This window comes from Triticum urartu, chromosome 7A (genome assembly GCF_056163025.1).
Source record: "Triticum urartu cultivar PI428250 chromosome 7A, HENAU_Tu73, whole genome shotgun sequence".
NCBI lineage: Eukaryota > Viridiplantae > Streptophyta > Magnoliopsida > Poales > Poaceae > Triticum > Triticum urartu.
This window is the reverse complement of record NC_141879.1, coordinates 595511914-595584002: the sequence shown is the minus strand read 5'-3', so window position 1 is coordinate 595584002 and position 72089 is coordinate 595511914. Positions and strand designations below refer to the sequence as shown.

Genomic DNA, 72089 nt, shown 5'->3' with positions numbered 1-72089 from the left:
CGGCTTCCTTGGTGCGAAGGGTGGTCTGGGCCCCGCTGAGCTGCTCCCTCAAGTCGGCATTGGCTCCTGCAAGCATGAAGACAAAGGAAAAATCAATAAGGAAGAAGTCGTCAGGGAAGATCCGACCCGACTACTCAGCCATCGGCCCGAATCTCGGGGACTACACCCAGTGGGTGCGCTGACGCGCCCCCACAGGAGATGAACGAGACAAAGCACGCACTCCGGCTATTGGTCAGGTCCTCGGTTTTCCGGCCCAGCTCCTGAGCCTGGGAGTTGAAGGCAGCAACGCGGAGGTTATGGTATTCCTGGAAGATCAGACAGGATGCAAGAATAAGATAGCTGTCAGGACCTAGTAAGTTCCAAGCCGCATGCTCAGCGGCCGACTCGGAACTCGGGGACTACACCCAGTGGGTGCGCTGACGCGCCCCCACGGAAGAAATCAAAAAGCAAAACAATCAAGGCCAGAAGGCTCACCCGGATGACGGCCCGCGTCGTGAGGAACTCTTGGGTATATCACTGCAGCGAAGCGGCCTGGGCTTGAAGCCGGTTCCGGACCTCCTGGGCCGCCGTGTTCAGCTCGGCCGTCGCCCCGCTGGGCGTCCACTCGAATGTGCTGGTGCTGGCCGCCTCCAGGGCCTCCACCATCCGGCTGGCACCCGTGGCTCTGTGCGGCTCCGGCGAAATGCCGGCTGCACCTCGAGGCCGGCCCCTGCCTCCGGCTCGCCCCCGGCCGACTGCTCTGGCGCCGCGGCTGGTTGGCCGCTTTAGCCCGCTCCAGTCGGCGCCGTCTGCGGCGCCTCCTCCATGAAGACCACGTGGTCCTCCCTCCTCTCCATCACCGGCGGGTCTCGGTCGACCTCCTCCGACGGGGGCACGGGGATGTCGGGGGCCACGGCGCGGAGGGGAACGACGAGCTGTGGAGGCTGGTTGCGCGAGGCCTCCGCCTCCTTCTCCGCGGCCGCCGCCTCCGCCCGGGCCTTGGCCGCCGCGTCGGCCTGCTTCTTCACCGCCTGGGCGGTCCTTCGCTCTGCCGCCTCCCGTTCCTTCCGCGCCTCCCGTGCGTTCCGCTCCGTGGCCTCCATGAGGTCGGCGCGGGAATCCACGCGGCGGGAGCCTGAGGACCCTCCAGTCGGCTCGACTACGGAGCCGCCAGGACCTCGCTCGAGGGAAAGCGGTGCCCTGCCCGGCGAGCAAAGAGAGGTTTAGAAGAGATTCAATCGAAAAGGACAACAAAAAATACAAGACGTTTGACGCTTATGCCGAGATCACCTGCGGCTGTTTCAGCGCCTTGCGGAAGCGGGCCGCCTTCGCGGCCGCCTCATCCTTCTTGGTCGCCACTGTGGAACCCTTGGATTTCTTCGGCCGGCTGCCGAAGTAGGTCGACATGGCCCGGCGTTTCTGCGCGCCGCCACGGGCAGTCGGCGCGGCAAACGGGCCCGCGCCTTGATGATCAAGCGCCGGCTGGCGGTGCGGAACGACTTCGACCTCTTCATCGTCAGCCCAGTCCTCGAGGCCGGCCCTGAGCCCCGCGCCGCCTGCCTCGTCGCCTTCCCCCACGATGGCATCTTCCATGGCGGCCGCTCCCAGATCTGGATCATCGTCGTCGTCCACCGTGCGGTCGGGGAGGAGCTGGCGCTCATGAGGCCGGCTACAATAAAGAAGAAAACTTACAGCAGGCAGAGGGTTGGCGCGAGAATACGGCCCCTTGCCGTATCACCAATCCTCGGCGAGTTTGCAGTTGGAGATGTAGTTCACCATGTAAGACACCTCGAAATGAGGCATCTCCCTGGTGCTCAGCCGGCACGGGTCGAAGCGACCGCTCATCTGACAAATCATGTGAGGCCGGCCTTGGAGCGGAAGTACTCGGCGCTCCACGAAGGCGGCCACCAGGTCGGCTCCAGTCAGGCCCTCCGACTGGATCATCACCCGGAGCCGGGCGACGGCTGCGTTCCCGGCCTGAGACAATGACCTGGCCCAGTAGCTCCACGAGGGTTGCCTCCCAGCCGGCGGGCCAGCTACGTAAGCCGGCAGGTTGACGAAGTTGCCTTGCGGGCGACGTTCTTCACGTAAAAATAGGACTTCTGCCAGAGCTTCACCGACTAGATTAGCGGGATGGGCGGGAATGGATTGTTCTCGCCCATCCGCCTCATGGCGATGAAGGCTCCGCAGGGGACGAGCTTGCACTGGAAGAATTCTCCCCAGAGCTCGAGAGTGGGGAGAACCCCAAGATAGCCCTCGCACAGGGTGACGAAAGCCGACAGCAGCATCACCGCGTTGGGTGTGAGGTGATGCGGCTGGAGGTGGTAAAACTCAAGAAAAGCACGAAGGAATCCGCTCGCCGGGAGGCCGAAGCCGCGCAGGCAGTGCAAGCGGAAGATTACCCGCTTGCCCTCCTCCGGTGCCGGTGAAATCTCCCTCGCGGGCGCACGACGAACCCGCACGTAGTTCTCGCCCAGCAGACGCCGCGTCCGGCGGAAGAACTCAACGTGGTCCTCGTGGACGTTGGAGCCGTCCCACGAGCTCGACAACGCCATGGGAGCAACGCGGCGAGGAACAAGGCGATGCGACGGCGGAGACGCGCACGACCCCGCTACGGCGGGACCGAAGGAACCAAGAGGTCCGACGGCAGAGCGGCGCAGCAATGGGTCACTGCGGCGGCGGAAGGAAGGAGAAGGAAGGTGAGAAAGGGTGGAGAAAGGGAGAGCGTGTGAGCCTCTGCTGCTCCCACTCCTCCCCCTACTTATAGACCCGCGCGGCAGAGCCGAGGAGGCGTGGTGTGGGGGAACATGGGATCAATTGCGCCCACTCCCCCACGTCCCACGATTATTGCGCCCTGATGACGTAATGAAACCGCTGCGGGAAGGCGAGCGGTCCGTTGTGGGCCGCAGAAGATTCGTGCTTGGGCCGAGGCCTAGGAGTGGCGGGCCCGGGCCTGCGGCGGCGTCCCGTCGCGCGCGTGCGTTGGCAGGCTTTCCTTGCCACGTGGCCCGCGGGGTGGCGCGCCGTTAGCTCGCAGGCCGACCCACGTTCCCGCCTACAAGATACGAAGCTTTCCGAAGACGGCGCGCATAAGCAAAGCCGACTCCTCGGGATAGGAAGCTGACCAAGCTTCTTGTCCCTTTGTCAGCCTCGAAGCTCGATCAGCTTTGGGGACTACTGTCGGAGTAAATGACCACGGGTAGCCTAGCCGGCTCCCCCTGGCCCTTCTGAAAAAATTACGAGCCGATTTGGCCCTCAAGAATCCAAGACGTGGGGCCGCCTTCCCCTTGCCGGCTGTCTCCCAGGCCAACTATCGGAAGGCGGTCCGGCTTTAGCCCTCATGAAGAAAGCTGCGGGAGGGCCGGCTCCAAGAAGCCGGCCGCGAGAAGACGACTCCCACAAAGCGGTCAAGATCATACCCTCGAAGTCTGCATCCACATAACGGCGATGTGGCGGGGCGTGGCTATAGTAAAGCCTGCCACCCCGAATCCCGGAGCATGCCAGGCACAGTGCGCCGTACGGAATGGCCATGACCCGTCCGGCGCGGCACTGTTGCCATGTTGACCCAGATGCCACCCACGACGGGCTGTCAGTGCGGCCCACGGGCGGTGGGCCCCTTCAAGCAGAGAGACACCCGAAGGCGGCCAGGCCTCCCCCAGTCGGCCCAAGACAGGGCCAGCTCCCCACAGCCGGCTTGCTTGCTCCTTCGAAGGAGACACCCCATTAAAGAGACAAGACGAGGTGAGGCTACAGCGATCGCCCGCCGGGCGGCGGCACTGTAGCCACGCTTACCTCAGCGAAGCCCTCGTCACCAGGTTTGAGGCAACAGTAACCAGCTACCGACAAGGCCCTTGACAGTGGGGCCTGCCTGTCGACCAAGGAGCCGGCACCCGGCGGGACCCACCAGCCGGCGGGCCCCAGCAGCCGGCGCAGAAGCCGGCGAGCGTAGACACAGACGGCTAGGGCCCACGCCCAGCCGGATTACCATTGTACCCCCGGGGGGTGGGCCTATATAAACCCCCCGGGGCACCCATGCAAAGGGTTGATCTGAGCAAGTTTTAGACACCACATAGAGAGGAGAGGAGAGCTAGCCGTGCCCTTCTTCTTCTTCTCGCCAAACAGCTCAAGGAGCATCTTGTAGCCACTCGTTCATCTAGTGATCATGCGGAGACCCCGCAGAGCAACAGTAGGGGTGTTATCTCCATGGAGAGCCCTGAAGCTGGGTAAGATTCGCCGGCGTGCATGTCTTTGCCTCATCCCGCTTCCAGGCACCGACGATGTCTTACTGGCTCCCACAATGATAAGCCACCCGTTGGCATATGTCGCACCTACCACCCGACAGGTGGCGTCTTGCTTCTGGACTCCAACGTCTGGTCACAGCAATCGAGCATAAAAGGGGGGAAAAGGGGGAGCAAAGCAACCGTGAGTACTCATCCAAAGTACTCGCAAGCAAGGAGCTACACTACATATGTATGCATTGGTATCAAATGGAAAAGGGGTATCATATGTGGACTGAACTGCAGAATGCCGGAATAGCTAGGCCTATCGAAGACTATGCTTCTGGTAACCTCCATCTTGCAGCAGAAGAAGAGCGAAGATGGTAAGTTCACCAAGTATCTTCGCACATCATAATCCTAACCGGTGATCCTCCCCTCGTCGCCCTATGAGAGAGCGATCACCGGTTGTATCTGGGACTTGAAAGGGTGTGTTTTATTAAGAATCTGGTTCTAGTTGTCATAAGGTCAAGGTACAACTCCAAGTCGTCCTGTTACCAAAGATCACGACTATTCGAATAGATTAACTTCCTTGCAGGGGTGCACCACATTTCCCAACATGCTCGATCCCCTTTTTCCGGACACACTTTCCTGGGTCACGCCCGGCCTCAGAAGATCAACACGTCGCAGCCCTACCTAGGCACAACAGAGAGGTCAGCACGCCGGTCTAAATCCTATGGCGCAGGGGTCTGGGCCCATCGCCCATTGCACACCTGCGCATTGCGTACGCGGCCGGTGAGCAGACCTAGCCTCCCTTATACAAGAGCAGTCGTTCCAGTCCAACCCGGCGCGCGCCGCTCAGTCGCTGACGTCACGAAGGCTTTAGCTGATACCACGACGTCGAGTGCCCATAACTGTTCCCGCGTAGTTGGTTAGTGCGTATAGGCCAGTAGCCAGACTCAAATCAAATACCCAGATCTCGTTAAGCATGTTATTTTGAAGTAACCGCGTACGCCGACCAGGGCCAGGCCCACCTCTCTCCTAGGTGGTCTCAACCTGCCCTGTCACTCCGCCTCAAAGTAACAGTTGGGGGCCGTCAGGAACTCAGGCCCACCACTACTGGATGGAGCCACCTGCATAGTATGTATATATGTATGTATTTACCCATGATCAACACCCGACGTGATCATGGCCCGATAGTATAGCATGGCAGACTGACAAGAATGTAGGGCCACTAATGATAATCTAGCATCCTATACTAAGTATTTAGGATTGCAGGTAAGGTATCAACAGTTAGCAACAATGATAGGCTATGCATCAGAATAGGATTAATGGAAAGCAGTAGAATGCTACACTACTCTAATGCAAGCAGTAGAGAGAAGAGTAGGCGATATCTGGTGATCAAGGGGGGGGGGCTTTCCTGGTTGCTCTGGCAAGAGAGAGGGGTCGTCAACACCATAGTTGTACTGGGTAGCAGCGGCTTCGGTCTCGGTGTCTAGCGAGAGAAGAGGGGGAAGAAACAATAAATATTAAGCAAACAGATGCACAGCGATGCATGACAAGACAAGTAGCGGTGCTAGGGGTGCCCTAACACGGTAAGAGGTGGTACCGGTGAAGGGGGGAAACATCCAGGAAAATATCCCTTGCGTTTCACGTTTTCGGACAGATGAATCAGAGGGGGAAAGTTTCCTGTTCGCTATGCTAGGGATACGTGGCAGACAAACGGGCTGCGTAACCGGATTCGTCTCGTCGTTCTGAGCAGCTTTCATGTATAAAGTTTTTCGATCCGAGCTACGGTTTATTTTCTATAATTTTTATAGATTTAAATCATTTTTAGAATTACCAGAATTAATTTAATTAGAAAATGCCATTATGATGTCAGCATGACATCAGGGTGATGTCAGCAGTCAACAGTCAGTTGACTTGGTCCAACCGACGCGTGGGTCCCACTATCATTGTCTAACTAACTAACTAACTGTTTAGTTAGATCAATTAGGAGGTTAATTAGGTTTAATAGTTAGTTAACAGAATTAATTAAGTTAATTTATTTATCTAATAATATATTTTTAAATTATTTTTTTAATAAAGTTCTGGGCCGTGGGCCCCACATGTCATTGGCCCGGCCTTAGTGGGCACAGGGTTACGGGCGTCGGGCGGAGCGAGGCGACGAGCGCCAGCCCGCCCGATAGGGTGCTGCGGGGAGACGTGCAACAAGTGGGCATGCGGCTTAGTGCCGGCGGCGATGGTCGCGACCAGAGCGGTTGGGGGCGGCGTGCTTGGCAGCAGGGGGCACGACGCCTGCGCGCGCGGTGAGGCGGAGGCCGCGGCAGAGCGGGACGAGGGGAGCAGGGGCGTGCGGTGGGGCCCGGGCGCGCGCCGGCGAGCGGGGGCACGGCCAAGCACGGATGCTCGCGCGCAGCGGCGGTGAGCGGCCAGGGGGCGAATGCGGGCGGCGCGGCAAGGGCGAAGGTGGCCGGCGCAAGAGACATGCGCAGGCGGGGCGATGGGGTAGGCGATGGCCGGGGCGCGCGGCGTGAGCTCCGGCGGGAGCTGGCGCGCGATGGCAGCCGCGAGTTGGTAAGAGGCGTGGGCGCGCGCGGGAGCAGAGCTCTAGACGCAGCAGTAGGTCGACCGCCAGTGGCTGCAGGGCGCTGGTGCGGCGAGTAGCGGGTGGCGCGGTGGAGCTAGGGGCTCGGGAGACCCGAGGTGAGGTGGGCGTGAGCGTGCGACGTAGGGGGCCGGCGAGCATGGCAGGCGGGCCGATGCGGGGCTAGGCGAAGCAGCGGCGTCGCAGGGCGAGCGGGGCGCGGGCAGCGCGAGGGACGAGCGGCCGGAGCAGGCAACGGAGACTGGGAGATAAGGAGATGCTAGGGGGCCTCACCGCGGGGGGGGGGGGGGGGGTAGGGTCAATGGCATCGGGTCGAGGAGGAGTTGGGGAGGCGACGACGAGGTGGGGCGGTCCGGCAAGTGGAGGTGGTCGGCAACGGGACCGGTGCGCCATTCTCGACGGAGGGGTAACGAAGTCGGCGGTGTTGGGGCGCCAAGGAGCAGCGTTCGGCGATGGGGATCGGAGCAGTTGCCCGATCCAGATGGGGGAGTGGGAGTCATTGGTGGCGATTAGGGTTCGGGAGAGTAAGGGGCCATATATGCCAGGGGAGGTGCGGGGTGGGCCGGCTGGGCCGGCCTGGTCGGCTGCGCCGACTGGGCCAAGAGGCCCAGGGGGAGGGGGCCTTTTGTTTTTATTTTATTTTTTGTTTTTGTTTACAGTTTTTCCTTTTATTTTTATTTTATTCGCGTTTCTATTTTATTAAATTTTATCTTTTACAGAATACAAAAGTTGCACCTAAAAGAGCATTAATAATTATGCCACTGTCACAATTAGCTTCGCACCTAAAACAAAATAGTTTGCAACGGTTTATTATTTTAACCTCATTTAAATAATTGTTTTGCTACTGTTTTAATCATTTTAGACTATTAAAGCATCTTAATAAAATGCTACAGTTCTAATGCAAGCAGTAGAGAGAAGAGTAGGCGATATCTGGTTATCAAGGGGGGAGGGCTTTCCTGGTTGCTCTGGCAAGAGAGAGGGGTCGTCAACACCATAGTTGTACTGGGTAGCAGCGGCATCGTTCTCGGTGTCTAGCGAGAGAAGAGGGGGAAGAAACAATAAATATTAAGCAAACAGATGCACAGCGATGCATGACAAGACAAGTAGCGGTGCTAGGTGTGCCCTAACGCGGTAAGAGGTGGTACCGGTGAAGGGGGGAAACATCCAGGAAAATATCCCTGGTGTTTCGCGTTTTTGGACAGATGAATCAGAGGGGGAAAGTTGCCTGTTCGCTATGCTAGGGATGCGTGGCGGACGAACGGGTTGCGTAACCGGATTCGTCTCGTCGTTCTGAGCAGCTTTCATGTATAAAGTTTTTCGATCCGAGCTACGGTTTATTTTCTATGAATTTTTAAAGATTTAAATCATTTTTAGAATTACCAGAATTAATTTAATTAGAAAATGCCATTATGATGTCAGCATGACATCAGGGTGATGTCAGCAGTCAACAGTCAGTTGACTTGGTCCAACTGACGCGTGGGTCCCACTATCATTGTCTAACTAACTAACTGATTATTTAGATCAATTAGGAGGTTAATTAGGTTTAATAGTTAGTTAACAGAATTAATTAAGTTAATTTATTTATCTAATAATATATTTTTAAATTATTTTTTAATAAAGTTCTGGGCCGTGGGCCCCACATGTCATTGGCCCCGGCCTTAGCGAGCACAGGGTTACGGGCGTCGGGCGGAGCCAGGCGACGAGCGCCAGCCCGCCCGATAGGGTGCTGCGGGGAGACGTGCAACAAGCGGGCGCGCGGCTTAGTGCCGGCGGCGATGGTCGCGACCAGAGCAGTTGGGGGCGGCGTGCTTGGCAGCAGGGGGCACGACGCCTGCGCGCGCGGTGAGGCGGAGGCTGCGGTAGAGCGGGACGAGGGGAGCAGGGGCGTGCGGTGGGGCGTGGGCGCGCGCCGGCGAGCGGGGGCGCGGCCAAGCGCGGATGCGCGCGCGCAGCGGCGGTGAGCGGCCAGGGGGCGAATGCGGGCGGCGCGGCAGGGGCGAAGGTGGCCGGTGCAAGAGACATGCGCAGGCGGGGTGATGGGGTTGGCGATGGCCGGGGCGCGCGGCGTGAGCTCCGGCGGGAGCTGGCGCGCGATGGCAGCCGCGATTGATTAAGAGGCGTGGGCACGCGCGGGAGCAGAGCTCCAGACGCAGCAGTAGGTCGACCGCCAGTGGCTGCAGGGCGCTGGTGCGGCGAGTAGCGGGTGGCGCGGTGGAGCTTGGGGCTCGGGAGACCCGAGGCGAGGCGGGCTTGAGCGTGCGACGCCGCGCACGACGTAGGGCGCCGGCGAGCATGGGAGGCGGGCCGACGCGGGGCTAGGCGAAGCAGCGGCGTCGCAGGGCGAGCAGGGCGCGGGCAGCGCGAGGGACGAGCGGCCGGAGCAGGCAACGGAGACTGGGAGATAAGGAGATGACAGGGGGCCTCACCGCAGGGGGGTGTAGGGTCAATGGCATCGGGTCGAGGAGGAGTCGGGGAGGCGACGACGAGGTGGGGCGGTCCGGCAAGTGGAGGTGGTCGGCAACGGGACCGGTGCGCCATTCTTGACGGAGGGGCAATGAAGTCGGCGGGGTTGGGGCGCCTAGGAGCAGCGTTCGGCTATTGGGATTGGAGAAGTTGCCCGATCCAGATGGGGGGGAGTGGGAGTCATGGGTGGGGATTAGGGTTCGGGAGAGTAAGGGGCCATATATGCCAGGGGAGGTGCGGGGTGGGCCGGCTGGGCCGGCTTGGTCGGCTGCGCCGACTGGGCCAAGAGGCCCAGGGGGAGGGGGCCTTTTGTTTTTATTTTATTTTTTGTTTTTGTTTACAGTTTTTCCTTTTATTTTTATTTTATTCTCGTTTCTATTTTATTAAATTTTATCTTTTACAGAATACAAAAGTTGCACCTAAAAGAGCATTAATAATTATGCCACTGTCACAATTAGCTTCGCACCTAAAACAAAATAGTTTGCAACGGTTTATTATTTTAACCTCATTTAAATAATTGTTTTGCTACTGTTTTAATCATTTTAGACTGTTAAAGCATCTTAATAGAATGCGGTTTCTCCATCATATCTACCTATGCATTATTTGGTAAAACCCGAACATTTTTGTTTTAAGGTTTGAAAACTTTTATTGTTTGTCTGATTTTTAATTTGGACTCGAACCGGTTTCGAACTAACGCGAGATTAGCAACAGTAACCGAGGTGACGTGGCATCATTAGCGTGGGATCACTGTAGCTTAAATATCCGGGCGTCACAATTCTCCTCCACTACAAGAAATCTCGTCCCAAGATTTAAGAGGTGGAATAAGGGAAGGTCTGATTAAAAAATTCTAACCAAATTTCTTGGTCTTAGTTGCCCTTCTCGAAGAGGTCGACCCATTATGTTGACGTCTTCATTTCTCAGCTTCGGGTCATCGTGATGAAGTCGGCATTATTTCTTCGGGAACTCCGTCGTACTTACGAAAGAATTACGGGTGGTTATTCTGGAAGAATGAACCTCTGCAAGGTTGACTACCTAGTAGCAAACATCGGGGGAACGTGGCGGAAGTAACTCTCAAACTGAAACTTAAGAAGATATCGAGAGCAAAGTAAGAAGGTACCATGAGAAGTTTCGAGCGGGCAGGCAATCGTTCGATGCCTGAACAAAGTGTGAAAGGGGTCCAGAGCAACGAGAATAAGTATTGTGTCCGATTCCAAAGTAGATTACTAGGAAGATGACCCATGAATTACATAAGAAGTCAAGTGTGAGGAATAATTTGACATCAGGGTGTACGAGAGAGTCAGGTTTCGATCCTGTGGAACTGTGGGTTATGGGCCCACCATTTTGGTTAAAAGTAGGAGGAGCGGTGACATCTTCATGGTCAAGATAGCAAGGAATGTCTGAGGGTAGCCTGTCAGTTATGTTGGCAACAACGTCGGTACCAAGGGAGAGGGATGAAGAGAACCATTTTCCTACTCGTTAAACGAGGCGGACCAATAGGCAAGGTTCTCGTCCATCGGTGGCTACCGGAATGTCATCAAAAATAGTAACAGGGTCTTACTGACAGAGTTGTATCGCAAGGTGTTTACATAAGCAGTGAATTATTACTGCTTAGACCATATAGATCACAAGAAATATTAAACAAAACAATGGAAAGGAATATGTGTTTAAACACATATTTCAGGGGTATATTCTTCTCAAGGACAAGCGGACCATGATATCCATGACAAGATATAACGTAGAAAACCCTTTAGTTAAGGGGAGAGAAATTTCATGAAATTACCGATACAACGGTGTTTGGATAATTGAGCAAGAAACATTTAGCATTGGGCTTCGAATGTTCTTGTTGAAAAACGGAGTTCCACACACATGCTCCGAGATAGCATTGACATGGTCTTCAAGCAAAGGTTAGACTTTGGATACACAAAGGATCCATCAGGATAAACTTATTAAACAAGGCATTCAATTTCCTCACGGAAAAAATGGTTAACCTTGTTAAGAAGGAAACTATAACACTAGGTTCTCCTGGCCAGGTGTGCTAGGCATGACATCACCTAGTTATAACTCGTGGGAATATATTCCAACCATCATACTTGACCGAGTTTTAGATCTGATTGGTGTCAGGATACCTCAGACTCAGGATGCCTAAGAAGAAAAGGTGCAACACAATTTGACGAGATGACATAGTAAGTTTCTCGGGGAATGAACTATGGAAGCAAGTTCCAAAACAAGAGTTCATCATTAAACCAATGATAGGATGAGGAGGTGGCTGATGGTCTCAGCGATAATTCTTCGAGATTTCCAACAAGATGGATTTCTACAATTATGTGAACAAGGAGATAACATTTGTCAAAACAGATGGTATAATGGTGTATGCTCGAGGAAAACATACACAACTAGCCATTGGTTGAATAGTACACCCATAGTATGGGCTTAGGTAGCATGACTGGTGTTATAATTGTGATTTGATAACCAATGGTATAAGAATGAAATGTCAACCATTAAGTTCAAATCAATAGGGTTGCTAGAAGGAAGGAATCCAAACGACACATTTCAATTGTTGGAATCAACACGGGGACCAAGAAAGAATGGTGATGGTGAGAAGTATCACTATACCAGGAATTCTTAATAGGTGGTGAAATTCTCACGACATCCTTGACATAAAAGATGGTAATACTCCAAGGTAAAGAACAAATGCTGGATAGGAAGGATCTCAAGGTATAACACGAAACACGAACAAGTTTTTGTTGAACATAAGGCAATAAAGTGGTCGATGATAAGACAAATCATCAAGGGCAAGGATGGTATTTCTCTTCTTAAATTCAATTGATATCCTGGAAGAGCTCAGAATGTTGATGATGATCATGACAAATTTTGTCGAGATATTTCATGAAGATCTAATCGATCAGCGATGACATCAAGTCAAAGGAATGATGAAGCAAGAGGTTATTGGAACCACAATTACGACACAAACTCGAAATCAAGCTTGATGTTTAAGGTGAAAGGGGATGATGAGGAAGATTGACGTAAGCTTAGCTATCGTCGCAAATTGGTGCTCCGCGAATAAGGACCAGGTAGCACAGTTAAAATCATCACGACAATGATATAGCCAAACAGGCTAGGAATGGCTTGAAGGATTATTAAACTCATAAGCAACGAAAAATTACTTAAGAGTTATAGAATCGGAGTGCGGAGTAGATTCACTTCTTGGTGTTCTCGAGTGACAAACAACCCAGCACCCATGAAGTGACAATGAGAGGGAAAGGTAGTACTTCACCAAAAGTTTCATAAGATGTAGTGCAGTGGCATGATATCCTCGAGATACCAGGGGTAATACTCGAAGGTAGATCATAATAGAGGTTGGGCAGGCATATTGATCTATAGAAGACAAGTGCTTTAACTTGTCCGAGAAATGGGATTAAAGAAGAACAATCATGGCCAGAACCACGGTTGAAAAGGATTAAACATAGATACAAGACAAATTTATAACAAGGGGATTATTATTACTACAAGAAGCTTCCATGATAAGTTCGACATCGGGTCCATGGGCATGAACGCAAAGTTCAAGGTCGACTCCCACTTCTTCAATGCTTAACATTTCATTCACTTCTCACTTTTCGAATAAGTTGTAATGTTTAAATTTTATCTAGCAAAACACCACAAGAGTATGACTCGTGATAACTCTCGGTTTTACCCGTATCTGGGAAGGCATGTAAGTTCGACCCTTAGGGGCATCTTGGGAACTTATACCACAAGATTCAATAGTAAATAACACAAGCTCGATAGTAGAGCATGGGTGACAAAACGAGAGGATACAATTTACCGAAGGCATTATGTATCAGGGAAAGAATTTCTCAAGGTTTTTGTATACGAAGGACACTGTCGGATGATATTTCAACAAAGGATCCGATGGTCCTCTAGGGATCTGATGTGAGCATCGGTACTCAACCAAAGGAAGAATGCAAGGAGGTCAGATTATAGAAACAACTGACTAATTCAAATCTCAAATGCAAAGGAATTATGATTTCCAATTCAAGGTATCAGTAGCAAACGCTCTGATTAAGGATGAATATGTTGAGTAGGCTTAGGGGTACAATCGCTGGCCATTTGATTGGTCTAGATCCAGCTCATTTTTAAAATGATGTCTGAGCTGGAAGGATGAATTCTAGGACCTGATTTAAGATTGCAGCATTCGCGACATAGTGAATCAGCGGACTCAAAATGATAATGTCAACGGATGCCAATAAGATTACCAGACTTGTGGCATTACCCATAATGCAAGCAAGCAAGAATTTCGAGAGCAATAGGCTGCTGAGGATTTCGAAAGATCAAATAGTATTTCGAAGGCTAATACGAAACACCTGAACAACTGAGAATGAGCGGATACTCAATAAGTGCAAGGAATTATATGTAGGGGTATTCTTGTGGCAAAGAACTTTATGGCAGTGAGCTTAAAGGATTCTCGAAACAATAGAGACAATTTCAAGGTATCTTGTAATAACAAGATCAACGGGGAATCATTGTATGAATGGCAAGTGTACGTGGTTATCCATAGGGTTTATCGATGGAAGGGAATTGCAAAAGCGATGGCACAAAGTCTCGGGAGAACACCGGAGAGTATTGTCAGAATCTTCTGTTGAAGCTGTCGATCATCTGGAATGAAGGGACTCTCCGGCAGGAAGTGGTAACAAGAACCTAGAGTTAGATATTAGCAAAATCATTTAACCCGAATAGAAGAGAGATCAGAGTCCCAGAGTATAGATCGAGGACTAAAGGATCCTAATACCACCCAGATGGCGACGTGGGCCCATAAGGCACACAACCATGTTAGTAAAAGTTTTTGTAATGTCTAGACTCAACTTCGGCCAAGGATTGTGGAAGGGGGATTCCTACAGGAAGTCGGCTCTGATACCAACTTGTGACGCCCCCGATTTTACCATACACTAATCATACACGCAAACGTGTACGATCAAGATCAGGGACTCACAGGAAGATATCACAACACAACTCTACAAATAAAATAAGTCATACAAGCATCATATTACAAGCCAGGGCCCTCGAGGGCTCGAATACAACAGCTCGATCATAGACGAGAAAACAGAAGCAACAATATCTGAGTACAGACATAAGTTAAACAAGTTTGCCTTAAGAAGGCTAGCACAAACTGGGGTACATATCGAAAGAGCCGCACGCCTCCTTCCTGGGATCCTCCTAAACTACTCCTGGTCGTCGTCAGCGGGTGCACGTAGTAGTAGGCACCTCCCGAGTAGTAGGAGTCGTCATCAACGGTGGCGTCTTGCTTCTGGACTCCAACGTCTGGTCGCAGCAATCGAGCATAGAAGAGGGGAGGGGGAGCAAAGCAACCGTGAGTACTCATCCAAAGTACTCGCAAGCAAGGAGCTACACTACTTATGTATGCATTGGTATCAAATGGAAAAGGGGTATCATATGTGGACTGAACTGCAGAATGCCGAAATAAGAGGGGGATAGCTAGGCCTATCGAAGACTACGCTTCTGGTAACCTCCATCTTGCAGCAGAAGAAGAGAGACGATGGTAAGTTCACCAAGTATCTTCGCACAACATAATCCTAACCGATGATCCTCCCCTCGTCGCCCTGTGAGAGAGCGATCACCGATTGTATCGGGCACTTGAAAGGGTGTGTTTTATTAAGAATCTGGTTCTAGTTGTCATAAGGTCAAGGTACAACTCCAAGTCGTCCTGTTACAAAAGATCACGGCTATTCAAATAGATTAACTTCCCTGCAGGGGTGCACCACATTTCCCAACACGCTCGATCCCCTTTGTCCGGACACACTTTCCTGGATCATGCCCGCCTTCGGAAGATCAACACATAGCAGCCCTACATAGGAACAAGAGAGAGGTCAGCACGCCGGTCTAAATCCTATGGCGGAGGGGTCTGGGCCCATCGCCCATTGCAGACCTGCACGTTGCGTACGCGGCCGCTGAGCAGACCTAGCCTCCATTATACAAGAGCAGGCATTCCAGTCCAACCCGGCGCGTGCCGCTCAGTCGCTGACGTCACGAAGGCTTCGGCTGATACCACGACGTCGAGTGCCCATAACTGTTCCCGCATAGTTGGTTAGTGGGTATAGGCCAGTAGCCAGACTCAGATCAAATACCCAGATCTCGTTAAGCATGTTATTTTGAAGTAACCGCGAACGCCGACCAGGGCCAGGCCCACCTCTCTCCTAGGTGGTCTCAACCTGCCCTGTCACTCCGCCTCAAAGTAACAGTCGGGGGCCGTCGGGAACTCAGGCCCACCACTACTAAATGGAGCCACCTACATAGTATGTATATATATGTATGTATTTACCCGTGATCAACACCCAACGTGATCACGGCCCGATTGTATAGCTTGGCAGAATGACAAGAATGTAGGTCCACTGATGATAATCTAGCATCCTATACTAAGTACTAAGGATTGTAGGTAAGGTATCAACAGTTAGCAACAATGAAAGGCTACGCATCAGAATAGGATTAACGGAAAGCAGTAACATGCTACACTACTCTAATGCAAGAGGTAGAGAGAAGAGTAGGCGATATCTGGTGATCAAGGGGGGGGGGGCTTTCCTGGTTTCTCTGGCAAGAGAGAGGGGTCGTCAACACCGTAGTCGTACTGGGTAGCAGCGGCGTCGGTCTCGGTGTCTAGCGAGAGAAGAGGGGGAAGAAACAATAAATATTAAGCAAACAGATGCACAGCGATGCATGACAAGACAAGTAGCGGTGCTAGGGGTGCCCTAACGCGGTAAGAGGTGGTACCGGTGAAGGGGGGAAACATCTAGGAAAATATCCCTGGTGTTTCGCGTTTTCGGACAAATGAATCAGAGGGGGAAAGTTGCCTGTTCGCTATGCTAGGGATGCGTGGCGGACGAACGGGCTGCGTTACCGGATTCGTCTCGTCGTTCTGAGCAGCTTTCATGTATAAAGTTTTTCGATCCGAGCTACGGTTTATTTTCTATGAATTTTTAAAGATTTAAATCATTTTTAGAATTACCAGAATTAGTTTAATTAGGAACTGCCATTATGATGTCAGCATGACATCAGGGTGATGTCAGCATGACATCATGGTGATGTCAGCAGTCAACAGTCAGTTGACTTGGTCCAACTGACGCGTGGGTCCCACTATCATTGTCTAACTAACTGTTTAGTTAGATTAATTAGCAGGTTAATTAGATTTAATAGTTAGTTAACAGAATTAATTAAGTTAACTAATTAATTAATTAATTAATGTAATTAATTATTTAACTAATAGTATTTTTTTAAATTAATTTTTTAAATAAACGTTCTGGGCCGTGGGCCCCACATGTCATTGGCCCCGGCCTTAGCGGGCATAGGGTTACGGGCGTCGTGTGGAGCCAGGCGATGAGCGCCAGCCTGCCTGATAGGGCGCTGCGGGGAGACGTGCAACAGGCGGGCGCGCGGCTTGGCGCCGGTGGCGATGGTCGCGTCCAGAGCGGTTGGGGGTGGCGTGCTTGGCAGCAGGGGGCACGACACCTGCGCGCGCGGTGAGGCCGAGGCCGCCGCAGAGCTGGACGAGGGGAGCAGGGGCGTACGGTGGGGCGTGGGCGCACGCCGGCGAGCTGGGGCGTACGGGGCGAAAGCGGGCGACCAGGCGGCGAATGCGGGCGGCGCGGCAGGGGCGAAGGTGGCCGGCGCAAGAGACAGGCGCGGGCGGGGCGATGAGGTTGGCGGTGGCCGGGGCGCGCGGCGTGAGCTCCGGCGGGAGCTGGCGCGTGACGGCAGCCACGAGTGGTTAAGAGGCGTGGGTGCGCGTGGGAGCAGAGCTCCAGACGGAGCAGTAGGGCGACCGCCAGTGGCTGCGGGGCGCTGGTGCGGCGAGTAGCGGGTGGCGCGGTGGAGCTAGGGGCTCGGGAGACCGGAGGCGAGGCGGGCGTGAGCGTGCGACGCCGCGCGCGAGGTAGGGGGCCGACGAGCATGGGAGGCGGGCCGACGTGGGGCCAGGCGAAGCAGCGGCGTCACAGGGCGAGCGGGGCGCGGGCAGCGCGAGGGACGAGCGGCCGGAGCAGGCAACGGGGACTGGGAGAGAAGGAGAGGCCGGGGGGCCTCTTCGCAGGAGGGTAGGGTCAATGGCAGTAGGTCGAGGAGGAGTTGGGGAGGCGACGACGACGGTGGGGCGGTCCGGCAAGTGGCGGTGGTCGGCAACGGGACCACTGCGCCGTTCTCGACGGAGGGGTGACGAAGTCGGCGGGGTCGGGGCGCCAAGGAGCAGCGTTCGGCGATGGGATCGGGGCAGTTGCCCGATCCAGATGGGGGGAGTGGGAGTCGTGGGTGGGGATTCGGGTTCGAGAGAGTAACGGGCCATATAGGCCAGGGGAGGTGCGGGGTGGGCCGGCTGGAGCGGCCTGGTCGGCTGCGCCAACTGGGCCAAGAGGCCCAAGGGGAGGGGGGCCTTTTGTTTTTATTTTGTTTTTTGTTTTTGTTTATAGTTTTGCCTTTTATTTTTATTTTATTCTCATTTCTATTTTATTAAATTTTATCTTTTACAGAATACAAAACTTGCACCAAAAGAGCATTAATAATTATGCCACTGCCACAATTAGCTTCGCAACTAAAACAAAATAGTTTGCAACGGTTTATTATTTTAACCTCATTTAAATAATTGTTTTTGCTACTGTTTTAATCATTTTAGAGTATTAAAGCATCTTAATAAAATGCGGTTTCTCCATCATATCTACCTATGCATTATTTGGTACAACCCGAACATTTTTGTTTTAAGGTTTGAAAACTTTTATTGTTTGTTTGATTTTTAATTTGGACTCGAACCGGTTTAGAACTAACGCGAGATTAGCAACAATAACTGAGGTGACCTGGCATCATTAGTGTGGGATCACTGTAGCTTAAATATCCGGGCGTCACACGCACCCGGCCCAGGGACTTCACAACCTGGCTCGGGGGTTGCAGCAGTTAGGCCGGGGACTTCAGCAGTGCAGCAGGCGGCAAGCGATTCCAACTCTCTGCCTCCCAGCCCAACCGCCCTTGTACAAGTGGTCGTAGTGGCAGTAGAAGAAATTCAAGCACCTTCATGGGCATTTCCATCCTCGAGTTTCTGGTAAACAGAGAGCTGCCGAGCGATGAAATCTCGGCCCGGCAAGTGCAGCGCGAGCAGGAGCCTACACGATAGTAAACAGAGAGCGTGTCAGATGCAGCGTGACTGGAGTCTTCCAGCGCTGCGTAGAATCAGAGAAAGGCCAAGCAGTCCTCAAAGATATCCACCAAGGCGAGTGCGGCCACCACGCGGCCTCCAGATCCCTTGTTGCCAAGGCTTCCCGCCATGGTTTCTTTTGGCCGACTGCTTTGGAAGATGCCAAGGAGTTAGTCAAGCATTGCAAACGTCGTCAGTAGTTCAGCTCTCAGCAGCATCTACCGGCTTCTGCACTCAAGACCATTTCCTTAGCTTGGCCCTTTGCCGTCTGGGGATTGGACATGGTGGGGCCATTCGAGATAGCACGCGGCGGCATGACCCATCTGCTTGTTGTTGTGGACAAGTTCACCAAGTGGATTGAAGCCAGGCCAATCAAGAAGTTGAATGGTCCGACTGCTATGACCTTCATTGCAGACATTACCACCCGGTACGGAGTACCATGATACGTCTCCATTGTATCTACTTTTCCAAACACTTTTGCCCTTGTTTTTCACTCTAACTTGCATGATTTGAATGGAACTAACCCGGACTGACGCTGTTTTCAGCAGAATTGCCTTGGTGTTATTTTTGTGCAGAAATAAAAGTTCTCGGAATGACCTGAAAATCAACAGAGAATATTTTTGGAATATATAAAAAATACTGGCGAAAGAATCAACGTCAGGGTGCCCACACCCTGTCCACGAGGGTGGGGGTGCGGCCCCCTGCCTCATGGGCCCCGTGATTCGCCACCGACCTCAACTCCAACTCCATATATTCATGTTCGGGGAGAAAAAAATCAGAGAGAAGGATCCATCGTGTTTTACGATATGGAGCCGCCGCCAAGCCCTAATATCTCTCGGGAGGGCTGATGTGGAGTCTGTTTGGGGCTCCAGAGAGGGGAATCCGTCACCATCGTCATCATCAACCTTCCTCCATCACCAATTTCATGATGCTCACCGCCGTGCGTGAGTAATTCCATTGTAGTCTTGCTAGACGGTGATGGGTTGGATGAGATTTATCATGTAATCGAGTTAGTTTTGTTAGGGTTTGATCCCTAGTATCCATTATGTTCTGAGATTCATGTTGCTATGACTTTGCTACGCTTAATTCTTGTCACTAGGGCCCGAGTGCCATGATTTCAGATCTGAACCTATTATGTTTCCATGAATATATGTGAGTTCTTGATCCTATCTTGCAAGTCTATAGTCACCTATTATGTGTTATGATCCGTTAACCCTGAAGTGACAATAATCGGGATACTTACCGGTGATGACCGTACTTTGAGGAGTTCATGTATTCACTAAGTGTTAATGCTTTGGTCCGGTACTCTATTAAAAGGAGGCCTTAATATCCCTTAGTTTCCAATAGGACCCTGCTTCTATGGAAGGGTAGGACAAAATATCTCATGCGAGTTCTTTTCCATAAGCATCTATGACTATATTCAAATACATGCCTACATTACATTGATGAACTGGAGCTAGTTTTGTGTCACCCTATATTATAACTATTGCACGAGGAATCACATCCGACATAATTATCCATCACTGATCCAATGCCTACAAGCTTTTCACATATTGATCTTCGCTTATTTACTTTTCCGTTGCTATTGTTACAATCACTATAAAACCAAAACTATTAGTTTTGCTACCGTTACCGTTACTATCATACTACTTTGGTACTAAATACTTTGCTGCAGATAGTAAGTTTCCAAGTGTGGTTGAATTGACGACTCAGCTGCTAATACTTGAGAATATTCTTTGGCTCCCTTGTGTCGAATCAATAAATTTGGGTTAAATACTCTACCCTCGAAAACTGTTGCAATCCCCTATACTTGTGGGTTATCAAGACTATTTTCTGGCGCCGTTGCCGGGGAGCATAGCTCTATTCTTTGAGTCACTTGGGATTTATCTCTGCTGATCACTATGAAGAACTTGAAAGATAAAAGAACCAAGATTTTTCCCTAAACTATGAGGGAGGTAAGGAACTGCCATCTAGCTCTGCACTTGATTCACCTTCTGTTTTGAGTAAACTGGCGACACCTACTCCTGCTATTCATTCTGATATGTCGCATGTTATTGATGATGCCACTTCTGCTTTGCATGATACTTATGATGAAACTACTTCTATTCTTGATAATACTATGCCACTAGGTGAATTTCTTGATGAACAACTTCCTAGGGTAAGAGAGAATGAAATTATTGAAACTGATAATATTGATGAAAGTGATGATGAAGATTCTCCCCCTATATATGAATTGCTTGTTGTGCCTGAGGGTTATGTTATGGATGAAGAAACTGCTAGAGACTTTTTAGCTTGCAATGATAGATCTAATCTTAAGAAATTATTACTTAAGCTTAAAGAAAAGTCTTTGAATGCTATAATCACTACACCACGACACTCAAAGCAACGTCAAACAATCTGTCGTCATAGGTCACCTAAGGCGACACATTTAGTGTCGGGAAAGACTTTTGGCGATAGAAAGGAGTTGTCGCCTATAGTCCTGCCGGGAAAAGTCGTTAGCGACAGATAAATCTATGCCAACGGACATTTTGACTGGGTTGGTGAGGGCTATAGCGACAGACATTTCTTCAGCGATAGAGTATTCTATGCCGACAGATCGTTTGACAGTGTGTTATACCGACAGATAGTGCAACGGCCGTTGCTACCCCGATAATTTCTCTGTAAGTATGCTATGCCAACAGTCTTTGCGGCCTCCAATAGTTTTTCCGACACATTTGCTGCCAGGCTTATACATTTCAGCACAAATGCAAATGCAATATATATTAACATGAAAATAAATTCAAAATATTCAATTCATGTTCACTTTGCAATAGATATACCAACAATTACACTCTTCTATTCATCACAAAATGCCATTGACCAACGCATTTATTCAACATATATAGAAGACCCATTAGTTTTCCTTGCTACAACCATTGAAAAAAATACTCAAGTCAACATACAAGTTGTGGCATGTTACATAATATGGGCCTAGTTCATAAGAGACTTAAGTGTTCCATCACTCTACGAAACACTATGGAAGAGCCCAAGTCTTCGATCACCAAACCGACATCAACTTCCATTTAAAGAAAATAGAAGATGTATAGAAGCCATAATATCTTCGACTTGATACTTCCCGCCATTTGACCCTGCAAAAGCACCGTATGTTTGAGCAGTATTATCATAGTACATTCGTTCTAACTTCTGAGTTACTCCTGAGTCCAAAGAACCAAAAACAGAAGATGTACAACAAACTGGCTTGGTAGTGTTGTTATATGCATAGGTCAAAGCCCAAAACATACTAATCATTTAAATGAAGTGAAGAAACCCAGTTACATGCACAGTTATCAGGAAGCAGCCATGAGCATATAGCCCAATTTTGTAGAAAATAAAGCATCATTACCAGCATTCAACTTCTTACAAACTCATGCGTACAAGTTATTACAAACACATGCGTATAGATAATGAGAGTATGCTTGTTACATGAAATTAAAATAGCAGAGCAAAGCATTAGATTGCAGACATTAACAATGAAAACATCGTACAATATACAGCACATGCTTGGTGGAGGAGTTCACCTAGAGCTTAGGCCCTCTGCCCATCATCTTGGCAGAGGAGATGCATCTTGACACCACTCTAAATAAAATGTATGGTGATAAGCAAAGGGAAGGTCTAAGGAGTGAGGATAGGCGGAGAGCACAAGCAAGGGATCCTGCTGCAAATTCCTGCACAAAAGGCAACCCTCTACTCAGTATTTGTAGATGCAAGTTCTGATCAAAGTTAATACACAAACCATCTGAGACCATCAGTTTCAACTTACTCGAATTACAAAAAATGACACATGAATAATACCTCACACATATATATGTAGTTATGTATTAGTCAGATCCACCGATTGACCAAAAATGGGAGCATGTTGTTTCCCTTAAATAAATATATAGGCGCATTTGTTTTGTGTGCTCAGTAGGCAAAAGGATAGTCCCTTGAAGGTACAATGCCAACGATCTGTTCTGAAATCAACGACAGCTGAGATAATGTTCCTGAAATTGATGATATGATATGAGATCATCTTGAGTAATAGGCAGCCACACCATAACCAAAATTATAAGCAAGCAAAAGCCACATTTCTGTTTTGAAGCAAGCAGGCAAAATCTGTGAATAAATATGACAGTTTAGACATACACTTGTTCGACCTAGATAGATCTAATGAGTTTCTTCCTCAATAAAAGATGCAACTAATGTTGTCTTTGTGTTCTATACCTAATGCAAGACTTAATTATTTTCTTAGAAGTACAAGGAAATGGAATCCATAAATTAGATCAAACAAGAGTGTACATTTCACCACTCACTGACATTCTTAAGTTTCACTTTTAGGAAGAAATTACAGACTGTAGATGTGTTTCTTTTATCACCACATATTTTCACATATAATGGGTATTGAAATAGTAGAAGACCTTGGATAGGGGAAAAATGTGTACTAATTGCAACAAATATATCTAAAGTAGCTGCATCTAGATTTCAATTGCAATTTCGTTTAAAATACTTCGCAAAACATGCGTGGACTATCAATTCATCAAGGCTTGGACTTTCAATCTGTTCGGAAATCATTAAAGACCTAAACTAGCAATTTGTGTTAATTTCTATGCTTTCATTTGTACTTCTAAAATTTACCATTCGCGGTTGTGGAAGTAGTACTGTGAGCTTACTGGAACTATTACTCAAGTCTAAGTGCCTTTGGTCTCAGTTTTTACCTGTGCTCTCTTCCTCTCTGTTTCGTCAATCTTCCGTCAAGTGTACTTGGCCATTTGTGCTTTTTCTGTCTTGTGCAGCTCCTCTCCTATTTCAGTGAGCTAAACCATGCTATTAATGAGCCATAAGAAGTGCATAGAGGAAGACCAGATTGACATGCTAATGAATCGGTAGTCAGCCTTTCTTGCTCAAGTGCTACAGTTTTCAGTCCCAACCAAGTATTGTGTGTGCATAGAACTAGCTAGCAATGTATAATTAACATATCACTGACCAAGGATTTTAGATTTTTTTTGCAAAAATCAAGAGTGAGAAGCGGACCAAAAATATTCAATTCAACTGCACATGGCTAGAACAAGAGGGCTATATTCAACTTACTAACTGAACTTCAGTACAAATAGGTATCTCCAAATAACTAATACAATCCCAGCCACTAGTCTAAGGATTTGAAACAACAATTAAGAATTGAACATATAAGATCACCTCGTGTCGTCAGTAGCAGCCAATTGTTATGGTCAGAGGAGTAGCCTACTCCGCGCATCTCCAGGGGTACTGTTCTGCGCAACGGAGGGAGCAACAACAACTTGACCAGCTGAACAAAACCAGTATATATGGAAGCAATAACAAGCTCCTGTGCAAACATCCATGAGAAAATCACCTGCTGCCGTGAGGAGATAATTCAAAAATGTCATGTGCAAAAAGGGTTCATTATTGAGACGTTCAAGTTGAGTCAAAATTGACAGTAGAAAACCAGCTCATGTATACACATTAAAAGGCAAACTTACAAGAAGACCTTTCGAAAAAGCACGTGCATGTTAATCTTTCCTATGTTTATAGGTTCTTCTACTTTTATTATTGGGTAATGGGCGTGCATCAAAGCCACTGGGCCTTCATAGGCTTGACGAGTGGATAATACATATTTGGGTTTAGAATAGGTGGGCAGGATTTTGAATCGCAGGAAAATCTAACATGTGAAGAACACTTGCCGGACTTCGGATTAGAACATAACTAATCTATTCAGCCATTCAAAAATAAGCTCATGAAGTGTTTTTTTGAACCCCCCTCAAAAAATTTAATCAACTATTGCAGACAAAAAAACAAGGAGGAATTATCATAGTATATCATTGACCTATATTTTTTATACACATTTTACTGCAGACTATCTTCTTTACAATTTTTCAAACTAACAAGTACTCCCTCTATCCCATAATATAAGAGTGTTTTTGACACTAGTGTAGTGTTAGTGTCAAAAACGCTCTTATATTATGGGACGGAGGGAGTAATAAACTGTCTTTCCCTCACAGAAAAGAACAAATAGAAAATCTTCATGAACATTCCTTCCATCCATTTATATGTGTATATATATTGACTCAAATATATTTTCCTCATATGTGTCGCCATGGTTCTTCACATGCACTTCCTTTTCTTTCAGAAATTGTAGCAGTGCCGGGTTTTTTTGACATGATGCAGTGACCTAGAAGTGAACACACACACTAATAAAGTCATCGCTGCAATGCAAATATATGCTCTACTAACTAATGGGCATGCTTCAAGTTATTTTTCACAATCCCTGCAAGTATTGTCTCTGCGGCGATACAGTAAGGCGGAAAAACACATGTGTGTGAAGCCACTCAAAAAGAAAATTAAAAAAACTGACAAAGACAAGCAAACACTATCATGTATATCCTTTACTTTTTTATGTCCATGTACTGATGTACCCCATACTTCTGCAGCCTAATAATTTTGTGTATTGTGTCGATACTCCTTTCTTTAGGGGGTCAATACTACTCGCTGAGATGACTTACAGTAGCAATTCCCATCCAACAAGCGACTGCTATTCATTGAGAAAACAGAACAACGCCACACCACTGATGCCATGACCTAGACCTGGAACCACCCGACTATAATCACGCAAGGCATACCATCAGATTATAAACCATTCATAATAAAATATGGACTCCATATAGCAACATACGAGAAGATAGGTAAGGAAAAAAAATTCATCTTACTTGTTCAGATCTGGAGGCGGGGCCGAGACAGGGGTCGCCGGTGGAGGACGAAGAACGGCAGGCTGCTCCTCAATAGCATTCTGTGCGGCGAATCCTTCGACGTATGGTGCTGCTGTTCCCGGCGCGCGGTGGATCCTTGGTGGCGGACGGCGCTGCTGTTCCTCGGCGGCGGACGGTTCTCCTCCGTCGCAGACGGCGTTGCTACTACTGCGGACTAAGGGAAGGGAGGCCGGGGTCCGAGATGTGGTGGCGCGAGGGACTGGCGGGTGGTTTGGGGCGGAGGCACGCAGGTTGGGAGCGGCGGCGCGGTCGGGTTAGGGTTAGGGTGTGTGGGTGGCGAGATAGAGAGAGAGAGGGGTGAGATTGGGGATCGAACAGGTCGGGGTCGATGTGTCTGGTGTTCTTTTTTCTTTTTCTTTTTCTGGGCTGGTGCAAATCGGGTGTTTGGCATGGCGCGCGCATGGCTCTCTTTGCGCGCCATATTTTTCGGACATGGGCTGAAGGGAAACGCCGACACTTTTTGTGTCCACATGAATCAGCGACACACAAATAGACGGCATTGTCTTCATCTACCGACAGAAATTTTGATGGTGTTTTTATGAGTTTTGGCGACAGATAATGTGTCACAAACTTATAATAATACTAATATACTGTGTTTCGGTATAGTTTGGGACAAAAAACGTGTCGGCGATTCTCACTTATACCAATAGTTGCATGTCGTCTTTGTAGTGTCATGGTGTAGTGAATGAAATATGACCCTGCTTTTGCTACTTCACCTATCTTTATTTCCGATAAGGATTATGATTTCTCTGTCAACCCTCTCAGTTAATTACTTTGGTTGAATGTGATCCTTCTTATGGCTATGAATTTGAAACTGTTGTGGCACATCTTACTAAATTAAATGATATAGCCACCATGTTCACTAATGATGAGAAAACTCACTATTACTTTATCCTTAAGTTGTTTCCGTTCTCATTAAAGGGTGATGCTAAAACATGGTTTAATTCTCTTGATCCTGGTTGTGTGCGTAGTCCCTAGGATATGATTTATTACTTCTCTGCTAAATATTTCCCTGCTTATAAGAAACAAGCTGCCTTAAGGGAAATATATAATTTTGTGCAAACTGAAGAAGAGAGTCTCCCACAAGCTTGGGGGAGGCTTCTCCAATTACTTAATGCTTTGCCTGATCATCCTCTCAAGAAAAATGAAATACTTGATATCTTTTATAATGGACTAACAAATGCTTCCAGAGACCACCTGGATAGTTTTGCTGGTTGTGTTTTCAAGGAAAGAACTATTAATCAAGCTGAATTGCTATTGAATAATATGTTGAGTAATTAAAATGATTGGACAATTCCTGAACCAACTCCTAAGCCAACTCCGAAGAAAAGGGGTATTCTATTTCTCAGTCTTGAAGATATGCAAGAGGCAAATAAATCTATGAAAGAAAAAGGTATTAAAGCTGAAGATGTTAAGATTTTACCACCTATTGAAGAAATACATGGTCTTGATTACCCGACACAGGTAGTAAAAGTAAATTCTCTCTATAGAATTTGATAAGTGTGAAATCCCATCTACTAAGTTTGCTCGCCATTGCTTGGATGAGTTTGATAATTTTATGGTTAAGCAAGAAGACTTCAATGCTTATGTTGGTAGACAATTGAAACGAAATGCTTATATGATTGCACTACAAAAAAATACACTTCCGTGATGATACGTGTTTGTCACAGTAGGTCATGTTTTCTGTCATGCATGTACATCCATGACAATTTTATGACACTATCAAGATAGTCATACATGTGCTGTCGTAGAAGTGTTCCATGACATTACCAAAATTATCATCACGGAAGTGTCGACATCCATGATGATAAATCGCGCGTCACAGAAGTGCTTTCGTCAAGGGTGACTTACATGTGGCATCCACCGTAACGGAACGCCGTTAAGCTATCGGGTCCGGTTTTGGATCCGATAACCCGTTAACAGCCGGGGCCAATGGGGTTTTTTCCGTGTGTAAAATTCTGATTGGCTGACGGAAACACGTGTTAGCTCCGCGTTGCATAGGTGTCACTCATCCAATGGGCGGGATGCGCCTATGATATGTTGACACGTGGACTGGCCGAAAAGTGGCCCATAAAGTTTAAATGGGCCGGCCCAACTAAAGGCCCACAAGATTTTGCGGTCCATAATGGGATAGCCCAGCAAAAGGCCCATGAGATTTTGTGTATCATAATGGGCTGGCCTAACTAAAGACCCGCGAGATTTTGCGGGCCATAATGGGCTGGCCCAGCTAAAGGCCCGCGAGAATTTCCAGACCATAATGGGCCGGCCAGCTAAAGGCCCAACGTTCTCAGTTAAGGCCCGTACAGCTAGTGTGAAATTGGCCCATTAACGGCCTGTCCTAAACTTGTCATCATTGCGGCCCATGGTCACTTCTGGCCCGTTAACAGTCTGCTAAGTGTATGGGCCGAATTACAACCCGTTGTATTTCCAGCCTGTTAAAGGTCCTGCTTCATTTGGGCCCATTTACAGGCCAATGAAACTTTCGGCCCATAAATGACCGTGAAGGATTTGGGTCCCAATCGGCCATGTCTGACATTCGGCCTGTTAGAGGCCCACTATAGATTTGGGCCACTTTTGGCCTGTTGTGATTTTCAGCCTGTTAACGTCGGATGAATCCATGGGCCACATGTGGCCCAACGTCACATCGGGCCCATTAACGGCCCATATAAAAATGATGATAATCTAGCCTGACCGAACTTCCGGCCTGTTAAAGGCCCGTGTATTAGGTCGGCGCATTTACGACCCGTCCGAATTTCGGCATGTGAAAGATCTGCATCGTAAATGGGCCCAATGTCACTTTTGGTCTTTTAAAGGCCCATGTTTTTTATGGGCTCGAGATATTTACATCTGTAAACGGCCTATTGTTATAGAGGGCCCAAATTATGTTTAGGCCTGTTAAAGGCCCACTATGGGCACAGGCCTACCAGAAAAATATGAAATCTTATGCTGATTTAGGCCTAGATATTTTTAGTGGGCTACATGCAAATTTCGGCCCATAATCGTTTTTATCCCAATTGGAATGGGCCCGACGAATGTTGGCATGTTGGGCTCCTACGAAGCTTTCGGCCGAATACATTACTAAGATAAACCTACACTATACAAAAATAGCGTCGTAATTATTGCAGTCTTTGGCAGCATCATAAATGTTGTATCACAACAAAAGGCCTGTTGGCATAAAGTTTACAGTCCTTGCAGATAAAAGCACCATCAGATGTATAGAAGCACATATCATTTGACCTGAGTGCTAATGTTTCAGGTTGTAGAATCTGATGGAGCAGCACGATCTTCACCTTTTTTCCGCCATTGCTCTTGAACAACGAAGTGAATGTTTGATAGTGTGGATTCAAAACCATTCATATCTTGACGACATTTGTCAACCACTATTCTTGTTTCCAAAACGACGTCCATTAGGGATTAGACTTGTGTCTGTAGCACAGATATATCACTCTGTCTAGCACGAAGATTTTGTTCAGTAGGCGATTTGGATGAGGTTACCTTGACAACCAACCCAGAATTACGTAGGAAGGAGCTTTTTTGCACTGTTAGTGGAGAGATACTGACGCACTGCAGCAAGAGGTGACATTGTGCCTGTGGTAGCCTCGTCACCTTCAGGGGGTTGTGGTTGTTCAATCATTTTTTTCCATAGCTTCCTGAAAGTTTGAACTTGTAGATTAGTGTACGAGATAAGTTACTAATGAGACAAAAACAAACAAAGTAGGTTACACGTTTATACATAACTTATTTTGGTGAACTACTCTAATACATTAGCATGTATTGTAGTGCCAACTACATAATAAAATCACTTTCGGAACATATGTCCATGTAGCATGCCTACTCTATTGTCTATTTCCTCACATTCGTTGACATGTAAGGATAAAGAGACATGGTTTAAAGTAGGATGAACATAGTATGTCATCATTCATATCATGGGCAAACAGATATAAAACAAACATGCTATTTTATCATTGTGTGCGCACGTGAACATAACAACTAGAATACAGATCAAAACTAAAAGAATATCCTTCATCTCTTTTAAACCATGTAAGGTGAAATGATACGTTAAGACAACTGTGTATAAAAGTGAACAGAGTAACTGACATTGGCTGCAAACCAAGTAGTTAAATGAACACATCACAGTACCAATCAGTTCAAAGGCAGGAGGAGTGAGGAGTTACAACAACGGCTTGAACTGGTGTGCTCATGCCCTTCATCTTGCTGGTGTGGCAATCCTTGAAGATTTGCACTGCATTCGTTCAGGTTCATTTTGGTTCGCATAGGCTTTCCTTTGTATTTGGAACAAGTCAATATAGATACGATAATATGGCACAGAAAAAAGAAGGAAGTAGCAGCTATTTACAAGAGCCTCGCAGTGTGCAATATAGCTACGAGATCCTGTTGTCTGTTGGAATTTCACTTTAGAACGGTTGGTCTTGTACTTCAAACAGTTAGCCTAGAAGAAGATACACTTGTAAGGCACATACATAAATACAAGTTCAATATGTGGTCTGATCAAATACATATAACCTACCTGATACTTTGGATCAGACCAGTGTTTAACGAGGGCTGTCCAGTCTTCTTCTATAATATATTCCACTGGACATGTTTGGGTGATTTCATTGTTAGCCTTGCCTTCAAAGTGAGATTTTCTAAGGTGGTACCAATACTGTCACAGACCAGACTGAAAAACATGAGTGCATCCTTGTTTAGTTTCATCATCTTTCGGATCTAACTTGAACCTCATCTGTTGGAAAAAGAATGTGAGTCTTATTAGGAGGAAGCTAGACAGTATGGGACAGAGCAAGACAATATTACTAATTGCGATGAATAACATTACTTACGAATAAATGGTCAAGGAAGGTGTTAAACTGGGTATTGTCTTTCTCATTCCTGTACTTGATCCACATTGGGAGGATACGTGCATGACACCTAACGGCAACGGCTGCCTTTGATACTAACTTGGCTGACTCTGTAGCATCACGTGGCCTTTTTAAACCCACCTCAAGATGGATCTCCATTCTTCCTCCTTTAGATTTTGTTAATCTGTCAAGCATTATCCCTGATGTCTGCTTTTGCTTGCGTTGTGGTGCTAGTTCAACAACGAATATGGAAAGTGTTAGCGTACATCAAAATGTGAGAGTACATATGAAGGAGCATGCAACTGCAACTTGACTCGGTCAGGTACTGTCTTGGTGTTGATGCTCGTGAGGTTCATCTGATCTTGCCAAGTCCTATTGTGTCAACAGTGCTTCGGAAGTAGTGTTAGGCATGAAGGCAGCTTGGGAACTGGCCAGTTCCGGAGCAAATGAGCGAGAAACTTGTTGAGATGCTGGTACAATTGAAGCGGATGCTGCAGCTGGTGGAGCAGGTGATACTGTCTTTGTAGATTTAGCCGGTGGACTTGGACCTTCTACTGCACTATAAGTACCAGCAGAATCTGGACGGCAGATCCTTTCCTGTTTCACCCTACGAGTAACACCACTCCCTACTATATTATTTTCCTTGCTCTTTTTTGACTTTGCCATGTCAAGGCGTACCCACAACACAAAAGAATAAAATCGCTCTTCAGAACTCATTGATGCATGACACAGACAAGAAATACTTTTATGTAAGAGAACCGTATGAGGATGGAATATGTAAGAAAAACAGGACGGCATGACATATTCACAGCTACGATGTGTAAACTAAGCAGAAGGATTTTCTAGAAAATAGAAGTAATGCAAGCTAGACACCATATGAAAGATGCAACCAATATTACTCTGCCAAGTTAAAAGTGTCTTGTCATAAGTGGCAATTCGAAAAATTAGAAGTAGTACAACGTAGAAATCAATGCAAGATGCAACCACTATCAAACTACCATGTTAAAAGTGTCCAATCATGAGTGACTAATGCAGGATACACAACAGCAGTACTTTGATGTAAGGACATGGTATGAAAGATAGATGCAGTGTGTTCTAGAAACAGAACGCCATGTCATATGCACATGTATAACATATGAACTCAGTAGGTGCAATTTAATCAAAATAAAAGAAATACAGGCTAGACAACATATGCAACATGAAACCAATTATCACACTATCAACTTAGAGCAAGCACGTACGATGGAGTACGGGAGATGAACTCATCATGTAGACTTGGGACTTCAACTTCATTAGCAGTAGCAGTGGCAAATCTACAGAGTCTTTGTTTGCGTCAGTGTGGAGGATCACCAACATCCTCTAACTTACTCTTTTCCTTCCTATTTTCTGATATGGCCTTATGAAGTCAAAACCACAAGAAGATGAATAAAATTAGCTCTGCATAACTGGTTGATGCATGATACAGAGGAACACTACTTTGATGTAAGGCAAGCACAGGATAGGAGGATGGAATATATACAAAAAAAGATAGCGTTTCATATTCACATGTACGATAGGAGGATGGAATATGTATGAAAAAAACAGTAAGCGGAAGGCATTTCAACAAAATTAGAAGAAATGAAATCTAGGCACCATATGAACATAAAACAAATATCACTCTATCAGGTAAAAAGTGTCTCGTCGTAAGTGCCATTTCAAGAAATTAGAAGCAGTACAAGCTAGAAGACAATCAAAGATGCAACCTAGATCACAGTCCCAAGTTAAATGTGTCTTATGGGTAAGTGATCGTTGCAGGTATAAGTTATAAGCTACGTAGATGCAATTCAACATAATTAGAAGCAATACAAAGTAGACATCATACGGAAAACGTAACCACATATAACACTTCCAAGTTAGAGAAAGCACCTGTGATGGTGGAGTAGGGGAGATGTGCTCATCATGTACACGTATGTTCTAGAAACAGGAACACGTGTCATATTCACAGGCATTATGTGTAAAATAAGCAGATGCAATTCAACAAAGTTAGAAGCAATACAAGCTAGACATCATACGCAAGATGCAACCACATATAGTAGTGCCAAGTTAGAGCAAGCACCTGTGATGGTGGAGTAGGGAAGATGTGCTCATCATGTACACGTATGTTCTAGAAACAGGAACACATGTCATATTCACAGGCATTATGTGTAAAGTAAGCAGATATAATTCAACAAAGTTAGAAGCAATACAAGCTAGACATCACACACAACATGCAACCACATATAATAGTGCCATGTTAGAGCAAGCACCTGTGTTGGTGGAGTTGGCGAGATGTGCTCATCATCTACACAACTACATTGACTGTCTAGCCTTGCCTTGTCTTGTGAATCTTGTTGGGAGGATGGCAGAGTAGAATCTGTAGAGAACCTCCGTTTCATTTACTCGGAAGGACCACCATCATCCAATGCCTTGCCAATTTCCTTCAGCTTTATTGATTTTGAATTGTGAGGTCAAACCAACAAGAAAAAGGAATATAATTCGCTCTTCAGAACTCATTCATGCATGATACTAACGAACACTACTCTGATGAATGGCAAAGTCATGATACGAGGATGGAATATGTATGAAAAAATGGACATCTTGACATATTCACACCTATGATGTGGTAACTAAGCATAAGGCACTTCAACAAATTAGAAGCACTGCAAACTAGACACCATATGAAAGGTGCAATCAATATCACTCTGCCAAGTTAAAACTGTCTCGTCATAGGCGGCGTTCATCAAACTAGAAGCAATATATGCTAGAAATCATATTCAAGAGGCAAACCAATATCACATTGCCAACTTAAAGGTGTTCCATCATAAGTGACTGATGCAGGATACACAAGACGAGTAGTTTCATATAAGAACATGGTGTGATAAACAGATATAGTATGTACCCAAAACAGGAAAGTGTGTCATATTCACACGTATCATGTGTAAGCTTAGCATATGCAGTTTACACTAATTAGGAGCAATACAAGCTAGACACCATATGGAACATGCAACCAGATATCACACTGCCAAGTTAGAACAAGAACCTTGGATGATGGAGTAGGGGAGCGGAGACTTGGACCTTGTAATGCACTATCAGTACAAGGAGAATCAGTACAAATGCTCTGTTCACGTTGCTGTAGAGGACCACCATCATCGCCTTCCTTACTCTTTTCCTTCCTTTTTTTGATTTTGCCTTGTCAAGTCAAACCCACAAGAAAAAGGAATAAAATTTTCTCTTCAGAACTCATTAATGCATGATACTGACGAACACTACTTTCATGTAAGGCAGCCGCATGATAGGAGGATGGAATATGTATGAAAAACAGGACGGCATGACATATTGACATGTATGATATATAAAGTGTAAACTAAGCACAAGGTGCTTGAACTTGTTAGAATCAATGCAAGCTAGAAACCATATGAAAGATGAAATCAATATCACTCGGCCAAATTAAAAGGGTGCCCTAACAAATGTATTTGACAAAATTAGAAGCAATACATGGCAACAGGCTAGAAATAATATGCAACGAATAAAGGTGACTCATCGTAAGTGATTGATGCAGGATACAGAAGAGAGGTAGTTTCATGTAAGAACAAGGTTAACACATAGATGTAGTGTGTACCAAAAATAGGGAGGCATGTCATATTCACATGTATAATGTGTAAACTAAGAAGATGCAATTTACCCTAATTAGAAGCATTACAAGCTAGACACCATATGCAACATGTAACCACATATCACACTGCGAAGTTAGAGCAAGCACCTGTGATGGTGGTGTGACGGAATTGCGGTCATCAACTAGAGAGCTACGTTGACTATCTTCATTTAGCCTTGCTGTTTCTTGAGAATCATGTGGGGAGGATGACACTGCACTCTTTAAACGAGTATGGCATCTCACAGTAACCCATCCGGGTGACTGTCTCATCATAAGTGATTGACGAGGGATACAAAAGAGCATTAGTTTGATGTACAAACATGGTCAATAGACATATGTAGTACTCCCTCCGTTCGGAATTACTTGTCACAAAAATGGATGTATCTACAACTAAAATACATCTAGATACATTCATTTGTTGGACGAGTAATTCCGAACGGAGGGAGTATGTATCAAAAACAGGAAGGCATGTCATTACCAAAGGTATAATGTGTAAAGTAAGCAGTTGAAATTTAACCAAATTGGAAGCAATACAAGCTATACACCATATGCAACATGCAACCACATTTGACAGCGCGAAGTTAAAGCAAGCACCTAGGAAGGTTGTGTGTGGCAATTGAGATCATCAACTGCAGAGCTACGTTTACTGTCTCCAACTGCTGACACTACATCCTTTAGAGTGCTGAAATGCTTAGGGCTTATCTTCGAATTACACTAGAGTGACTTCTGTCCTTGCTTTTCAGCATTCATCAACACTGCATCAGAGTCTGAAATACCCATGCATAAAAAAACAATAGTGTGAGTATGGGTGAAGTGTGTGCACAATTAGTACAGTGTAAAGGTAGCAGGTAGCAGGTCGGTGAGAAATAAATGACGGGAGACATATGATAGCTCGGCAACATGCATGGCACACTAAATTACTACAGGATTATATGAAAATAACATTCGACTGAAAACAAATAGGGCAGACCATTTTTTCTGCACCGTCCATGTACAAAGAATGGGCAGATCGCCTTCATCTACCTCCAGCCAGTCAGTGTTGACGATCTTCCTCAAAACGGCAGCGACCACCGGCCTAGTCCCCTGCCTGCGCCCTCCTCACGACCTCACCGCACCGCCGTCCTTGGCACCGCCCCCCGACAATCCATTCAAGCCTCGCCGACCTCCAGATCGGGCCCAAGCAGCTCCTGCGCCCCACACCCCTATGATAGACACCGATGCACCGCTTCCCCAGCGAACATGCGGACTAGGTGCTCTGCGCTCCTAAGCGGGTGCTACTTCTTTTAATTGCGGTTCGACTGACCCTGAATTGAAATCCAGGTGGGCTACTGACCTCTAGCAAAGGTGAAATAGTAAAGGGAGGAAACTATGTGCATTTAGTATCACGAAGAAGATGCAGTAACAAGCGCTCAACTAGTTTCTTTCATGGGATGAATACTGTGTGAGCAGAGACGTAAGGTTTGCACGAATAAGGGAAGAGGAGTACCTCTTTCTACTGGCAGTGTTGTGTCCTCCTTCTATTTTTCCAACGATTTTCTTGTGGTTCGCTGGAAATGAGAAGTTGTGGAGGATGGTGCAGCCTTGGACGAACCCATGGCCAAGTTTTTGAGTGTGGTGCGGTGGCCGTCTGTCGGCGGCGGGGAAGCAGATCCCAGGCGGCGAACGACGGCGTAGCGGGAACAACTCTGGTGCGGTAGACGGTTGCGACAGTGGAGCGGCGTAGGACGGCGTGGTCGGAGTACTTCTAGTACGGTGCACGTCGGCGTCGGCGTCGTGGAGGCAGCTCTACATCGGCTTCAGCTGCTAAGTCCTTGAGGGTGTTGCAGTTGCGGTTGCGTTGGATGACGACGTCGGGGTACCGGCTCCGGCGTGATGGAGGAGGGCGACGTTGGATTGGGCGCTATGGGGTGGAGGACGGAGGAGACTGGGGTTTCGCAGCTGTTGGAGAGGGCGTTTTGGCGCCCAGGGAGTCTGAATGGGGAAACAGAGGGAGGCGGGGAACTAAGGGGGGGCAATGTTTCAGTTCGGGACGCGCTTGTTTGAAATTTGAGGAAATTTACAAACTTTGCCCCCATCCGAAATTTTGGACATATTGCGAGTTGGGGGTAGGACAGTAATCTCAGGTGTCCCAAATGTGGGCGGGATAGATTTCGGCCGAGCGCATGGGTGTTTAGGCGCCCACAGCGTATGAGTGCTTCTCGGAGGCGGTTGAGACTGGCGTCTTGGTGAAGTTACAAACCTACCCCGATGGACATCGGGCCGACAGGCTACACGGGCCAGAGTCTGGACAATAATTTCCTACCACCAAACATTAGTCTCGCGCGGTTTCAGGTGACCAGAGGCCTATTTGGCGCTTCGTTCAATATTTGGGAGCAGAAGCATTAACGTTTTCAGTTCTCTTGAATTGAACATTCAGGATTTGTCAAACTTCACAAATCTTTACTTTTGAAAATCCTAAAGCTATGATTATTTTGGAATGGAAGTGGTATATTTGAATATACATTGTACATGAGTATATATTAAAAAATATGCAACTTACCTCAGTTCATGCATGGTTCCAGATATAATCTCATTGGTTGCAAAAAAAGTTAGACATGTGTATGAATATATATATATAGCATGTTCAAACGCACAACAAAGATTGATGCCCCCTTTTACATCTGATTTACAAATGCCATTATCTCGGGTTCAAATAGATGAATGCACTTCCTATGAATTCGAATCTTCGAAACCCCCTTTATGTTGAATTCGACATGTATTCTATTTCGTAGCTAGCAATTTGGAATGTATCCATGCAAGTGACAAATGTATAAAGTGCTTCACACTAACAACATGGAGTACACTAATTAATGTTTATATATGAATTGCAAAAACATCCATTGCTTGTATTTCAAATCACTCTCACTCTACGGATCGATAATATGAAATAAACACATGCACATGCTACAATTCAATAGAGTATGAGTGTCTGATAGACCGATTTTCGTCCATACGCAATTTGCAAAATTCATGATCTCATCCAAAAATAATAATGCCATTTATATTTTAATTTAATGCGTAGAACCGCCTTTTACACGTAGATGCACTATGCCTCGGCCCATTCTCATAAACGCGCTATATATCTCTCTATCTACCACATAAGTGCACACACTTTATATGCATCGGCATTTCTCTTTTAGACATGCTCACAATATTTCTCGGGGTGTCGGGGAGTCTCACGCACATGCTCTCTCTGTATCTCTCTCTCTCTCTCTTTCTGACTACTATGTACCACTCTTTTCACTTATCTCAGTTGGAAAACACTATTTCTCTCACATGCATATATACACACGCATGGTCTCTACTAGCCCTCTATACGCACATATATGTGCCTACGTGTCTCCTACACACACATTATCTGTAGGCCTTTCTCGCACACATTGCCCCCCAGACACACCTCTCTCTTAGTAGTTGGCAGATATGATTCCATCATATCATTCGGTAGGATATCCCTGACCGTTAGGCTGGATGGTAATACGAGGCAAAGTTTTACCCTAGTTTGGACCCTTGCAGTTGAGGAAAAAGCCTACTCCTGGTGATGTATATTAGTGATAGGGGTGTGTACAAAGTACACGTGAATACCAGGCATTGTGCGTGTGTGTATACTACCGACGAACTAGCCCCCAAGCTTCTATAACATACTCGGGGCCTAGGGTTACGAATCATATATAGTCGGCTTATCACCAGTGGGGATAGAGTCCTCCGCGACTCTGGTAGCTAGGATCGTGTTGTACACCGAGTCCTCCACATGGGTCTTCATATAACGCGTCTCGATCCAACCTATGTGGTGCTGGATGGAACCAACCCATGAGTCCTCATGTTGACCCACCACAACTAGAAATGATGTGCCCACCACACCACACACGCAATCGGCCACTATGAAAATAAGCATATACAATAGTACAATGTTATACATGAAAGTTAATTGCATGGTGCATCCAAAAATATTTTTTCTGCATTGTGAATGTTTATATATTCTCCTAAAATATTAGTCACGGGAAAGAGAAACGAAGGGCATATCTCTCCGTGTCTCCACCGGACATCCCCTCTTTCTACACCACTTTCAAATACGCACACAAACTATCTCTTGGCCCTTTAAAAGTATGCATGCCCACGACACATTACGCATGACAGTCACTGTATTTCAAGCTAAAGCACTATACGGTCACTGGAGTTCAGAATAGGCTCATTACGGTCACCGTATACATTCTCGTAGTGATCATACGGTATCTAGCTCACGATACGTCTCCGTATTTTTCTTGATGACACTGACGGACTTTGCATTTGACGCGTGCTCCATATTTTGTTGATGACACTTACGGTCATTGTATTTGAAGCGAAAGCACGAAATGGTCACTGGAGTTCAGAATAAGCTCAGCACAGTCACCACATACATTTTTTCGTTCTAACCAACATGTTGTTGAATGGTTAGGAGGACAGTGGTTTCTCGAGCCCACCAGGGTTAAAGTCCCGGTGCTCGCATTTATCCTGGGTTAATTTATGTATTTTCGGGCGATGTGCGTTCAGTGGGAGGAGACGTTCCACTCGACTATGAGGCACCTATGGTGACTTTGTAAAATCTCAAGATCATATGCTGGCCCACTCTCTCGAAGGTGCTCATAGGGGTAGGGTCTGCATGTGTGCGCTTATAGTGGTGAGTGCTTGCGCGTATATATGAGCCTTTGCGTCTGTACCATGTTAAAAAAAATACATGTCATGATTATACGGTCACTGGCTCACCCATACAACTCCATATTTTGTTGATGACACAATCAATTGACCAGTCAAACGTTCCACGTGGCGCAACTAGTGTTGCACCATCGGCGCGTAACCGTGGGGCCCACCTGTCAGCCCGTATACGAAAGAAAGAAATGCTAGTTTGAGTCTGTACTATGTTAATAAAATACATTTTAGGGTGGTCATACTGTCACTGGCTCACCATACATCTCCGTAATTTGTTGATGACACGATCAATTGACCAGTCAAACGCTCCACATTCAGCAGCGCACATTACCATAGGGCCCACCCGTCAGTGCGTATATGAAGGACAAAAATGGTAATAAATTAGTGGTCGGTGGGTACTCGAAGTCGTGAGACCTCTGGTTGGCAGTCGCCACCGGTGGGGGCGTTGATTGGGAGGTGGGGTGGGGATCGTCGGAGAAAAAGCTCGGCACGGGGGGGGGGGCTAGAGGGATGGCCGGTGCGGCGGCGGACCAGCGGTGAGGAGTGGTTTCGGGGCGGGCGCGGCGGCGTGGCGGCGCGGGCCGGCCGCGGGCGGTGGGGGCTGGCTGTTTGGCTGGTGGTGGCTGGCGGCTCAGGGGGGTGGAGTTTGATGATAAACTGCAGGCCCTTGATTTCATATCCAACGGCTGGAAAATCTAATGACCAGAGATGAAAAAGTCAGTCGACTGACGTGTAGCCCCACCCCGCACGTACACATGCATGCACGATGACACGCACGCATGCAGGCGTGCAACACTGACGCGTATAGATGCACTCACGAACACACGCACGTACGCACACATGCATGCAACACTGAAACATACCCTTGCACGCACGCAACACTCACACGCCTGCATGCACACAACACACGACGCAAGACACACTCTCAACATATACGTGCATGCACCCTTTGTTAAGGACATGGATTGTTACGGGTATTAATCAATCTTATCTGTGATAAGGAGAACATTGATGTTTGTAGCGGTCTTCATGAATCACAACGTATCGAACGGGCTATCAACATAGTAGGCTTATCTACATGAAAAGATTAACGTCACACTCAATGAACAATCATTGGTTTATGAAATGACCGCTTCTGAACACCCTGGCCCACGAAAGGTTCCTCTGTTGTGCGCTGCCAGCGTTGGGTCACTGACATGCAGGTGTCGGATGTGGGGTTCCGGCAAACCCCTAGGGTTGCGCGCGAAGTCTTTCATTCCCACCAATCTATGCCCTAGCTCGCTAAGATCTCGCGGACGAACTCGACGAACTCGCAACACAGAAAGACGCAAGGTTTATACTGGTTTGGGCCACCGTTGTGGTGTAATACCCAACTCCAGTGTGGTGGTGGTGGATTGCCTCTAGGGCTGATGCTGAACAGTACAAGGGAAGAACAGCCTCCTGAGGTTGAGATGTTCTTGTGAGTAGGCTCTCGATTGGGTTGGATCAAGCTAAGAAGAGATTCCTCTACTATGGTGGCTAGCTCCACTTATATAGTCCCTGGTCCTCCTCCCAAATATCGAGCAGGAGGGGAGCCAACAACGACGGGCAAATTTGAAGGGGGACAGCTAGTAGAGGCTATCCTGACAAAAGTGGTCTTCGCCTGCGAAAGGCTCTGGTGGTGACACCGTATTGGGCTCCACAATGACCTCCACTTGCCGTCCTGCTAGTCTCGGTCTTGTTGCACCAATATAACAACCTTTGCCTGATGCCTCGGTACTCTTCCCCCGCGCTGGCCTCCTAAGCACCAAAGAGGAAACAAGGACGTTGCACGCGCTGGCAACCGCCTGGGGTCGTGCGTCATGGCTTACGTCATGAGGACCTCGTGAGGTTTGCCCCGCCATGATATCTTCGCTCCTCGTGAGCCTGCCTGGCTAGGCTACTCCAGAGAAGGTCTTGCGTCGGCCGCCTCGTGATGCTTGGACCCTCGCGAGGGTCCTGGATGCTTTGTTGGTGAAGATGGGCCGTATGGCCTACTGGCTCAGCCACGCCGTGGGCTGCAGGCAAGCAAGTCTGGGGACCCCCGTTCCCAGAACGCCGACAGTAGCCCCCGTGCCCAAAGTGCGCTCGGGCTTGGCTTCGCGGCGAAGCCAAGGGCCATGTTCGGAGCACCGCGGGCCCCAAAAGCCTGCGGCCTCGGTTGACGCGTGGCGGTTGATTGGATGTGGGCGTCTCCGCTTCCCCATGTTGCCTCGGCAATGGCACAACTTGACAAGTCCCTGCGACATGCAAGGAAAACTGTCATTACCTGCAATCGTGGGAGACGCCGGTTGGCCTTCTCTTGCTATAAATTTGGAGGGGGCAGAGCCCCCGTAGCCCATCTCTTCCTTGCTTGCTTGCTCCTTCCTCCTCGCTCCATCACTTACAGTGACACCCATGGCACCACGTAGGAAGTTCTCCACCGCCGAGAAGGGGAAGGCCCCTAGCGAGGGACCCGGCTCCCTGGCACCCAAACGCGGCCGTGGCCGCCCGCGCAAGCATGCCGCGACCCCCGTCGTGGCCCATTGTTGAGACGGCGCCACGACACGCGGAGTGGGTCATTCCAGCAATGGCGGTCCAGTTGATGAGGGGAGGTGTGCCATGGTGGCGCGGCCTCCTCGTCCGCGCTTCCACACGGCGGAGGTGTCGCCGGAGTTCGTCGTCTGGTCGGAGAACCTGTCCGGCAACTGGCTCCAACTTCTGCGCTTCTTCACCGGTGAACTGTCGGCCTCTGGTTTGGGTGGACTCTAGCTGCAGGCGGATGGCTGCTGCAGCAAGGCCTCTTGGGTTGTGGTCGAGACTTCTACCACGGGCAACATAGCCCTGGCCCGCGGCTAGCAGACATTTGCCCGCGCGCGCGGCCTAGGCAGGCGGTGCACCCTCCACTTTAGGTATGATGGTGAATGGACCTTTTATGTGAGGGTGTTTGGGGAAGAAGGTCGTCGCGCCGGGTGCAGCCCTGAGGCGAACGACGGTGAGGAGGTACTTGAACTTTGGGATGGTTGCGATAAGGACGAGGGCGAGCCCGCCCTTGGCGGCGATCCTGTCTCGTCTAGCTACAGTGGCTCTTCCTCCGGCAACAGCTCCAGCAGTGGCGGCTATGACCAGCCGCCGCACCCGTTTTGAAGGCGGTAGTGGGTCGTCTCGTCGCCGCACCTCCGTGAAGCGTGAGGAAAGATCTGGCTAGGCTCGGGGTTATGCTAGGTGCGTGTCTTCGCGGATCGCCGCAACGCTACTTTTGTTTTGTTGTTTTCCTGCATCAAGAATGAAACCAGCATGGGCCCAGGGGGGTGCATATCGAACTATGGTTCCTTGGTTATATCAGTATGCGTGTTGTTCTCCTGCTGTGTCGTTATTTTGCGCAAAGATAACTTAACCTGGTATACTCAGGACGTCCTCTTCCTCGCGAAGCGTTTATTTGCCCGCATCCATCTTGCCTTGGTGGTCTGCATTCGCTCAGGAATTGCGAAAAACTCGTTAGGAAGTGTGCTAAAAGATTTTCCGTTCATCTTGGCCCTGACCTGGCACCTTGCATCGCGGTACCCGAGGGGCACGGACTAGGAGAGGTGCGCCAGCTTTTGGGATCGAACGAGGGTGGCTCGCGATAAGGCAGAAAGGAGAAAAAACGCTCGTGAGGGCACCTGCCTAGCCCCCTCGTGAGGCATGCGAGAGAGAGAGAACATGCGCAAATTCGAGCCGGAAAAAATATAGTGAGAGGCGAGGGAATCTAATCGGCAAGGAACGCCAAAGGAAAACTTTGATTAAGGGAAAGCGAGTCAACTACGGAAAGCAAATGAAAAGCCGCGTCCGGCACCTAATCTAGTCTTCAAGTTTTCTCACCAGCGCGGAGCTAAGTGCTGTCCACTAGGCGTGGGAGGGAGCCCCAGGGCCTGAGGTCAGCGCTCCTGAGAATCCGGGGCGTGTATAGCCCCACTCATTATTATGTGAGAGTGTCACGGGCGGCGATTCTTCACAGGCACCGGGCCTTCTTCACATGCTCTGGGCCTTTTTTCAAGGGAGCATGGCAGCACTTCCGATTTTGGTGCCGTGACTACGTGGTGCGCCGGTGCCTCATAGCGCGCGGTGAAGAGGTTGCGGAGTTCCCCCCTAGGATGCCACCGTGGATCCCGGGAGGTTGAGCAGCCAGGCGCACGGCTCGCTGGCGAGGGCCATGGGGAACCAGTTCGCCATGATCTTGTCATCGCCTTCGGCTTCGAGGACGGCCTCCTCGTACGCTAGCAGGAACGGCGCCTAGTCCGCCGCACAGTCGTAACGCGGCGGCATCTCTGGCTTGAACTTGGGCGGCCACTGCACTCGCCGCAGGGCGGGGTCCAGGGCTCGTTACCTAGACTCACTGTTGCTGGTGTTGGCTGCAGAGGTGGGTGGCGGGGCACCTGCCATGGGAGCGTAGTGCGGCGGTATGGGGCACAGGTTGGTGGAGAGGAGACCCGGCGCACCCCTACCTAGGACACCAAATGTCGTATGTGGGGTTCCGGCAAACCCTTAGGGTTCGAACACTGGGGTGCGCGCGAAGTCTTTCCTTCCCACCAATCTATGCCCTATCTCGCTAAGATCTCGCGGACGAACTTGACGAACTCGCAACACAGAAGGACGCGAGGTTTTTACTGGTTCGGGCCACCGTTGTGGTGTAATACCCTGTTCCAGTGTGGTGGTGCTGGATTACCTCTAGGGTTGATGATGAACAGTACAAGGGAAGAACAGCCTCCTGAGGTCGAGGTGTTCTTGTGAGTAGGCTCTCGATCTGGTTGGATCAAGCTAAGATGAGATGACTCTACTATGGTGGCTAACTCTACTTATATAGGCCCTGGTCCTCCTCCCAAATATCGAGCGGGAGGGGAGCCAACAATGGCGGGCAAATTTGAAGGGGGATAGCTAGTACAAGCTATGCTGACAAAAGTGGTCTTCGCCTGCGAAAGGCTCTGGTGGTGACGCCGTCTTGGGCTCCATGATGACCTCCTTCTTGCCGTCCTCCTGGTCTCGGTCTTGTTGCACCAATATAGCAACCTTTGCCTGATGCCTTGGTACTCTTTGCCTGCGCTGGCCTCCTTAGCACCAAAAAGGAAACAAGGACGTTGCGCACGCTGGCGCCCGCCTGGCACCTGCCTGGGGTCGTGTGTCATGTCTTACGTAACGAGGACCTCGTGAGGTTTGCCCCGCCTTGATATCTCCGCTCCTCGTGAGCCTGCCTAGCTAGGCTACTCCAGAGGAGGTCTTGCGTCGGCCGCCTCGCGAGGCTTGGACCGTCGCGAGGTTCTTGGATGCTTTGTTGGTGAAGATGGGCCGTACGACCTGCTGACTTAGCCACGCCGTGTGCCGCAGGCAGGCAAATCTGGGGACCCCGTTTCCAAGAACGCTGACAGTAGGCCATGTACCCAAAGAGCCCACACGTCAGTGGAAGAACGGCACGCTATCCTACGTTAGAGTCGAGGGCGCCACTCGCTGCACGACCGGTTGAACACGCCTCCTTGTCGCATTCAAATGCCTCCATGAAACCCGCCCGTGTGGAAGCCGAGAAACCCACTCTGGACACATCCATTCATGACCGGGCTGGCATTAAACGCAATGCCGGCTGAGCTCCTCCCGTCCACCATCTACTTAATCTCCTATTTAAACGAGGCCAAACGTCGGCCAAGAATCGCACACCTCCGCCACTCCTCTATCTCCTCCTTCACCATTTTGTTCACTCTTACAATGGCTTACGAAGAGTAGTTATTCCGCATCCAAGCCGGCTGGGTGGCCCGCCGAGCCCGCCGGATACGAGCTATGCAGCTCGATGATCCGCCTCCCTCCCCTCGCCCGACGGAGCCAGATGCCGCCTGAAGCCAACGCGTGGTTCAGCAACTCGCCTCTCCAGGCCAGCTCGACGAGGAGCGGCGCACGAGCATCGTTGCCGCTGTCCACGCCGCCACCTTGTACCGCGTCTCCCGTTTCTATGGCCGAGACTGCCATGCCGGCGGCCGCGCCATGCAAGCAGCCACAGAACCCGGGTGCGCGGAGAGCGACGAGTCGGTGGCGAGCGCCTCCACATCCGCCGCCATCATCAAGGAGAAGTAGAACACGGGAGGCCGCCGCCGCTTGGGTCCCATGAAGGACACCATGGAGGCGACGCCGGCGTACACAGTAGGTGTCTTGCCGGATCCTTTTCTTGCGAGGACCTTCCTCGACCCCGCATATACCTCCGGGGCTCCCGGCAGTCCGGTGATCGTGCTGCTAGACATGAGGAACACAAATCGATCGGCAGGCGACCATTTAGGCCAGGTATTATATACCTATGCTGTCTAGAACTAGCACCGCGTAGTTCATTTGAATGTAATGAAATCCGTCATGTTTGTATGAAAATCCGGTATCTTATTGATTTCTATCGTTGTTTATATGAAATATTGCCGTGTTTGCGTGAATTTCGTCCGGTTGATTGACTTGCTGTCATAATGTGTGCGGCTACGGCTGGATGGCGTAATTTGTGGGTCGTCGGTCGGTCTGCGGGTGGCTCGGGCGGCATGGCGGGACAAAAAGAACACAACTCGTGCCAGCTCGTCTCCAACGTGCGCGCTGGAGGATGCACGAGAACCCGAGCCATTCCTCGTTCATCGGTTGCAAAGGCACCGGTGGACAAAAGGGTCGCCGATATTTTGGCTACCCCGGGCAAGATCCAAACAGCCCCTCCCAACAGATTCAAATCCCTCGTTCATCATGGAATTTTGCCATGTGTTGTTTTCATGGACTAGGAAGATGCCTGTGCATTGCACGGAACATCAAGATGCATTTTTTTTACAAAACACCTGTTGTGATTGACCCATGCAGGAGTAATCCCATTTTGTAAAAACTAATGATTGCTCGAGAATTTTATCGGATAAATGGTATCTCGAGAATTTTATCGGACTCCATTTTTGTATACAAGGCCACAAACCCATATTACACGTACCAAGGAAAAAATTAATGTCTTCTAACTCAATGTTGCAAGCCACCTTGTTTCCTTGTTTGCCGTGTAAATTAATGTGTATTCTTCTCTTTCATGCACATCAAGCCAATGCTGATGCTCCCGCATGCATGCAAGGGATAATTAATGTCCTCCTTTGCTAATAGTACTATGAGGCAAACACCATTAATATTGCATTGATTAGTGTTAGTGGCCTTGTATATATGCAAATTGTAATTTTGATAGTGGCCTTTTATAGAAAAATGGAGGGAGAAAGATGAGAGATAAGGTGAGGAGGAGTGGGGCGTGGTGGTGACTGGTGGTCGGACTAGGCGGAGGCATGTGGATGGACGACACATTATCTCTAGGTTTGTATCTCTATAGTCCCTCTCACACGCACACACGTAAGTGGGGGGCATGCACGAAGAGAAGAGGTGCACGCACGGCGCACATACTCCCGTCTCTTTCCCAACCACACCCACGCGGGTACACGGTGGAGCTCATTTCTGTATGAAAAGGCAGCCCACGTGGTAACTTGACACGTGTACTGGTTGTCCACTAGATGGAGGGAGGATCATCTACCACGGGTGAACAAACAAATTGCGACTTACACGTTATGTTAAAAAAGAGGCAAACCATGTGGGGCCTACCTTAGAGGCAAGGCTCTATACACTAGAGTACTTTTGATGTGTCCCGTCAACTCGCAGAACGAGGAGAAGCTTGCTTAGTACGTCGTCTCCCCCGCCCACGGGCGCAGTGGCTCGCAGGATGAGGTGAAGCTTGCTTACTACGCCTTACGCCCGCTCCATCGCCCACGCGCGCGGTGGCTCGCGGGACGAGGAGAAAATTTTACTACTCCCTCCGTCTAGGTGTGTAAGTCACCTTACGAAAACCAAATAATCCCAAAACACTTAGGCACTGTACGTTAACTCCCTCCTCGTTTCTTGTTTTGTGGCATATCAACCAATAAGATATGTGGGCCGGGCATGCTTTCAATGACTTGAGACTACCAAACATAACATGAAGTGGTTAGTTCATTGCATGCAATGCTATTAATTAGCAAAAAGACATTAAGTTTTCTCATTTTCCTCTCCGCATTGGTCGCGATGCACAACGTAAGATGACATACACACCTAGACGGAGGAAGTAGTACTCCCCCCGTTTACTCCTCCTCCTTACCTTGGTTAGAGAGATTATCATATTGTTTGGAATATATATGTCCTTTAGTACTCCCTCCATTTACTTAGAGGGTGCTTGGATATGTTTTAGTCGCATGACTAAAAGTAGTTGGACTAAAACTTGCTAGCCTCACCCATCCTTGGATCCAAATACTAAAGAGACTAAAATCAAGTTAATGAGCATTTATTATCCTCCAAACCCTCCAATCCAGAACTCGCCTGTGTTAAAGGAGAGGAGTTAAATGAGGACAGAGAGGACTAATCCACATTTTAGTAGGGGTACCCCTGACTAAAAAAATTTAGTCTCAAGACTAGTTTTAGCCCCTCTTTAGTCAGGGGTGCTTGGAACATTAGCCTCTTAAAGCGACTATTTTTAGTCAGACTAAAATAAGTCCCTTGGATCCAAGCACCCTCTTATACAAGGCCACCATAAAAAAATACATTTTGCATCTATACAAGGCCACAAATAGTAATCGAAACAAAAGTTACTACTCCCTCCTTTCCAGTTTATGGCTCAATTTCAAAATCTCTCCAACCAAGGTAGATGGTGAGTGGTCGAATTAATTTCATACTCCTAGTTTGCACAAGTAATTAGTACACTCATATTTCTCAAGAAGTTCTGTTTACCGAGGCATTAATTAGAACGTATGCATGAATCACCACTAAATTTCCATGAACTTCTACATGCATTGGTGAGTTTTCTCTTGACACTGCTTGCATCGGGTGATCTAACGCACCTCGAAATCCAACATGTGATGGTACTACTACTAGTAGTAGAATTGAGACTTATAAAACGGAAAAACGAATGTTTTGTATATGATCCCTATAAACCCTAGTGGGTACGTACTCTGTAAAATCCTTCCTACCTTCTTGCCTTGAACAGACAATGCCAATCTCCCCTGCCTGCCACGCAGGAAAAGACCCGCCCTGGCCTTTTTTTAGTCTGGGTTTATATCGATGGATCACGTGATCCAGCAAAAACCCAAGCCATGTCTTGTACTCCTCCGTCGACGCTCGCTTTCATGAATTCTGTACTTCGTGTCGCCGATATGTGGGACATATAGCAACCGGGTCGACGTGTCAAGCACCAAATAATAGTGGAAAATAGCAGGGGGACACACCCAAGTCGTACCGCCCCAGTAGTAGTAGTAATGAGCAATGAGACGGACGGACGAAGCAACCATTATTTCACACTTCGGTTCGCCATCATCTCAAACCACATAGTATTGCTTCTGCCTCAAGAGAGACACGGGCATCGCCTTGGTACATCATGACACGTGGGACCGCATGACACGCCATGCTCCCCCGCCGATCGCTCGGTAAAATCACCTCATTTTTACTACTATACTTCCTCTGTATCGGTTTACATGGCATGCACGTCATTCTAGGTTGAGAATTTAACTGGCTATATATGTGATGAACAATATATGTTTAGAAACTACATCCGCTTAATAATCCAATGATATACGTTTTGTGACATAGTAACTCAGATCTAGTTAGTCAAATGGGTGACCTAGTACTACTTGGACGCCCTATAAACCGAGACGTCTAAAAAAACGAGACGAAGAGGGTAGTTCAGTACACATCTTTTTAGATCAACATAGTCGGGATTCACCTAGGAGCAAAACCAAGTGGTAGGTTGCACCTGTCGTGTTGGCGTAGCGACTCAAGCAGGGTCAGTCCGCACACGAAATGGTGACACACTTACCAGGACCCCTTTGGCTGACATGTGGCTCATCCACCGTCTTATTCCATGTGCGATGCACCAAATTACAGTTCGGAGCAGCGGTTGGAATTGGAGGCACCCCGGTCGTAGCGCCGCAGTAGTAGAAAATGAGCGATGAGGGGTCAAATCACAAAGCCCCACCTTTCCCGCATTAAGGTAGACGGATGAAGCAACCATCATTTCACTCTAGGGTGCAAGAGCATAAAGAAAAGAGAAAACCAATGATGCATGCGACAGCTACCTAGGGCACCCTAGGGTAGGGGTCTCCACTATATATCTTTTTTTTGAAAGCGCCTCCACTACAAATCGGCTTCTCCCTCGTCCTCTTGAAGAAAACCGATGATGCGTGCGGCGGTAGGGTTTGTAGGAGTACTACTAGGGCGTGCGGGGCCACGTCGTAGTAAACGGGAGAGGGACTGAGTTCGAGTCGACGCCTTAAATATGTGTGGGCCGCTTGGTTTTAGGGGAACGAGGTAGCCTTTTGGGTTCGGGGACCGGTGGGGATATAGTATGCACAAAAAGTTGTGGACGTAGGTTCGACCAAAGGAAATGATGCATGGGACCTACATTTTATATACCCGGGGCCATGTGAAATTTGCTACTCTACTCAAAACTAGTAAGGTACACATGCATTGAATGCATGAGATTTCGAAACCAAATTATGAATAAATACACTATAGCATGTAAAGCTTTGAGTCATATATGCATGATGTAGATGTTCGTTTAGTTCTTATAGTTCATCTCATTCAAAAATCAATTAGTTTTATAATAATGTTAAGATTCATGGGTTGTGCATTGTAAAGCATAAAGTAAAAAACAAATAATGGCAATTCATTTAGAAAAAAATCAATTATGATATTGAAGATTCTAGAACAAAGAAGAAGTGCTAGTGTTTTGAGGTTTGTGCATTATGCTTAAGTTCAACCATGGAGTCTTCTAAATCGTACATGTGGCAGATCTGGTGGAGTGTTGATGATATCCAACGGCCAGTAGTGCTCGGATTTTCCATCTCTGCACTGTCGGATTAGCTTCATCCAGCGACCATCTTTCAAGTTATTCGCACACTATATAGTTCTTCTGACATAGTTGCATGTCATGGAAAAAAGCTACTAGTGGGTTGTACTAGCTAATTAGGAATAGAAGATGTATACATGGAAGTTGTAGGGAAGAGATGACATGGAGTATCTCAATTCCTATGAGTAGGGATTGGAAAAGAGATGTCATTTGGTTGACATCATAGGAACTTTTCTATTGGATCTAGAGATGACATGTATCTCAATTCCTATGCGGAGGGATTAGAAAAGAGATGTAATTTGGTTCATATCATAGGACTTTTCTATTGAATATACGCTAATGTTTATTTTCCTTTGAAATTATGGGCGTATAGGAATACATCCATATGAACCAAGTGGCTCTAAAGCTATAGAAATGATATCATGTTTATTTCCTTTGAAATGTGGAGTATATGAATCTATTCCTATGAACCAATTGGCTCTAAAGGAAAAAATCCTATAAAAATCATATCATATAGAGTTCCTATCATATTCCTCCACACCAAAGGATGGTTGAAATTGCTGCAGGTGATACGATGGTCATTCTTTGTAGACTCCTCACCCATCTTTATAGTTAGCTCTCGAAGATGAATGAAATGATATATACAGTCTATTCTACATGTGCAATTTGGTACACGAAAACTCGGTAAAAGTTTGCGAGGTTCGGATTTTCAATGAAGCTATATGCACTGCATTTTGGAACGAAGGGAGCATACGGCAGTTGCTAACACTCACGTGGAAGATTTGTGTGTAGGAGGAGTGGCTGTTCTGTTAAATGACATGGCAAAACTGACACTGTCGGATGCCGATCTAACGGTTCTTACGGCGTTCGTCAGGAAAAGGCTTGTGGTGAACGTTTTTCGGATAATGATTTACGTACACATGCATTGCATTGATACGTGCCCCCCTCTCACTCACGCACACGCACCCTCCCGAGTCCTCTCGCACCCACCGTCTATCTGTAGGTAGACGTCACACACATATGTGCTCTGCACACCCTCCCCTCAGAACTTCTAAAAAACAAAAGACGTCGCTCACATTTTATTTTAGCTCACACGTCACACACTTATACTCTTACTCTTGTCGCGAACGTTCTTTGGGCATAGTATATTGTACTCCCAAGAAGAGAAGCAGTGCACACACGCACTAGTTCTCTCACACCCACTCGCGGGTACACGTAGGAGCGCATTGTTTTGAAGCTGGTACAATAAAATCACTCCACTATATATATAAGCAGGAGCCCTAGCGATTACTTTACTAGGGTTCCTCTCATTCACTCTCTCATGCTCTCCATATCTAAGCAAGACATAGGTGGCCACACTCTCTCTCAGCTCACGGCTATTCACAAATCCGGCCGGACAACCTTGACCGGGACAGGGGTGTAGGTGCATCGTTCATGATGTCATCGGCGGCGAGGGAGGAGACCAACGGCTGCCCGCGCACCCCGATCGGCGGCAGTGCCGTTCTCTCCGAGAGAGCACCTGCTCCGGAGGGCCTCTGACCCCTTCTTCCTCCCTGCGGTATTGTGGCCAAGATGCGGCCTCCCGACGCCGTCTTTGCCACATGCCTATGACCCTCAGGTATATATTCCTTTGAAACCCGCCTTGCTCTACTGCCCCAGCTCCCCACTTGGCTTCGTGTGGATCTTTTTCTACTTCCGTCCGCTGTTTCAAAGCCACCTAGATTTTTACTATTATTAGAGGTAAAGCTAGTTCATATGGTCGACTCTAAGAGTTGGTTCAAACAGGGAAGAAAGTGGGAAAGTTGTAGCATGAATCTAGGACTTGGTTCTAAGAGGAAACGGGGGAAGTAGTAGATACTGGCTACCCAACCGGTCTCTTGGTTGAAAAGACAAAGAAAGCATGGTGGATGGCGAAGGGTGGGGGGAAGTGGACCTATCTGTTGGCTGAAAAAGGAAAGAAAGTGACGGGTGTTGGGGGACAACGCAAATGAGAATGAGCTGGTCTAGATTTCCTGTGCTCACATAGGAAAATGTCGCCGAGGAGATAAAAAATGGGACAAATGCAGACATGCTGGCTAAGTGTTTGCCGCTCTCAGCAACCACATCTGCCTCTCCACTTAAATCTCACACCGCTAACATTGCTTCATCCCAGTGGAACTGCACAAATTTGATTGCACATTTACTGACCATGTGCTACTCTCATGACAGTAATACTAATGCTATTGTTCTGCATGTTAATCTAGTGGCAGTGTTGATGTGATGTGATGCTACTTACTTAAGGACACTTACATACTGTCAATCTAGTGCTAATTATAACACAATAGATGCTCCTATTAATCATACGCCACTGCAAATATCTGTCACTGTTGAAATAACCATATTTCGTATTTGCGCAAACAAGGATGTCTATCTCCGTATCATTTCTATCCGCGCAATCAAAGGCACACATCTTAGTTTTAGTAGAACTGCGCAAAATGAGATGGCTATCCCTCGTTGCCATCGTCTAACCATTCATACATTGGTAGTTACTAGGTAGAATGACCAACGCAATATAAAAGAAGTTGATTCGTACATTTTACTTCCTGATTGCAGTGCAGGGACGAGCGAAAACAACTGCATCCTAGTCCAGAATGCACTTTCTACCAGTTCATCCATGGACCAAGGACTAGCTAGCATGGCTGTACGGCATTTTTTGGACAGGTGCGCGGACAAGAGGCATTGTGGTCTGCTTATTTCTGCCAATAGTGGTGCTTAAATTTAGTGGAATACACAAGAATTTCAGCTGGTCAGTACACTACATGGTTCAGTTCAGCATTCCAGCTGAGAACACAATTATAATTGGGTATTCTGGAATGAGAGAACCAAACCCTGGATGGTGGCAACAAGAAAAAACCAGAGTGAACTCCAGGAAATTTAAGCCTGCCGTGAGGCTCTTTGCTCAGAGAAGCCTTGCTTGTTTTTTCCCGATTTGTAAACCTTCTCACAACTTTGTCTTTTGCTGTGAACTAGTATATGTTTGTTTTGTTCTATGAATCATTGAGATGTATAAAATTGCTTAACTTATGCTTTTCAAGTTTTTTATCAAGCCAAGTTTAATGTGAGTGTTCCACATGAACGCTGGACTAGCGCGTGAACGTTTGGAATTTACATTCTGGCCTCAGTTAACTGCATGAACCATTGTAACAAGATACATGGTTGCTTATATGTCAGATAGCAGATTGTTGATTGTTAGCTGGTCGGTAGCCTAGTGTTGAAGCGAGCTAAGCCAATGTGCATGCCATGTTTTGCACAACTGCTTACATGTGGGGTAGCACCAACAATGTTTACAAGTACTTATGTATACGTTGGCGCACAGTTCTCAAACGAGTACTCTATTTCATTGAAACACACACTGCTCGTATGATAAAACTAGTGAGGACGCATCTGTTTCGGCAACAATTACGATGATTCACAAGCACACAAAAGTAGCAGCAGTTCCCATAGATGGATTCAAATAGTGTACTAGCCCTAGAGGGCTCGATAACAGGAAAGGTTCGAATAATTAGACAGAATCCAAACTACTATTAAACACTAGCTGGGGCTAGTATTTCATGCCTCGATCTAATTTGGGCTGGACACAAGATGGACCTTGCCATGAAGATCATCGAGAACTTCCGGCAGCAGCTCAATCCTGTGAACCTTCATGAAGAAAACCTTGTGTCCTTGCCACTCATTAACTTGTTTGTGGAGGCATGCCATGTCATCTTCCTGCGTAAGATTGACAAGAAGAGTATGCCTCACAAACGAAGGAGTAGCTTTGAACTTCTTGTGCTTCAGTACACCCTGGACAACACGCCTAACAATAAACCCGGCCATGGGTAGCCCGGCCCGACTACCCGACCCGAACCCGGCCCTAAAAACTCGGGACTGGCCAAGTCGGGCTTGACATTCAGGCCGGGCTTGGGCCTTGTTTTGCAGCCCGGAACATAGTTCGGGCCGGGCTCGGGCTTCATTTTTTTTGTATTTCGGGCCGTGCTTTCGGGCTTCGGGCCAGGCTTGCATGTGTGTACACTAAAAAACAATGTTCCGGATGGGCTTTCGGGCTTCGGGCTTGATTTCGGGCCGGGCTCAAGCGTGAAAACAGGGAGTATTTCGGGCTTCGGGCCGGGCTTGGGCTTCGGAAATGAAGGTCGGGCTTTTACAAGCCCGGCCCGAAACCCGGCCCGGCCCGACGTTTGCCAGGGTTTACCTGACAACAGTAAGGTTGGAATACAACTCTTCATTGGTATAAGCGCAAATGGCTTCCAGGATCCAACAGCCTAATAACTCTGTTTTCCCAGTGCGTATATTCAGGTCATCCGCCTCATAGCGAGTGACATGTACAACCACACAATCCTTGTCTACATCAGGGCTCTAATTGAAACAGAAACAAATTCTGAATTACTTTCCAGTATAAGAAACACAAGTTATTTAAACCACTATGTATAGCATGGCATTGAAGCTAATAAATTTTTCCATTATTCATCACCACATACTTAGATGAAAAACCACAATCGAGTTCGGCAAAGAAGAAAATCACCTTGGGCAGCTCAGCGGGGGGGGGGGGGGCACATCCTCAAAGGGGAAAATTGCTCCTGCAGTGGACAGGGGCTGTAACCTCAAACAGGGCATTGACCATCTCAGTAGTGGCCGTGAGCGTATCTGGGGATCAGCCTCCCGCGTCTGCTCCAATATCGGTAGATCTTTGCCTGGTTCACCTTGGTCCATCATGAAACTGACGAATACTAGGAGACCAGTGAAAGCAAAACACAATCGCAATGACAATGAAACAAAAAAGATAGTGAGGATCGGTTACTGCTTCGCAAAAGTTCTTTTTTTTCTCTGCACGAAAATATACCAACATCACGGATTCGCTTACCTTCCCTTCGTTGGGAGAGAATAATAGTGGCAGATGTGAGTGTTTCCTTTCTTGAAGACGGTGAGGGAGAAGGGGATTCAGCGAAGAGTGAAATGATGGTTGCTTCATCCATCAAAATTAGACTGCGGGGAGGTGGGGTTTTGTTATACGACGGCTCGTTATTGCCGCGCTACGACCGGGGTGACTCTCTGCCTGCATACTGCCTTCTAATTTGGTGGATGGCATTTGGGCCCGCGCGCTGCTTGGCCCGCTTGTCTGTGAACAAAAGTATAACGATATTCAGTAGAGGAAGACGTTTCGATGACCAAGGAGGAGCCAGAATCGGTATTGTATCCACCCTAGTAAATATTAAAATCAATTCAAAAGACCATATATTTACTGAATGAGAGGCGCTACCCACACCCAGCACACCGCCCCCCCAAAAAAATCTGGGTGTTATTCTTCCTCCTCACTCCCACCCACCTCACGTCAGCTCGCTCCACTCGTATCCCCCAAATTCCTCACCTCACTCCTACAGAAAACCCCAGCTCCCCTTCTTCCTCACTACTACAGAGAAACCCCAGCTCCCCTTCTTCTTTACTCGCACTGCAACTAGGCTTGTCATTCGTTACTCTGCTCAAATCTGTGAGCGCGACGCGACGCCCTCGAGGAAAATGGTGTCGGCTGACCCCAGCACCAAGAAGATGAGGCTCCTACCAGCGGCGACGCCTGTTGTAGATCCTGCACCCGGTAGCGCGGGGAGAAGCGGCTACCCCACCCCCACCGGATCCTAGGAACCCATAGAATCTCGGGTGGACCACATCAGTGATCTCCCAGACGCCGTCCTTGGGGAGATCATCTCGCTTCTTCCCACCAAGGATTGCTGCCGCACCCAAGTCCTCTCAATTCGGTGGCACCCTCTATGGCGCACCGTGCCCCTTAATCTCGACTGTCGTCAGCTATCTCTCTTCAATGATTTTGAAATACCCAGAGCCATCATCTCCTCCCACCAGGGCTCCATTCAAAGCCTGTGCATCCCATCATGCTACCTGAGTAAGCATACCAGATACCGAACGCCATCTTCCTGTGCCCTCAGCACCGATGTCCATCTCGCGGTTTTCCTCCTCTCTCTCCACACCGCCACCTTTGCACTGTGCGACCTACTAGACAATCTGGTACTAAACCTTCGACTCCCATTTCTGAAGAAACTTCCACTTGTGCGGGTTCGTATATCGGAGGCCTCATTGCACAGCATCATCCACTCCAGTTTCCCTACCCAGGAGTGCTTGTTTCTTGTTCTGACAGTTAGAATTGGTTGTCTCCAAATAAAGTTGCCTAACCTTGTTAGAATTGGAATTTGTTTTGACGGAAGGCAGCTCATCATCCAAGATCCCCCTTCACTTCAAAGGTTGATCATTGATTCTAGTTATTCACCATTGCAAATAACCGTCCTCTCTGTGCCTAAACTGGAGACCTTGGGTGTAATACATGATCTCTATGCTCATTTCAATATGGTGTTTGGCTCCACAGTTCTTCAGGTACTTTACATTATCATCTACACTTGTAACCATAAGCTGCATTTTAAATTTCTATGCATAAGTTATATGTAATCCTGGAGTACACATTTTGTACTAATATTATGTTCTATGCCCAATGAAGAGTTTCTCCATGGATAGCCTATCAATGGTGCTGGATTCTGTCAAGATCTTATATATCCAAATGAATAGTTTTGATCTGAACAAGATTATTGGCTTGCTGCAATGCTTTCCATGTCTGGAGAAGTTGTATATAAAGGTGATAATTTCACGCACATTGGAAGCCCGCATATAGTGTACTAGAATTAACCGTTCCGCTGTTGCTCTCTCGAAACTCCTTTTTTAGACCTTAACTGTTTTCAATCTTCATTTCTATTTAGGCAATAGGACGGGGTAAGAAATTTATAACCAATCGGTTGATTCATAAGCATCGGGATTTTCTCACTTATCATGAGATTCGATTGAAGACAATAACGCTAGAATGATATGTAGCCAACCGTGCAAACACTAGATTTGTCACATTCTTCCTGCTGAATGCGAGGTTACTATTATCCATCAGGCTTAAGTTTATCAGCAGCATGGTTTTGACGGATGGGTATGTGGAAGAGCAAAAAAAAGGAGTTTCAGGTGGGCAAAAGAGCTTCTGAACGTGCCGGGCTTCTATTTACAACATATTGTGGTCATAATCCAGTAAATTTTATGACCCAGGATGTTCATTCTATGGACCTGACCGATCCATTTGATTGTGACTGCCAAAAACAGTGCCGGAGTTAGATGTTGTTGCCCTTTTAAACCTGGGTTTTTTTGTAAACCTGATGAACAATTAACCCTCGTGCTTTTGTACAGTTTGTAAGCTGGAGTTAGATGTTCTTGCCCTATTCAACTCGGATGTGATTGTCATATTTTCTTTGAAGCAAGGAAAATGGCTTGCCAGTCGTTTAATTTAGAGTGAAATATTGTAACAACTAACAAATACCAACCAAGGGAAATAACATCACTCTCGCCGGCTGCCTGAGCTCACTGTGCATTACAGAAGCCAAGTGATTAGCCCCCACCAGCACCCACAAACTTATTTCCAACTAGCACATCAAATGGGCTGTAAATTTTCATAGGAAAGGCTGCATGACCATAACAGATTTGGATTCTGTCATTTGGGACATGCGAGCAAATAGCCTATCCAAGGTGGTGTCAACTTACTAGCCAGTAAACGAACGATTCTGCCTACCAGCCATTGGATTGACATCCAACATCTGTCGTGTATCTTCTATCTCTTGTCTTCTTCTTCCTCCATCCACCCAAACCAAACCACCCCGTCGGCTCCGCCGGCTCCCGCCTCCCATGGCTGGCTGCGCCTCCGCCACCCTACCGTACGTACCCTCCAACATTGGCCAGTCCCTGCCTCTATTCCCCCACACGTCCTATTATTCTCCGGCGACGTTAGCCCGAACATGCACCCGCACCCGAACCGGTCAACCCTCGTACTCCCCTCCGTCTACGACTGGACCGGCTCATCTTCCACGGCTCCTGTTCGTTCCGTCCGAGGCCTCAACGTTATCCTCCGCCTTGCGGCCTTGGTTCACTCGCCGTGCGTGGTGCGCCGCCCTCTTGCATTGTCAACGTCATCAACAACCGAGAGGAACAAGGAGATGACTGTACGTGGAGAGGATGACAGTAGGGACCCACCAGTGTCATGGCAGTACGCAAGCAAGTGCCTCTATATTACAAGCCCAAAAATATGGTTCCTCCTAATGGTTGGACATCTGGGGCTCACGCCATTGTCAACGTAGTCAATAAATGAGAGAATTACAGTACGAGCGGCTGACACCAAGGACCCAGCAGGTTGCGCGGTTTTTTTTGAGGAACAAGCAGTTGTTATTTATACTAGTTTTAGAGATGGATCAGGGTAACAACGGAGTTGTGCAGGGGATGTGGCCCATCTAGCAAGGGTTTTATTTATGTTTACCACATCATGAGCCCAGTTGTGTTTTTTTCTTGCTGAAAATGGCTAGCCTAGTGATGTTGTCGGATTTCGGGTTCTGGAAGACCCTTGAGGTTCGAACACTAGGGTGCGTGCGGAGATTTTGCCTTCTACCTACCTGGACCCCTCCGCCTCGCTGAGATCTAACCTATGGGAAGAACAACACAAGAGACACAGGGTTTATACTGGTTCGGGCCACCGTTGTGGTGTAACACCCTACTCCAGTGTGTGGTGTGGTGGATTGCCCCTTGGGCTGATGATGATGAGCAATACAAGGAAGAACAGCCTCACGAGGGTCTGTTCTTGGCTGTGGGGATGAACTGCTAGGAGGATTTCATTCACCCTTCCCTCTCTCTCTTCTCGATTGCGACCCTAGCTAGTGTTTGGGTTGGCCGATTCTGGATCCTCCCTACCCTGGGGGTGGCTAGTCCTATTTATAGGCAAAGGCCCTGGGCCTCTTACCAAATATTGAGTGGGAAGGGCGCCAACAATTGGCCATTTTGAAGGGGAACATCTGGTACACTTATCCTGACTAAAGTTGGTCCTCGCCTGCCAAAGGCTCTGGTGGTGACGCTGTCTTGGGCTCCACAATGACTTCCTTCCTGCCGTTGGACTGGTCTTGGTCTCGTTTCACCGAAACGGGTGCCTTTGCTTGATGCTCTCGCCTGCGGTTGCTCCCTTTGCACCAAAGAGGAAAGGACGACACTGCGCGGGCTGGCACCCGCCTGGCGCCCTTGGTCGTCATGGCTTGCGTCACGGGCACCTCGTGAGGTACCCCGCCTTGATCTCTCCGCTTCCTCGCGAGCCAGCCTGATGTGGCCGTGCCTAAGGAAGCTCCGTGTCATCCGCCCCGCGAGGCTTGGCCCCTCGCGAGGGTCTTGGTGTTGTGTTGATGAAGATGGGCCGTGCTGGGCCCCCTTTGAGCCACGCCACAGGCCGCAGGCAGGCAAGTCTGGGGACCCCCGTTCCCAGAACGCCGACAGTAGCCCCCGGGCCCAAGGCGCGCCCTAACAGCCTGCGGCCTTGGGTGCCGCATGGCGGTTGATTGGACGTGGGCGTCTCCACTTCCCCATGGCGCCTCGGCAACTGCACGGATCGGACCAGTCCCTGCATGCAAAGCGGGTCATGATTACCTGCTATCGTGGAGGTCGGTGGTCGGCCTTCGCCGGCCATAAGTACGGAACGGCGCGTGCCTTTCCAGTCCATCCCTTCTTGCTTCTCCTTCCCGATCCTTGCTTCATCTTGCTGTGATGGCTCCGATCCGCCGGTTCTCGTCGGCAGAGAAGGGAAAGGCTCCCCGAGAGGAACCAGACCCGCTCCCGCCGAAGAAACGGCTCGCCCTCCGCGGCCGGGATGAGGGGGACCATCAGGTGGTGTCGAGGTCCTGGTGCGAGCGGGCACCGCCGGGGTTCCCGCTTCCCTTGTACGCCCACATCGAGGGCCCTGAAGGAGTTGATGTTGATCGCCACGGGCGGCGCCGCCGTTGGCGCCGACGGGTCACGAAGGTGTGGGTCATCCCCCCTGGGGTCCACACCGAGGGCTCCTCCCGAGAGTTCGTGCTCCGCGCCTCCATGCCTCCTCAGTCTTAGATTCGCCTTCCTCCCTTCTTCGCCTCCATCATCCCGCAGGGAGAACTCCTGGAGCTTTGGTTGCAGCATGCCGGCTGCAGCACTCTCGCGACCGAGGCAGAGGTCGCGGTCGTTGCTCCGGGCGAGGTCTTCATGACTCGAGGCTGCAGCGAGATCGCCCGGGTTTGCAGGGCAAGAGGCGCCTTCGCGATCCACTTGGAGTACGATGGTGCTCCGATGATGTTCCTCAAGGTCTTCGATGCGAACGGGCGCCGACTGGAGTGCTGCCCCGGGAGAGGTGGTCGGGACCCTGCTACGGCAAGGACTGGGCCCGCCGACCGCTCCCTTGGCGGCTCCTCAGGCGGCGGAGGCGTCAGAAGTTCTAGCGACTCCGACGAGCTCTTCGCGACTCCGGAGACGAGCGAAGACAGCTACGAGCCCCCGAGCCGGCGCAGCTCCTGGAGCAGGGCGGGCTCGTCAGGCCGTCGCCGACTCTGATCTGGATGGGGTTGGCGCCGGTGCTTGACGGCCCACTGTTGATGATGGCGTCTTTTGCAGGGGCGCGTGTAGTTAGCGTCCCTTTAGGATATGTTCGCTGCGAGGAATCAAAGACGCGTCCCGTGGGGGCTTGTAAGGTGCCTGTGATCCGGTTTTGTTAATATAACCCTTGTCGTAGAATTGTGCGAGTTGCTCATTCCGTCTTAGCTCAGTTCTCCCTTTCGAACCTCATGAGGGCTTGGTGCTCTGCGCCGACAGGTCCCAGTCCCAAGGCGGCTTCAGCCGTCGCTGGTATGCCAGGTCGCGATGCCGTGGTCAAGGCCAGGAGGTGAGCGACCCGGGGTCCAGTAAGAGCCCCTGAGTCGTGATGCTCAAGAGGTCCCCTTTGGCGCTCAAGCAGCCGTTGTTCGGTGAGAAAGGGGAGCGGCGTTGCTAACACGGGATTGCATTAGGTGCGGGGATGGTGCCACGGTAGCTGGTGCTTCTGGGTTGTGACTTATCTCGAGAATCAGGGGCCATTCTCTAGTGTGTCGCCGGGTCCGTGCATCGGCAGGCGTGAGGTTGCTCGGCGAGGTCCTCGCGTGTCCCTCCCCTCTCGCCTTTGCTCCCCTTTCTGCTCTACGTCCTCGGGTCCCGGCCCTCGAGCGAGTCTCAGCCGTCGCTGGTATGCCAGGTCGCGATGCCATGGACAAGGCCAGAGGGTGAGGGCTGGAGAGCCAGTACGAGCCCTGAGTCGCGATGCTCAGGCACCCCCCCTTTAACGTGCAAGCGGTTTGCGCGGATGAGAGTGAAGGAGACACCGCAAGGGCCTCGCCTAACGCAGCTCCTTTAGGAGATCGTTTAGACCTATCATAGAAAGAATGAGGGGTCGCCATGACAATTGACAGTCAGCTGTTGGTTGCTTCCGAGGGGCGATGAGGCACTGAAGGCTTGACGAGGTGGCGCCATGCGGGGCTGCCGCGGCCAGAGCTCAGCCACTCAAGTTTGTCGGCGTTGCAGGGACGGACCCATGCGCAAGCGTCGTGCCGTTTGGGAGCAGCTCCGTCAGTTGGCGTCAGTTGAGCAGGCAACTAGGTCAAACTCATTAGCCGCGATGGAGTGGATTCATTCAAATAGATGCTGGGAAGGTGGACATCACTGGGTCAGGCCCGAGCAACTTGGGGATGATGCAGCCCGCGGGGTGCCCCCAACAAAGTAAGCTAACAACATGAAATAAAAGGGATACATGCCGCAGGGACGGACCCATGCGGCCTGGGAATAATGCAGCCCTGGGGGCGCTCCCAGCTGGAAGTGAAACTCGAAAGATGTCACCTGATGATGTTGAGGACGAAGGAGTGTTGGTGTAGCAGACTCGGTGGGCAGCGGAAGCCGATCCACATGAGCCCCCAGGCCCAGGGGCCTCGGGAGGCTCCGGAGGCGCTGGTGGTTCCTTACGGACCATCTCCATCTCTGCCAGGGCTGTGGAATGCCTGGCCTCTTGAGCCTCCATGATGCCCCTCGTGAGGCGCTGGTACGTGGCAGCCGCGTTCGGCAAGCCGTAAGGCATGCGAACGTAGCTGTGGGGTGGACCTTCGCAGCGCCCCACTCGCGAGGGCCAGAGGCGCTCCAGAGAGGCGACTCGATTGAGCCCTGGTATGTCGATGCAGACATGCAGCCCACCATCCTCGCCTGGATGGGGAGCCACAGCTGGTAGGCGGCGGCCGCCTCTCATGACTCTTGACTCCTGTAGCTCCTGAATGGCCTAGCTGACGAACTCCTGAGGGTCTGGCTCTCCTTGCTTTACTCCTTCCTGAGGGAAACGTGCTTCGAAACACGCCTCCATGTGGTGCCCAAGCGCCTCCCTCGTGACCTTAGCTAGGTCGGTGGCCCTCCAGGGGAGAGCCCCCAAGCCCTGCCTGAGGAGGGTGCTGGGCGCGCTTTCCTATGCATGGAAGGAGGTTCCCCCTGGGCAGGCGCGGGCCCTGAGGGGCCTGCCTCCTGAGGGGCTGGGCCGGACGATGTCTTCTTCTTCTTGGGGGCGGTCTCAGGAAGCCTGCGTCCTGGAGGAGGTCGGACGTCGGGTGGCGATGGCGCGCTTGAGCCTCGAGCACGAGGTCGAGGAGAGGCTGGAGTTGATCCGGGCCGAGGCTGAAGGTAGGACTGCTGCCTTGAAGGCCAAGCTGGAAGAAGCGACGCAGCGGGCCGATGCTTTTTGGGCCGCCCTTGAGGTAGCGCAAGGGGAGTCAACCACCTCCCAGGCCGAGGTGCTCCTTCTTCGCCAGCGGGTGGAGGAGGCCGAGGTCGTCGCGCGCCAGAATGCGGATGAGATACGTCAGCGGCGGATCCTGGAGCATGAGCACGGCCCCATGCTCACCACGCTCTGGGAGAGAGCCAACATAGCCTTGGGCAACCTCTGCGAGGCGGCTGTTGGCTAGCTGCACGCAGTCAACTACGCCGGCAACCTTCAGTTCTTCTCCAACGTGGTGACACAGCTGGAGGCGCGGTCGGTCAGGGCCGACAGGTTGGTGGAGGAGAGGAGCCACGCCCTACTCGGGCGCGCCTTTTCTCGCGTCTTTAGCCATCTTCGGAACATGGATCCGCACTTCAACTTTGACGCCGCCATCGCCCCAGTCCCCCAGGCCATCCGAGCGACCTGGCGCACTTGGTGGAAGACAATGTGGATGCTCTTGTTAGGGCCTTCGCTTCAGAAAACGACGGCGTGATCGTGGCTGCTGACGAGGGCGGTGTGGTGAACGGCCTTGACGCTGCTGGCGGCGACGCAGACAGCGATGGCGAGTTCAGCGACGCCAACAACGGTTCGGGTGGTGCTCCTGAGGACGCATTGGGGGATTTATCCGACTAATCATGCATCGTTCCTGTTTCCTTACCCTGCATGAATAGAACTCAGGTTTTGGCCTGATGGCTGTGAGAGCATTTTGGAGGGGGAGCCTCTCATGTAAAACTTGTGTTCATCGTATTAGTAGACGTTACATTGCCCATGCGCCCACGCCAAGTGGTTGGCTTAAGCGGCGCGCTGGTCGGATAGTTTACCTTTGTCCCGTGCGGGCCCTGAGGTAGCCTGTGGGAGGCTGTGGTGTCCCGAGTGTTCCCTGATCGAATCTGTAGGATCTGCAGTAAAAAACCCTCCTGAGAGGATGCGGCGGCGGCAGTCTGGGCTGCGCGCAAGCTAGGCCTGAACCGGCTCGCGAGGGGCTCACGAGGGGAGGCAGCTGAGGCGAAGTGGTAACCAAAACGTGAGAAATTTCACGAACGAGACTAAGAACCCCTCCCCGAACACACACAAATCTCAAATTCGAATCCAACTTAAATCCAGTGGGGGAAAGCGACAACCAAAGGGAAAAGCAACGAAAGCAGACAAAAGGCCGCGTCCGGCACCTAATCTAGTCTCGGACGTCTTCTCACCAACGCGGAGCTAAGTGCTGCCACTGGGCGTGGGAGGGAGCCCCAGGGCCTGAGGCCGGCACCCCTGAGACTCCGGGGCGTGTACAGCCCCACTCATTATTATGTGAGAGTGTCACGGGGCGGCGAGCTTCACAGGCACTAGGCCTTCTTCACAGGAACCGGCCTTGCTTCATATCGCCAGACGAGGGCCCCGCCTTGCGCCACACTCTAGTGCCATCAACGACGACCGGAAACCAGGACGCCGCCGATGGGGTAGAGCGGTCGCCAGCGGTTCCCCCGACGACCACGGGTCCTCCGCCAGGGGCAGGCCCTGAGGCACCTCCCCAGCAGAGGGCCTACCTCCTGAGAACACCTTGCTCCAAACGCCGCGGTGGAGATGTCGGATCTCGACCCCTCTCCTACAGCCCCCTGCGCCCTCCTCCCGAGGGGTAGGGGACTGTGGGAGCGGGGCTGCTGCTCGCTGTGGCGACCTGCACCTCCTGCGATCCATGATTATCGTATGCTTGCTCCTGAGGAATTAGCGGTACCCGATAATCGTTGCCTCCAGCGTGGCCAGTGGGACCGTCCCGGGGCTCCTGGAAGGGCTCAGCTTCTGGCGCCTCGTCCCCCCAGCTTGGGTTGAGGAGCGAGCCTTGTTCGCCCTGATGAGGGTGTCCTTGGTCCATCATGAGGGGCACGTATTCTTCTGGTGCTGTCATCCCGAAGGCCGTGCCGTAGTGCTCCGCGTGCCACGCAGCTCTGCTTGACGCGCCCACCGTGGGGTGGTAGCGCGGCTGTCCACTGGGGCCATGGGTCGCGTCGAGTCCTTCTTCTTCGCGGACCGGGAGCGGGGGTAGCGCTGCCGCCGGTCCGGTGCCGACAGCTTCGCTGGCATTGGAGTAGCCTTGGAGCCCGAGGACGTGCGCGGAGCCCCCGCACGGGCCGCCCTGGGCTTGAGATGGGAGCTGGGTGCAGAAGGGGTGAGCCCCCGAGGCAGCGAAGCCGAGGAGCTCTGCCACCCGCTCCAGCAGCACGTCGCGGCCGCCCTCCAACAGCCTGCACTGCAGCAGCTCTCGGGCCACCGTGAGCGCGGCCCTCGAGTTCGCCTGTTCCCGGCGGGTGTACGGTGTCATGGTCGTGGCGTGATTGGAGGCCCTTGCTGCCGATTGCGCTTGCCGCGGTGTGAGAGCTGTCGAAACTTGTCCGCGTCGCCCGCGGCCCGCAGCGCCCTGCGGACCGCGAGCTGCCTGGGGCACAGGGTCGCCCGAGGCGAGCGGCTCTGCACGGGCGGGCCACGCCGCCCATGGATTTGGGTTGCCCGCCTGGTCGCCGGACATGGTGATGACGACGCGGCGGGGCACGAAGTGGTAGAAGGTGGATTCCGGCGCACCCCTACCTGGCGCGCCAAATGTCGGATTTCGGGTTCCGGCAGACCCTTGAGGTTCGAACACTGGAGTGCGCACGGAGATTTCGCCTTCTACCTACCTGCACCCCTCCGCCTCGCTGAGATCTAAGCTACGGGAAGAACAGCACAAGAGACACAGGGTTTATACTGGTTCGGGCCACCGTTGTGGTGTAACACCCTACTCCAGTGTGTGGTGTGGTGGATTGCCCCTTGGGTTGATGATGATGAGAAATACAAGGAATAACAGCCTCGCGAGGGTCTGTTCTTGGCTGTGGGGATGAACTGCTAGGAGGAGTTCAGTCACCCTTTCCTCTCTCACTTCTTGGTTGCGACCCTAGCTAGTTTCTGGGTTGGCCGATTCTGGATCCTCCCTACCCTGGGGGTGGCCAGTCCTATTTATAGGCAAAGGCCCTGGGCCCCTTCCCAAATATTGAGCGGGAAGGGCGCCAACAATTGGCCATTTTGAAGGGGAACACCTGGTACACTTATCCTGACTAAAGTTGGTCCTCGCCTGCCGAAGGCTCTCGTGGTGACGCTGGCTTGTGCTCCGCAATGACTTCCCTCCTGCCGTTGGACTGGTCTTGGTCTCGTTTCACCGAAACGGGTGCCTTTGCTTGATGCTCTCGCTTGCGCTTACTCCCTTTGCACCAAAGAGGAAAGGAGGACACTGCGCGGGCTGGCGCCCGCCTGGCGCCCTTGGTCGTCATGGCTTGCATCACGGGCACCTCGTGAGGTACCCCGCCCTTGATCTCTCCGCCTCCTCACGAGCCAGCCTGATGTGGCCGTGCCTGAGGATGCTCCGTGTCGTCCGCCCCGCAAGTCTTGGCCCCTCGCGAGGGTCTTGGGGTTGTGTTGATGAAGATGGGCCGTGCTGGGCCCGCTTTGAGCCACGCCGGAGGCCGCAGGCAGGCAAGTCTGGGGACCCCCGTTCCCAGAATGCCGATAGATGTGTACTACACAACCTTCTTCTTGTAGACGTTGTTGGGCCTCCAAGTGCAGAGGTTTGTAGGACAGTAGGAAATTTCCCACAAGTGGATGACCTAAGGTTTATTAGTCCGTAGGAGGCGTAGGATGAAGATGGTCTCTCTCAAGCAACCCTGCAACCAAATAACAAAGAGTCTCTTGTGTCCCCAACACACCCAATACAATGGTAAATTGTATAGGTGCACTAGTTCGGCGAAGAGATTGTGATACAAGTGCAATATGGATAGTAGATAAAGGTATTTTTAATCGGAAAATATAAAAACAGCAAGGTAACTAATGATAAAAGTGAGCGTAAACGGTATTGCAATGCGTTGAAACAAGGCCTAGGGTCCATACTTTCACTAGTGCAAGTTCCCTCAACAATAATAGCATAATTGGATCACATAACTATCCCTCAACATGCAGCAAAGAGTCACTCCAAAGTCACTAATAGCGGAGAACAAACGAAGAGATTATGGTGGGGTACGAAACCACCTCAAAGTTATTCTTTCCAATCAATGCGTTGGGATATTTCTATAAGTGTCACAAACAGCCCTAGAGTTCGTACTAGAATAACACCTTAAGACACAAATCAACCAAAACCCTAATGTCACCTAGATACTCCAATGTCACCTCAAGTATCCGTGGATATGATTATACGATATGCATCACACAATCTCAGATTCATCTACTCAACCAACACATAGAACCTCAAAGAGTGCCCCAAAGTTTCTACCGGAGAATCACGACAAAAACGTGTGCCAACCCCTATGCATAGGTTCATGGGCGGAACCCGCAAGTTGGTCACCAAAACATACATCAAGTGAATCACGTGATATCCCATTGTCACCACAGATAGGCACGGCAAGACATACATCAAGTGTTCTCAAATCTGTAAAGACTCAATTCGATAAGATAACTTCAAAGGGGAAACTCAATCCATTACAAGAGAGTAGAGGGGGAAAGAAATATCATAGGATCCAAATATAATAACAAAGCTTGCGATATATCAAGATCGTATCACCTCAAGAACACGAGAGAGAGAGATAAAACACATAGCTACTGGTACATACCCTCAGCCCCGAGGGAGAACTACTCCCTCCTCATCATGGAGAGCACCGTGATGATGAAGATGGCCACCGGAGAAGGATTGCCCCCTCTGGCATGGTGCCGGAACGGGTCTAGATTGGCTTTTGGTGGCTATGGAGGCTTCTGGCGGCGGAACTCCAGATCTAATGTGTCCCTGGATGTTTTTAGGGTATATGGAGATATATAGGCGGAAGAAGTACGTCAGGGGGGGCACGAGGGGCTCATGAGGGTGCAGGGCGCGCCCAGGGGGGTGGGCACCCCCCCATGCCTCGTGGCCTCCTCGCAGGTCGCCCGACGTGCACTCCAAGTCTTTTGGGCTTCTTTCCTTCCAAAAATGAGTTCCGTGAAGTTTCAGGTCAATTGGACTCCGTTTGATTTTCCTTTTCTTCGAAACCCTAAAACAGGGTAAAAATAGAAACTGACACTGGGCTCTGGGTTAATATGTTAGTCCCAAAAATGATATAAAGTGTATAATAAAGCCCATAAACATTCAAAACAGTAAATAATATAGCATGGAGCAATCAAAAATTATAGATACGTTGGAGACGTATCACCCAGTTCTATTTTTTAAGAAATACCCAAATGAGGCCTACTTGATTTATCAGCCCTGCTGGGCTGCAAATCTTTCAAGATGAGGAGAGTTTCATTCGTTTTGCCCAGAAATGGGCTGTACATTTTTAAAACACATCAATCCGGGAATTAGTTTCAATTTTTTTTCATTACAAGAGTTTAAATTCCATTGACTTTTATGCGTGGACAATTATTTGGATTTTATATTTATATAAATTATTTTTCAAAATAGATTGAATGTGAATCGATATTTTGGTATTAAAGACAGTTGACTGCACCGAAATATGCAAAAAATCCGTATACTTTTTAACCGTGGCCACAATATGGGGTGTAATGCTAACAAAAAGAAGATGGGCTCCAAAATAATTTTTAAGAATTAGCAAATGGGTTGTACATTATTAGAAATAATGCACACGAGAGCAGTGACTGTTGGATGTCCATCAAATGGCTGTCGTGCTTCTTCAATCTCTACTTTTCCTACTCCAGCCGCTCAAAGAAGCACCGGTGGGACTGCCTGCTCCCTCCTCCCGCGGCCGGCTATACTGCTGCGCAGGCCTCACTGCCCCATCGTACTCCCATCGCTAGCCTAGCCATCCCTCTATCACCCACACCTGCTGTTATTCTCTGGCGACGGCAGACGAACCACTAAACCCTCATACAGTCGTACTCCCCTCCGCGTGGGAAATAACTGTCGAGTCTTCCCTGCCTCCGTGCCGTTCCCTTCCTAGGCCTCGCCGTCGTCCACCGCCCTGGTGCTCTCGGCGCAACCTGGTCAACGTGGTCAATGAATGACATCCATCGGAAGTGGACTGTACGTGGATAGGCTGACAGCTGGGTCCACGGCCACATGCAAGGAAATGCCTCCTTATTACGTGCAAAATAAGGATTCCTCCACGTGATAGCTAAGACCCACGGGAAGGGCTTCTGTATTTCGCGGAAAAAACGTTTCCCCCGCTGACAGGTCAGACCGACCAGCTATATCTTCGCACGCAAGGATGTGCCTCCTTATGACGCACAAAAAAAATGAATACCCCCTGCTAGATGGGACCCAACATAGTGGGTGGCTGACCTGTGGGCCTACTAAGTTGACGGGGACAAAGGGCTTTGTCAACTTAGTCAATATGAACGATTCTAGCTCCAGTGCCGTACGATGTCCATCCAACGACCATAGTGCTTCTTCAACCTCTGCTCTTCTTGCTCCAGCCGCCCAAAGCAGCGCCGGTCCTGCCGCCTGCTCCTGCCTCCCGTGGCCGGCTGTGCTGCCGCGGAGGCCTCATCGCCCCCATACTTCTCCCACCACTGGCTAGGCCATCCCTCCACTCACCCACACCACCTGTTATTCTGCGGCGATGGCAGCCTCACACCCGCAGCCGAACCAGTGAACCCTCGTACTCCTTTCCATGTGGGCATCCACTGCCGCGTCATCCCCTTCCTAGGACTTGCCGTCGTCCACTGCCTTGGTTCTCTCGGTGCGGCGTCAATGTGGTTAACGACCGACTTCCATCGGAAGAGTACTGTACGTGGAGAGGCTGATAGCTGGGTCCATGGCCACAGTCTAGTTTTTTTTTCTGATTTGCCAAGTAAGTCGCTTTTTCAGGCTTGTTGGGCTGCAAATCTTTCAAGACGAGGAGAGCTTCATTCGGCTGGCCGAGAAAAGGGCCTTTCAGTAATGAGAAATGGTTTGTACATTATTAAAACACATCAAACAGACAATTAGTTTCAAATTTCTTTTTTTCATTTCGAGATTTTAAATTGCATTGATTTTTATGCGTGGATAATTTTTTGGATTTTATATTGATATACATTTATTTTTAAAATCACTTTGAATGTGAGCCGAAATTCCAGTATTAAAAACTATTCAGACCGCACCGAAATATGCAAAATTTCATATAATTTTTTAACCGTGGCCACAATATGGGCTGTAATGCTAACGAAAAGAATATGGGCTCCAAAAAAACCTTAAGAATTAGCAAATGGGCTGTAAATTATTAGAAATAATGGCAGATGGGTTGTATGTTGTTTTTTCCACAGATTTGACGCTTTCCTAAAAAAGGTTGACGCATAAGCAGTGACTGTTGGATTTCCATCCAACGGTCGTCGTGCTTCTTCAATCTCTGCTCTTCCTGCTCCAGCCGCTCAAACAAGCGCCGGCGGGACTGCCTGCTCCCTCCTCCCCGCCACCGGCTGTGCTGCCGCGCAGGCCTCACCGCCCCACCGTACTCCCATCGCTGGCATAGCTATGCCTCTACTCACCCACACCTGCTGTTATTCTCCGGCGATCGCAGACGAACCAGTAAACCCTCGTATAGTCGTACTCCCCTCCACGTGGGAAACAACTGCCGAGTCTTCCGTGCCTCCGTATCGTTCCCTTCCTAGGCCTCGCCGTCATCCATCGCCCTGGTGCTCTCAGCGCAGCCTGGTCAACGTGGTCAACGACCGACATGCATTTGAACTGGACTGTGCGTGGAGAGGCCGACAACTAGGTCCACGGCCGCACGCAAGGAAATGCCTCCTTATTACGCGCAAAATAATGATTTCTCCACTTGACATCTGGGACCCACCGAAAGGGCTTCTGTATTTTGCGAAAAAACGTTACCACCACTGACAGCTTGGACACACAAGTTATATCTTTGCACGCAAGGAAGTGCCTCCTTATTACGCATAAAAAAATGAATACTCCCCCTGCTAGCTGGGACCCAGTATAGTGGCAGGCTGACTTGTGGGCCTACTAAGTTGACAGGGATGGAGGGCTTTGTCAACTTAGTCAATATGCATGATTCTAGCTCCACTGACCGTACGATGTCCATCCAATGGCCGTAGTGCTTCCTCAACCTCTGGTCTTCTTGCTCCAGCCGCCCAAACCAGCGCTGGTCGTGCCTTGTGCTCCTGCCTCCCGTGGCCCACAGCGATGCAGCGGAGGCCTCATCGCCCCTACTACTCCCACCGCTGGCCAGGCCATCCCTCTACTCACCCCCTGTTATTCTGCGGTGATGGCAGCCTCACACCGCAGCGAACTAGTGAACCCTCATACTCCTCTACACGTGGGCATCCACTGCCGCGTCATCCCCTTCCTAGCCCTCGCCGTCGTCCACCGCCCTGGTGCTCTTGGCGCGGCATGGTCAACGTGGTCAAGGAACAACTTCCATCGAACGTGGACTGTACGTGGAGAGGCTGACAGCTGGGTCCACGGCAGCAGCAAGGAACTGCCTCCTTATTATGAGCAAAATAATTATTACTCCACCTAACAGCGGGGACCCACCGGACGGGCCACCGTATTTCGCGAAAAAAATGTTTCCCGCTGGCTGCTGGGACCCACCAGCTACATCTTCGCACGCAAGGAAGTGCGTCCATGCAAAAAACCGATTCGCCCCCTGACTGCTAGGACCCACCGGCTACATCTTCACATGCAAGGAAGTGCCTAACAGTCAGGACCCATCTAGTCAAAGCGTACATAGCGTTGTCTTTCTGGTCGCGAAAGTGTACGTACATACTGGTCGATGTAGAGGCGCGCACGTAGCATGTACACGTACATACAGTGGCCAGTGTGCAAGAAAGAAAACATGGCCACATACGTACATACGGGCAAGGTCTCGAACTCCTACTCGCGCATACGTACGGCCATGGCTCGTGTACATGGCTGGGTCGGAACGAAGAAACACCATCGTCGTCGTGTTCATGGGGAGCCAACCGGCTTGATCTGAACGGAATGCGTCGTCGTGTTCATCGGGAGGTCTTGGACGGAATAGCCGATGGAAACGAGGACTGGCGTACCGCAGAATGGAGGAAACGACCTTGTGTTCGACCGGCACATTCGGAACGGGATCCTGTTCATCGGGAGGGGTCTGGCGTACCGCAAAACGGAGGAAACGGACCTCCTACGGTCGAAACGGGGGTCTTGTTGATCGGGAGGGGTGTGGTGTACCGCAAAACGGAGGAAATAGACTTGTGTTGGAGCGCTATTGTCGAAACGGGGTTCCTGTTCATCTCCACCGTCGAGCCCCTCCAGCCTCCACGGGCAACTGTTCATCCACCGTCGACCTCCTCTAGCCTCCACCTGCGACTGTTCACCCATGGTGTCGGTCTCAAAACCGGCGGATCTCGGGTAGGGGGTCCCGAACTGTGCGTCTAAGGTGGATGGTAATAGGAGGCAGGGAACACGATGTTTTACCCAGGCTCGGGCCCTCTTGATGTAGGTAAAACCCTATGTCCTGCTTGATTAATATTGATGATATGGGTAGTACAAGAGTAGATCTACCACGAGATCAGAGAGGCTAAACCCTAGAAGCTAGCCTATGGTATGATTGTATGTTATTGTGTCCTACGGACTAAACCCCCCCGGTTTATATAGACACCGAAGAGGGTTAGGGTTACACTAGGTCGGTTACAAAGGAGGAGATGTCCATATCCGTACTGCCTAGCTTTCCTTCCACGCCAAGTAGAGTCCCATACGGACACGAGACGAAGTCTGCAATCTTGTATCTTCATCGTCCAACAGTCCGGCTGTCCGGAGACCCCCTAATCCAGGACTCCCTCAGTAGCCCCTGAACTAGGCTTCAATGACGATGAGTCCGGCGCGCATTGTTGTCTTCGGCATTGCAAGGCGGGTTCTTCCTCCGAATACATCACGGAAGAATTTGAATACAAGGAGAGTGTCTGACCCTGCAAAATAAGTTCCACATACCAACGTAGAGAGAATAATATTTCCACAAATCTAATTTGCCGACTTGTTTTGGCAACACGACATTATGTCATGACCCGGTGATTATTCGAACCGTTTCCTTTAACTAGCCCCGCACATAACGCGAGGCAGTTTTTTGACACGTCTTGTCAAAGCAGAGATCGTGTCCCCTTATCATGGGATTCTCA

At 49.5% G+C, this 72089-nt stretch overlaps 1 long non-coding RNA gene across 11 annotated transcripts; it reads right to left on the bottom strand.

Moving 5' to 3' along the window:
- Positions 1-21219: 21219 nt before the first annotated feature.
- On the bottom strand, positions 21220-25592 carry LOC125519459 (uncharacterized). Of its 11 annotated transcripts, none has more exons than XR_007288259.2 (7): positions 25180-25592; positions 24976-25071; positions 23654-23831; positions 23176-23274; positions 22277-22464; positions 22003-22149; positions 21220-21573 (listed from the first exon to the last, which is right to left on the bottom strand). It is a non-coding gene; the product is annotated as an uncharacterized LOC125519459 (long non-coding RNA). The 11 variants fall into 11 exon arrangements; XR_007288260.2 differs by having other exon boundaries at positions 23654-23801; XR_007288256.2 differs by having other exon boundaries at positions 23176-23261; positions 23654-23801.
- Positions 25593-72089: the final 46497 nt, after the last annotated feature.